At 48.6% G+C, this 71,537-nt stretch overlaps 2 protein-coding genes across 2 annotated transcripts in view; both read right to left on the reverse strand.

Moving 5' to 3' along the window:
• Nucleotides 1-2,552: 2,552 nt before the first annotated feature.
• Nucleotides 2,553-26,819, reverse strand: LOC135317486 (protein ELYS-like; the record flags this gene model as incomplete). The annotated part of the gene is made up of 24 exons (XM_064473779.1): nt 26,699-26,819; nt 25,239-25,492; nt 22,492-22,672; nt 21,497-21,704; nt 20,110-20,226; nt 19,064-19,148; nt 16,933-17,083; nt 14,361-14,493; nt 14,092-14,273; nt 13,562-13,617; nt 11,322-11,403; nt 11,145-11,234; nt 10,838-10,982; nt 10,333-10,337; nt 9,972-10,067; nt 9,112-9,205; nt 7,502-7,625; nt 7,316-7,372; nt 5,956-6,102; nt 4,579-4,766; nt 4,263-4,407; nt 4,055-4,168; nt 2,760-2,907; nt 2,553-2,674 (listed from the first exon to the last, which is right to left on the reverse strand). Coding segments are annotated over exons 1-24 (3,045 nt in total), but the record flags the coding sequence as incomplete, so codon positions are not given.
• Nucleotides 26,820-69,915: 43,096 nt separating this feature from the next.
• LOC135317487 (protein ELYS-like) overlaps nt 69,916-71,537 on the reverse strand; it is a gene marked incomplete at its 3' end in the record, with an annotated part of 24,263 nt that continues 22,641 nt past the window's right edge. Inside the window, exons 22-24 of the mRNA XM_064473780.1 lie at nt 71,418-71,531; nt 70,123-70,270; nt 69,916-70,037 (exon numbers count right to left, since the gene is read on the reverse strand). Coding sequence (XP_064329850.1) covers nt 69,916-70,037; nt 70,123-70,270; nt 71,418-71,531 — 384 coding nt within the window. The remainder of the gene's footprint in view (nt 70,038-70,122; nt 70,271-71,417; nt 71,532-71,537) is intronic.

The raw sequence follows: 71,537 nt of genomic DNA on the forward strand, positions 1-71,537 counted from the left end.
ATCCTGGTCGTGGTGTCACGTGGTATGGAGTGACCCTGCCACTGGCCAGTCGGGGTCAGCCGCCCCCACCGCGGCCCCGCCCCTCCCAGCCCCCCCCCCCCCCCCCGCGGCAGAGCGCGGGAAGCCGGAAAGGCAGCCGCCCCCCGCGCTGAGGAGAATTAACCCCTTCTCAGCCAAAACCAGCACAGCCCCCTCCCCCTATTCCACACCGCTCACGCCGTGCCCAGGTCCCACACCTGGGCTGCTGCCCGCCGAGTCAGTCATCGCTCCGTCGCTGCTGCACTCTGCTTGTGTCGCAGTTTATCCTCCATGGCTTGGGAGGCTCGTACTCTGCTATCGTGGATACAACACAGGGGTGACACACAATATTATATAGCAGTTCGCATTGCCCCATTCAGTTCATTGCCTGTTTTCGCCCAAAATCAAACCCCCTTGAGGCACACATCGGACTTCTCCGTCCTCCCGCATCACCCACCAAGTGCACCCAGGTCCTCGAGCAAAAGCAATCCCACGAATGGCTTTGCCTTTGCCGGAGGCAGGGAGGACCCAGACTGTGTTGCCCAGCGTACTTTTTGCGTGCGCTACAGGGGCTCCATCCCCTTCCACAGTATGTAGGATTTCTGACTGGGCAGGGCCAGCTCGCCTGGCAGATCCCCTCCTGTTGACTAACCACGTGGCTTTTGCCAAATGTGCACCCCAGGGCCTGAATGTCCCACCCCGCCTTGCTCTCAGGGTAGTTTTTAACAGTCCATCGTACCGCTCCATTTCCCCAGAGGCTGGTGCGGGACAGGGGGTGTGATACACCCACTCAGTGCCGCGCTCTTTGGCCCAGGTGTCTATGAGGTTGTTTCGGAAATGAGTCCGTTGCCTGACTCAGATCTCTCTGGGGTGCCATGTCGCCTCAGGACTTGTTTTCCCAGACCCAGGATGGTGTCTGGGCAGGGGCGGGGGGGATGGGATATGTTTCCAGCCAGCCGGTCGTTGCATCCACCACTGTAAGCACATGGCGCTTACAATGAACAGGGCCTATTGCTTTTCATCTTCCAACAGTTTGTTATACAGTGGGGCCTCTTCAGCACGTGGCACCCCCTCCTCTGGGGATATTCCAAAGTCTTTGCCTTCTGGCCAGCCCATGGTCACTTCCAAGACTCCTGGGCCACTGGGGTTTCCTACTCGAGCCCGCTGGGTGATCAGTGCCACCCATTTACTCCATGTAGCACCACTTTCTGCTAATCCCACCTGGCACTGCTTGTGGTTCTCCCGAGTGCGGGGGGCTTTGAAGAGCTCTTGGCGCACAACGGGCACCCAGCCTCTGTTCGCACCATACCCGATCGTCGCTCATGGGCTCTTCCCTGAGCCTGTCACACACCTCCCTCCTGCATCCTTCTCTCTCTGTCCATTAACATTACAATTGCAGCGTCAAACTACCAGCAATCAGGCTTTCGCTAATAACTCATGGTCTAGTCTGGGTTTAAACCAAGTTCAAGAGCAAGGCACACCACACCGATGGCTGCTGTGGGGTGAGCCTGCTCTTGAACCACGCCGGGTGATGCACGGCCCAGGAGTGAGTGACCTGAACCAACAGGCACATCAGGCACCGTCACCTGCATTTTTCCCTCTGCCTCACGTATGGGTCACCCACACAGCTCAGTGCATTGGAAAACGCTTTTTATTTGAGGAACAGCTGTAATTCAGAAGGAACCGCAGAACATTTCTCTCCGAGCATCTCAAAGGCACTCGTTATCGTGACTGCTTTGGTGAGAACAGCATTCCTGCGATGGAAACCTGCAAGTTTTGCACAGAAGACAAAAGTACCAACAACATAAGAAACAAATGCAATCTTACGACGAGAAATTCTATTATTTCATAGCATTTTCCGACTGGCCTAGGCTAAGACGTTACAAGCATTGCCTAACAACTCACAAGAGGCTATGGGTTGGCTTCTGCCTGGAGCTTGCTTCTTCCCCACCAGAAGCTATTTATGGTTGGTTACATGGGAAGGGATGAATTGCAGCAAATAAATGGAGTGCGCTGACAACCCTGAGAGTCATCTTCCATGAGAAGGGGTTCTGATGGGGGATTAAACTACTTAGTTATCTGCGGCCTTATTTGCACGCCGGGCATGTCCTTATAGTACGATCTGCCCAAGGTCTTGGTCTTTTCTCATGGCAAAAGGACAGCAGAGAAGGGCAGTAACTGACCTTCATTGCCCTCAAGGCCAAATATACCAGAACTGGGGTTGATTTGGCCACACCACCTGTAGGAAACTCATCTGACAGCTACTGGCCTCTTTCCTGCTCTTTATCGTTCTGCCTATTTTTAAGTAAAAGAGGCAGAAACAAAGCAGAAATGTGTCAGCAAGTGGGAAGAGATCACTATTTGATCACACAATCAAGTCTAGCAAGATGTGTACACCAATAGCTTGATGGTAATCAGGGTTTTAGTTTTAGCCATCTTAAATTCTCTGAACACATTTACCATAATATAAACACATGTATTTTGCATAGCAAACATTATCATAACAGAAAAACTCTCTCTCAACTGGGTTTCTGCTCGTTTCCTACCCATAACTCTCTAACTTTGGCCAACACACGACTGCTGAAAGGTGCCCTTGGATCCACATTTCCTGCATTAGCTGGTTTTGTTACTGTCGAGATTGGCTTTGGTCTTGCGGCTGTAAAGCACGAGGGAAAAACGATCAGCCTTGTGCAATCAAAGCGATGGTTAGTTGTGCGTTATATTCCCCCCCTAAAAATTACCTTCTCTTGGTCCGGACGAAGGCAGATGGTAAGGCTTGGCTCTCTCTACAGCCAGCTGCCTCTGACCTCTAGGAAGGGTCTTGCCGTGCTGGGCTGAGAGAGAATTTCTGGCAACTGCTCTCTGTCTCCAGCGAGGAGCACAGTCGTTCTGATGAACGAGAAGCGTAAAGCAAGAAGTTAAATGTTACAAGAAGTTCATAGCACGGAGCTGTCGGTGCTATTTCGAATTAGGGAATATGTTTCCTCTTCAGGTGCAGTAAAATACACCCCCTGCACGGAGCGGCAGCCAGTTCTGCCCATCAGCGCACACCAGCTTCACCCGGAATTTTTAGCCAAGCGGAAGGAAGACTAGAATAATAGCAGAACCTACAACTTTAAGTTAAAACCATGCCGGCACCCTGCAGAACCTCATTCTGACACGCTTGTCAGCACCCACAAGCTTCACATGGCTGACAAAATAGTGCCTTTCCCTTGTTTTTCCTGAAACGCCACTGCCCCAGGTGACTGAATCTCCAGGGCAGCGGCGGGTTACGTTGGACAAGAGGAAGTGAGGATTAAAATGAGGAAGAGAAAGCTGCCTACACACCCCTTCCCCCGGGATGGAAGCTTTCAAACGCAGGACCTCAGCCTTCCAGAACCACCCCACAAGTTTGCTTCCCTGGGAAACTATGGTTCTGGAAAGCAGCAGATGGATCACAGAACCACAACAGAAGTTCCGATAACACAGAATTTGACCTGCCTATGTTGAGACTCAGAAGTTAGGTAAGAATTTCTGTCCTAAAAGTGGTAAAACGAAAGCTGTGGAATTGCAGACCTCACGCTGTAGCTTGAGGAAATAATAAAAAGAACAACCCGTGATGCAAACGTTGCCTGTGGGTTGGCACCCAGAGTTGCCTGCAAGATACCAGCGATGACATACAACACACTCTTCCTTCCACAGTGACCCAAACAACTTCCAATCTTCTGAACGCTACATAACGTACGTCCCTGAATATCTGAATGGTAAGAGTGGCTGACAGGAGATACTTATTTAATCCTCAGACACAAACAAACTGTTCGAAGTGGAGTCAACAACAGCCTGGAACACTGAATTTCCAACTGCACGGGGTAGCTTTGGAGCAGTGACACATTCTGTTCAACTTTTAGGTTCAGCTGTAACGTAAGGTGCAGAGGCTTATTGCAAGTATTTCAAAGAAGGGTGTGATAAAGAAAGCAGGATTCTTATTGAGCACTGTTAAATCTAGTTAGTAACCCCTAAGAGAACCTTGCACACTTGGCAGAACTTTTACGCTTACCATGAGATGAACGTTCATCGCCTGGTTCAGCTGTGGTGCTGCCATACAGTTGGCACGCTGCAGATGCCGGACTAAAAGAATCTCATGAGTCCGTAAAAATTTCTCCAAACACTTCTATGAGAAATAACACATTTTAAAACATATATGATGACCCTGCCTCTTCTCTTGGCAAAGACGGGGTTCAGATTTTCCTCTTGCCCACACTTACTTGTTCAGAGTCTGTGAAAGGCAGCCTCAGGAAGTCTCCCACTAGTCCCATCTCCCGACAGATGTCATACATGTCTTTTAATAGCTCTTCCTCCTTTAACTGAGCGGTGTGCTCCTGCAGCAGAGCCCAAGCCTCCGCCATGCACCTGCAGTTAAGTTTTTGAGATGTAAAGGCGTATTAATAGTATAACTAAAAAGATACCCCACAGTTATTGTGCTCAAAGTTTAAAGGAAATTTAGGGGATTGTGATTTCTAGTGTTTGCTCTCCATCTTTCACAGGATTTCAATGCCAAAATGGTGGCATATATTTCTTTACCTATTGGACAACAGCACAGTGAGGAAAAGCCGCTCTTCACGACTGCTTGAGAACGGTGGCTTCATCACCTGCATGTATCTGAGGGCTCGCCCATGCTCTCCTTGGCACATGAGGGACCGAAGAATTCTCACGTGTTGCCACGACACAGGTTTGATTGTAGCTGGGTGAAAGAGCAGGGCCAGGGAGTTCTGCAGAAGGTGGAGATCAGGTTTACTAAGATCACAGAATCCCAGGTTGGAAGGGACCTCAGCGATCATCTAGCCCAACCTTTCTGGGAAGAGCCCAGCCTAGACAAGATGGCCCAGCACCCTGTCCAGACGACTCTTGACGGTGTCCAACATGGCCGAGTCAACCACATCCCTGGGGAGATTATTCCAACGGTGACTGTCCTCAGTGTGAAAAATTTCCCTCTCGTGTCCAATCGGAATCTCCCCAAGAGCAACCTGTGTCCATCCCCCTTGTCCTCTCTATGGGACTCCGTGTAAAAAGGGAGTCTCCACCTTCTTTGTAGCTACCCCCTAAGCCCTGGTACATGGGGATGAGATCCCCTCTGAGCCTCCTTTTCTCAAGGCTGAACAAACCCAGCTCTCCCAGCCCATCCTCGTATGGCAGCTTCCCCGTCCTCTGATCATCCTGGTGGCCCCTCTCTGGGCCCCTTCCAGCCTGGCCACATCCTCTTTGTATAGAGGGGATCAGACTGGACACACAAGCACACAACAAAACTGTTCAAAAGTTTCTTCAGTAAGGGTGAATGTCCTTGATACCGGACAGGTAAATATAAATTCTTTACTATTTGCAGGAAAAAAAAAATCACTTAGCCATACAGAAAAAAACCAGAGTCTTTTAAAAGGAGTGATTCACACTCGGCTAGGGTAACCAAATCCCCATAGGCAAACATCACTTCTTAGAAATACAAGTTATTCTCCCAGACAGGTTGCATTAAAATTGTGACAGGCAAAGGCAACCTTCAGCATCAGGAGGAACATGAATTAGATTGAAGAGTCACTTTTGCGGTCTTCTGTCTCAAGTCTTGCTGCCAGGATGGTCACTTGACTATTTAAAGTCCCCAAACCACTGCTGTTGAGAAAGCGCTCGACTGCTCTGCTGAGAACAACCTGAACAGACGGCTTTGGCAAGTCACACGTCAAGCATTAACACTGACTTCTTCATTGTCTTAATCCATTTCCTCTCAACGTAATTAAAACCAAACTGCAGATCATCACGTATTGCTGAAGGTGCTGCTGAAGCAGCATTACAAAAAAGAAGCTTCCCATGTTTTATCACCTGGTATCAGCTAAGCACCAGGGTTTTTACATCATTTGATAGATCATAGCATTGTATTGCAATGTGTGCCCAACTAAACTGTCACATGCTTACTTCATAGTCCTTGTGGTCTAGAAGCCAAAAACCTCGAATAAGCTTAACAAGGCCCGAAGGGATGGCAAAGGCAGCTGCGAAGGAGTCGACGGAAGGTTCTGTTTTGTTCGGAAAGGAATGTATGATGTCTAGCAGCAAGTAAATTGTCTGATATCAAGTATCTAATTAAGGCTAATAGATTTGCAAGACCAACAATTTATCACATGAAATAATATTATTCCTATGATTAATATAATAGGAATAAATAATAAAATGAAATAAGAATATCATAGTGGTAGGACGCAGAAAATACTCATGTATTAGTCTTGCCATTTCATGCTGTTGCAACCTGAAGATAGTCAGGCCCTAACAACAAAATTGCATTCTGAATAAATAACCAGAAAGACAGACTCTCTGATTTCTCTAAGGCATTCAGAAAGGTTGCCTTTCGATATTTAAACAGTTCCGTTGGAAACACAGGCTCCCTCTTTAGTCACTGGAGCCACCAGCTGGACATTCAAAACACGAGAACGGCCAATGCTTGATTATTAAAGCAAACAAATTCTACAGCTGGTTTCTTCCCTCCTTTCCAGCGTATATGAAACAACTGAAATTAGGGTGTCCTTACAGCACAGCTTAGCTCTGCATGATTAAAACTGGATTTAAACCAGTATGTGGATCACTCATTGGCAGTGTCACTCTCTCTTTCTGACAGCTGTTTTGGGGGGTCTGTTCTCATCAGAGAGCTCTGGGGTGCAACAGCTTTAAAGCCCCTGCTCTCTAGGCTCCCCTCTCGGGTCAGACAACACACAGCCAAAGCAACACAGTGTATTTCGGCAGCTTAAAAGTTCAGTTTCTGCCCAATGACTTTTCCCTTCTCTCTCTCTATTATTCTGTGTGCCCGCACTTGTAACAGCACAAAAGCAAGCCCTCTTAGCTGTGCTGGAAAATGGATGATTTCAGCAACATCAGGTCCTGGTACACCGCTGTCAGAAATCCTTTTGCTCTGAAGCAGCACATTCTAGTGCCTCGCTCGAGGAAGCAGCTGTTTGCTACAGCTGTGGGTGCTTCAAAAATGAAAAACAGTTTACATTTTGAGACAATCTAGGGGAGCTTTCTACCTTTAACATTGCTTAGTAAACCTGTTTTCTCACATCAGAAAAGACTTTGCAACAAAACATTTTAAAAATTCCTAAACAATCCACAGTACAAAGAAATCAAACAATGCTTCTGTCTGCGACTTAATTCTTAACTACACGTGTTCATCCGCAGTGCGTTTGAAGCACAAATTAGAAAATGCATCGAACGCGTAGGTGACAGACATTTCAGACCCCTGATGCGCGTATACTGGAGGTGTGACAGAAATAACTCCAAGGGATACGATTGCATGTTTGTGGCTTTCTTCAACGCCTTCTAGCAAATAGAGCTCCAGCAGTGCCTGGAATGAAAAGGTAGAAGCTTTTTAAAACTCCTCTCTTTGAGAAATCATTGGCTTTGGGGGAGGGCTGGGCTGGGGCTGGGGTTTGTGGTGGTGGTGGTGGTTGTTTTCAGGGAACACAACACTCACCTGTAAACTAGGAGGTGGGTATTTCCCAGTTCCTCCTTCCTCTCTCCGCCACATCTCCTCAACTCGGTCTCCCAACTGGGAAACCATCCCATCGATCATCAGGCAGTCAGAGTCCCATTTGCCTCTGGAACAAAACGTAGCGAGGATTTGACAGAGGAAAACACTAATTCCAGCCTCTCGGTGTCACAGATTTCCTCCAGCCAAAACAAAACCAGCTAAAGCTCCCACGACTCCAGGAAAGGAACAAACAGACAAAGGCATGATCATGACTTGAAGTAGACTGGAAAGAAATTTCGGAGTCAGGTGAAAGGTGCTCATTAGATCCTAGTGAATTATTAAAGGAGCTCCAAATAGGAATCCAAAAAGCTCCCTTATTAAGGGGAAAGTTGCAGCGACCTTTTAGTTTTCAGTTTTTCTTTTGTGCCGCATTACTTGTAATACAAGGGCAGTGTGAGCAAAGCTACCCCAAACCTCACGCCCCCAGCGGGAGTGTTCCCACGCACAGCGGTGAGACCACAGCACGGCAATGTCAGGCTTTGGTCTCAGCACCTCGCTTCTGTTACTGAAAAACAGTCACGGTCAGAAAGCTGAGCCCGCAGCTGAATTCTGGTATCACCTGAAGCAGCACGTTTGCGCCTCTGCACGTGCCATCACAGTGACGGAGGGCTGGCCTGTGAAACACTGCATTCCTCAGAAGCCCATCGCAGGCTCCTGCGGGCTGCGACGCCAGCCTTTCATTTCCCGAGGAGGACGAGCAGAAGCAGCACGCTGGAGGTGGTGCTTCTAAGGAGCCCGTGAGCCTGTACGAGAGTTACCTGAGAAGGACGCGCAGGAAGAGGAGCTTGAAAGCCAGCGCCTGACATAGAGCAGCTTCCACCTGGACTCCTCCTGCTGCACCTTGCTCACGCTGCCACAGCCACGGCTACTTGAGGACTTTCTTTAGGTTACAGAACAGTTGCCAAAGAAAAATCTGTTCTCACCTAACCCAAGGCGCATCACCATTATGCTCGTGAGCCAGCCCAGGAAAGGGAGTTCCTGTGAGGAAGGGGCTTTTATCCAGTCGCCAGGAGAGCGCTGGCCGTGCCAGCTGCATGTGACTCTGCCCATCTCCTTCAACGACACCGCGGTGCTTGGGAGTGGGAGATTTGGGCCAATCCCCTTATCGCCATCTATCACTGGTCATTGAGAGAGATTATTTTTGCTTTGTTTTTTGGTTTTTGCTTTGTTTTTTTTTTTCCTAAAACACGCTTTCTTCTGTGTCCAGAACAATTGCTCTGCAAAGGCCGTGCCTTGCTGACCTGGCCGTGACGGATCCTGTCCTCACCACACGACCTTTTCCAGTGGTAACAAATGACACAGAATTGCCAATGAATTACGTGCACGTCAAAACAATGATGGTACCAACAAAGGGCACTAAGCAGAGGTATATATCAACATTTCAACACGGGAAAGGAACCTCTCTGTTCAGCAGGACACACGCATCACTCCAGTCAAGAGTGTTGCCAGCAAACGCATGAAGCGTAGCAAATACAGCTGCTGATGGAAAAGCCACTTGCTGCCGCTTCTGAATTTGCAGTGGAACTGTTCTAGAGCTTTCCTGCACGTCCTACCTTGATAAACGCTCCAGTTGCTGTCGATGACCAGCGTAGTAGCTCCGAATCAGAGGATAATTGTAGAAAGGTCTAGAGAAACGCATCTCATCACCTACAGGCAATAAATAAGAAGTAAGTTAAAGAAGTCATATCCCATTTTCAACCTACAGTTTTTGACTAAAAAGACAGAAGAACACACAAGCTAAGCATCAAAAGCACAGCCAAGCCTCCGGCTTTGAAAGAAGCCCAGCCTCCTTCTGCCTTTGCTAAAAGAGACCTACGACACAGGAGTCAATTCCTCCTTGTCCTAAGTGCCATTTCAAGCTTACAGGTGATGTAGCATCCAGAACATGTAGTGTCAGCTGAAGTTCACTCTAAAAAAAAACCCCAGTTCTCAAAGGGAATGGGTTTTTAAACATGTCATGTGAACATGCGTAAGACAGTTAAGGCTGACAATAGGATTTATAACCCATCCAAATGATGAACTATTTCCAAGGTGTATTTTTTCCTCAAACAATCCGTAAAAAGTTCAAAACACGCACGTCAGGCTTTTACTGTAAAATCAAGCATTCCCGTGTTGGTGCTTTAGGAGTTACTTGTTTACAGTCCCAAAGATTTCAAGCTGTGGGCACGAGCAACTCCCTCCCTCAGAGGCTTAGTGCTGTTTCTGAGAAACACCCCGGAAAGAAACTGCTTCCATCATTCTACACGACGTAGTTGAAAAAACAGTGAAATCTCAATTTCAGCAGCAGAACTTCAGCATCTGCTGTCACTGAACGGGCACGACTTGGTATTGATGAAGCCTTGACAAAACCATGGGGAAGCACGTGTTCATAGGAAGCACTGACTGCTACAGACGCGTGACAGTTTAGGCTTACCTGAGCCCTCGGGCAGGAGGCGGGACCCACAGAACCAGAGGACCACTCGTGCATACAAAGCTGCGAGGCTGGTCACCGCCAGCTTATTTGTCAAGTCTGCAAAACATGAAAAGAAGCTTAAGAGGACTGTTGGTGTGCAATTTCTTTTGTTTTTTATAAAGCTCCCCTCATTGCACTAAAGAGAAAGTAGAAAAATAACACGGTAGAAATCTTTGCCTGTGCATTTTTCACTCCGTATCACGTCCTTCTCTGAAGTAAAAGCCCACAATCACAAGCAACCCTTACAAAGAAGAAGATTCACTAAAGGTTTAATAAAAAAAAGTGAAGTTGGAACTACTAAATCCACTCATGGATAAGGCACCTGTTCTTCACGTAGCAGAGACGTTTACTCTAGCAAAGGGATTTTCTCTTTTCTCCTCAATATGCCAGGAACAAGTTCTAATAGAAACAGCTACAGAAACTCATGCAACTCACTTTACATCTTACTCATTTAGGCTTCCTCTCTGATTTTAGTCATTTCCAATCCAATATTTGCATGCAATCACGCACTGCTAGCTGACAATCAAAGGGAGTATTTGTCACAGTGCCACATCCCGTTGCTGTAATTTCAAGCCGGGTGCTTGCACAGCTCCTTGCTGACCGCAGCCTCCCCACCCACTCGCACCAGCTCCCCAACAAACTCTTGCCCTGAGCTTAACGCGCGGTAAGTGGCAGCCCCAACCCCTCCCATTTAAGCCCCTTCTCCCCGCTACATCTGACTTTCTGCCAATCAGCAAAACCAACAGAAGCTCCTCTTTCCACAATTACAGCCCCAGCATCGTTCCAAATCTTCATAAGACATACCAGAGAGTTAGAAATACTGTGACAAACCTTCTCCGGCGAGCTCTTGTGCCTCTGTTAGAAAACAGTTCAAGACTGTGCTAAGGTTGCTCAAAAGCAACTGGCGGTGCTGCAGAGCCTGTAACCTCTGCGGGTCAGTGGAGCTGCAGGAGCCGTCAAACAGCGCAACACCTTTTCAAGAACAGGTATGAAATCGTTAGCCTACAGAGCCATTGCAGAGTTTCAAAGTGCACTTCCAGATCTGCGGGCAAGACCATCTACCAGCAGATCACTGAATGAGCTCAACTGGAAAGACTGATTCTAGGTTTGCAGCATGGCTGCACTAGTACTCACATATGTCATCAAATTCGTGTTGTGTATAGATCACCCTGCTCCATGTCCAGTCAAGGGCAAACTGTAAATTAGCAGCAGAACTTGGCTGCTCTTTAAAAAGAGAGAACAAAAAAGAAATGAATCAAGAATTCCAAACGAAGAAACCATGCAACATAAAAAAAACATAACAAGTCTTACCTTTAGATGTCCAAAGCTTAATGCAGCCAGTCAGAAGCCCTACAGAACCTGTCTGGGCAGCAGCTGACAAGACCGCGTCTAACTGCTCCTCCTAAAAGTAACAGGCGAAATCAAAGGAGAATCCCACCTGCTGTCAACATCCCAACCACCAACAGTAAGTGCTTGTTTCTAACCCTACACTCACTCGGGCATCACAGGCTGGGCTGCTTGTTGCTGTGAGGAGCACATGGAATTTTTCCCCTGACACATCAACTTCCCAAAGGCTAATTCTAATCTTTATTTGCATGCCTCTGCATTATCCTCTCAATTTACTGCGTTCCAATTAACTATTCCCAGCAACGTGCCCTGCTTATACCCATGGCACATGGGGTGCAGAGAAGTTTGCCATCAGGAATGCGCGAAGGGGACAGAACAAACAGAACTCTGCAACGTTTGCATGGAAGCAGTGAAGCCAAGATCAAGCAGCTTTCCAGGCTATGAAGACATGAAGCAGTTACGACACCCCAAACATTAAGTTGTCATTTCCCAAAATGACAGAAAAGAAGTGAAACATTGATGTTCTAATAGGTTTCAGGTTTAGGCGCTTCAAACACTGTGTTCTAATGCCGTGGCGATCCTTCAGAAGGGCAAAGCACAGGCAGGCACAGACGTGCACTGTTAAGGAGTAGCTTAGTGCAGCTGGTGTTGTGGTACTTCTTCCAGGTGAAATGATCATAGAAACATAGAATCATAGAATCCTTAAGGTTGGAAAAGCCCTCTAGGATCAATGAGTGCAACTGTCAACCCAACACTACCATGTCTCCTAAATCAGGCCTCAAATGCCATGTCTACATGTCTTTTCAATACCTCCAGGGATGGTGAGTCCCCCACCTCTCTGGGCAGCCTCTTCCAAGGCCTGACCACTCTTGCAGTGAAGGCATTTTCCCTAATATCCAACCTAAACCTCCCCCGGTGCAGCTTGAAGCCGTTTCCTCTCGTTCTATCGCTAGTGACCTGGGAGAAGAGACCAACCCCCACCTCACAACAGCCTCCTGTCAGGCAGCTGCAGGGAGCGATAAGGTCTCCCCTCAGCCTCCTCTCCTCCAGGCCAAACAACCCCAGGTCCCTCAACCTCTCCTCATGAGACCTGTTCTCCAGACCCTTCCCCAGCTTTGTTGCCCTTCTCTGGACACGCACCGGCAACTCTATGTCCTTCTTGTCCCGAGGGGCCCAAGACTGAGCCCTCATCAAATTGTCCTTTTTAGGGCTTTTGCTTTTTGTTTGCTTCTTTCTTTGGCTTTTTAAGCACATTCACAAGTATCTTTCCCTTCTAAATAAAATCATCACATTCAAAGCCATTTCTACACGTTCAAATACACACATCAGATTTCCATCTTTTTCTGAAAACCAGTCTCAGACAAGGAAACACACCGAGTACGACTTACGGTGGCAAACAAAACCCCAAACCAAGCTTCTTGCCCCTAATTCTGAGATTTGTCTTACTCACATTCACAAGCAATTCCTGCTCAAATCCCTAACAAGCCTCTGAATGATCTAGTCTCAATTCAGCAAAGGGTATGACAAATTTCTGCATTTCCCAATTATTCCCAACGTGGAGCTGACATCAGATCACCCAATCTGAATGGAAGAGCCTACATCAGGCTTGCAAAAGAAACAGCCTATGGGCCAGGCCAACCTGCCAAGACGTTCATGTTAGCTACCACACTGTGCACAAGTGCGCTTTGCCCCAACGCACCCCCACAGATCTGGAGAGGAATCCAGTAGAGAGGAAGATGAGGGCAGGGAAAGACTGCTCTCCCCTTCCTACCAAGTGCTCCTCTGCCTGAAGGTTGCTCTGAGGGAACGATGCTTCCTTTTCTCCATTCTGTCCTCTTTTCCCAGCTCATCAGGGATCAAAACCCAAACTCAGGACCACGCAGGCAGTTGCACTCATTGATGAGAGAGAAGGAACAGCTTTCCCCGACTTTCTCTTCCTGCTCCTAGAGCAGCGCTCTCTTCCTTTCTAGACATTCAGTCCCTGATCGTGCTTCAACGGGAGGCAACGGTGGGTTTACACTCCCAAGAGGGGACCTCAAACATTACATTTGATAAAACTGGTAGGGTACAATTGCAGTTACGCGTGTGGATGGGCAGGAGGAGCATTACATGGTCCCTGACACCGAAAGCAGCGCCATGGAAAGCTTAGGAAAGGTCCATCTCTTGACATTCTCCATAAAGACACAGTAAAAGCTCACCTCCTTCTGGAAGCCGCTGCACGTCACATGAACAACTCCAGAGCTCAGCAGGCACGTGCCATCTGCAGAGACAACGAACGTTGGACAACATTCCATACTCTCACCGTGATGGTAGCACCAGTTTACATTTTTGTCACAGCAACCTCTGGAAAGGTACAACTGAGTACCCGTTTTCCTCATGACATCACTTACAGCCTTTTTTAGAAAAATAATGGCTGAGTGTAGAAATTTTACCTCCGGGGCTATCGAGGTGCTGCGCTTTGAGCTTCAGCCCAGAGTCATTTCATCTGATCACCAGCACCACCTCACGGGCTGCGTTACAGAAGCACCCAACCCCCAGACCCAGCCGCCTGTCAGGCAGGTGTCACAACAGCACACACTTGGTCAGTACAACGTCATCACAGTTGGGTGGGTGGGGGGTTGGGGTGTTTCTGTTTGGTTGGGTTTTTGCGTGACAAACAGTGACCAGGAGAACCAATAAATGGCATTTGAGCTCGGTTTAAGCTTATCACTACTCAAAGCCATATAATACCTACCAAAATTATAGGTGCTTGGATGAAAACACAGCTCAGGTTGTGGGTAAGAAGGAGGAACTCTCCAGCTTAGGCTGCGCTCCTGCACCACAACATCCAGAAGGAGGTTTGGAGCAGTCGTGCTTGTCACAGCGTCCAGTGACCACAGTGCAAAATAGGGGCAGTCCTGAAGGGATTCTTCTGGCCTGAAAGAAAACAAGTGCAGAAGCTAAACGCCGACTTTCCAGTGAATTATGGGGAGGGATACTGAAACCAGCTTCATAAAAACCTACCTTAGTGAGCCTGGCTTTTGAGCCTCATACCAGCAGTCAAAGTCAAATACACCCAAATAAGTAGATGGTTTTCCCTGGCCGCGTGTGTTCACTTGCCAGCTGAAGACGGAGACACTGGTGTCAGGAGATATGACTGTAAAAGACAAGACATTGTTTCTTATTGGGAGAAAATACAATCTATCTGACATTTTCAAAACATCACTTTCTAGTTTGGCTTCATTCTGTTACGTCACTCATGAAACACAACACTTGACTAAGAAGAATTTTAAAAATGTACACCATAGCATCACCTCTGTGATAGGTTTCAGTCATGCTGCCCCCCTTTGCGAGTTCAACCTGTATCCATCCTAAGACAAATCCAATACACAATTGTCAGGTAATCAAGTCTCCCATACAGTAAGAGTGCATCAAGATGGTTAGAAAAAAACAAAAACCAAAAAACAACCCACCACCCTAGGAAAACATACATTGCTGCTTTTAGAAAGCATACAAATTCTTGTCGTATACACTTGATCACTCAGCTGGCATTATTAATTTCCAGATTCGACTCGATTACAGGTGTTACGAATAGCTCCTTTCCAGCACAGTCAGAATGAAGGAACACAATTATCACACAAAACAAACACCAAAACCCAACCCCAACAAACAGGAGGTTGGAACAAAGAGTTTAACATCAAACATTGACCATGTTACACTCGGGTTCTCTCAAGAAGTGGCATGGTCTGTCGTCTCTGGGGAGAAGGCATTCTCCAGATGTGAGCAAAGTGGGGGGTGCATCCTTTACCCTGACAGAGCAGGGAACCAGGAGACAGGTCATTTGGCAAAATGGGTCTCTGTTCTCTGCTGAGTTCATCAGGGCTGCTCAGGGAGCCTCCCACGCTTTACTGCGTGTCATCGTGAACTTCTGTGCCCTTTCACTTGTGTGAGCCGCTGAAACTGCCTTTGAAGATGTCAAGTAGTTTCATAAATCAGAAGCCAGCTTCCTTTCTAACCTCAACCCACATCCAACAGAAGCTCATGTGGGCCTACAACTTGAATAGTTTCTGGATAAAAGCTAATGAGGAGCCATCAGAAAAATGACAAGCATTTTTCCATGCCTCAGACTTCATGAAAAGGGGACCGAAAGGGCCTTTTTTGTTGGTTTTGGTTTGGGTTTTTTGGTGGGTGCGCCTGTTGGTTGTTTTTGACAAGGTTTTAGAAGGCCCTCTCCTCAGAATCATGCCACAGGTGGAGAAAATCCAAAGGGGTTTTCATTAGATTTTGACACGCTGTTGTTAGAGGATGGCACCCCAAAAGAGGTGGAAGCTGCCTCTTCAGGACTAAGACAAAGCTAATAAACACAAATAGCCTAGAAAGTCACGCCAGTGTCGTCTTTGTAACAGCAGACATAAGTTAAGGCCAGTAAGAAGAGAGGGAAGGGCATTCACACACCCAAACAAAAGGCTGTGAAAGTTATCACTGCAGCCGGCTCAGAGATGTGCTCAGAGCATCACTGGATGTGCAAACCCAGAGATGCACATCTCATTATTGCAAGGTAATGAAAGACACCAGAGGAGTTTTAACTGTCGATCCGGACAAGGGAAGCCAGAAGCTATTGCTTTAAGAGCTTGTAGGTGTAGGAACCTATTAGACACAGAGAGGGCAAAGTGCACAGGCAGATCATAGACTCGTAGAATCATTTAGGTTGGAAAAGGCCCCTAAGATCATCGAGCCCAACTGTAAACCTCATACTGCCAAGTCCACCACTAAACCCTGTCCCACAGCGCCACGTCTGCACATCTTTTAACTCCCTCCAGGGATGGTGACGCCACCACTTCCCTGGGCAGCCTGTTCCACTGCTTCGCAACCCTTTCTGTGAAGAAATTTTCCCTAAGATCCCAACTAAACCTTGTGCTCTAGACCCTTCACCAGCTTCGCTGCCCTTCTTTGGACACACTCAGCACCTCAGTATCTTTCTCGTAGTGAGGGGCCCAAAACTGAACACAGGATTCGAGGTGCAGCCTCACCACCGCCGAGTAGGGGGGGACGATCACTGCCCTACTCCTGCTGGCCACACTATCTCTCATACAAGCCAGGATGCTGGTGGCCTTCCTGGCCACGCGGGCACACTGCCGGCTCATCCAGGTGCTTGGGGAAGGTATCAAACAGATCTGGCCCCAGGACCGAGCCCTGGGGAACAGCACTCGTGACCGGCCGCCAGCTGGATGCAGGTGCAGGCATAGGTTGGAAGAGGGGAAAAAAGAAAGTTGAGGGAACATTCCTAAGCAATGGAGGGGATGATCCTACTGTTCAAAGACGAGAGCTGGAGGAATAAAATGACTGACAGGTGTTATAGAGGTGACCCCACCATACATCGCTACAGCATGTCAGCAAGCATTGAAGGGAAAAATAGGGTTTATTTTAACAAGTCCCACAGAACCTAAGCACCCAGTTTTTCCTTTGAAATAAGCCCAAGAAGTTAGTCTATACAGATACTGAAGACTTTCAGGCTGTGGGTATGGAACAGCATTCACTGCTTGGATGCCAAAGCCATTTAGTTTAGAACAACCAAACACGGGCATCAGGAACAAACCTTCATCAACGCTGCCTTCTCTGTCAATGCAGTTGGGAAAGATTTCTACAGCCTGACAGCTGAGTAGTTTGGCCTTGCTGCCCTGCCCTCTCAAGGGAAAGGCTCCACCCGTCAGATCCAAACTGTACTTTTCAACACAGGATGCCAAACCCTGCGGAAAAAATCACAGGCGAGAGAAAGGTCATTCTGAGAGAAAAGCAGACATTATACCTCAGTAGGAAAGAATGTCTATGTCTAATAGAACCTGCATATTGTACTGTATCTCTCCCAGGCGCTTAATCTGATGGCAAAGAGAAACTACAGCTGACAAGCAAGAGAACTGAGTGTCAAACCGTAACGGGTAAGTTTGGCCGTAAAAGCTTTGCACATTTTCAGAACTGAGCATTTCCCTCGCATTACTGGTTCTAAATGTGTTTTGCAGAATTCCTTGCACCATCCCGGTTTCTTCACAAACCTACGTATTTATCTAGAAAGAGAGATCTGAAATAATGCCATACATAGGCATGCAAAGCGCTTTGCTCCATGACTTGATCACAGAACTGATGAAGTTAGAGGAGTCACGGCCTTCCAGCAGCCAAAGCTCTCTTGCGAGGCATTATCTATAGGCACACACCGCTAGAGTGAAAGCCCATCCCTCGGGAGTAGCCATGAGAACGTCTTACTGAGTCACACTCTTCTCTCAAACCACGTCAGCTCCTGCCAGCTCCTCCTCTCACCTCCTCAGGGACTAAAGGGTGAAATATGCCTCCCTGCCTTCACCAAGTGCAGCCAACAGCAAAACAACCCGGCGGACATGGCATGCACGTGGGCAAGGCGTTTAGGGGCACGAATTCCTACAGAGTCAGCCAACTACTTTGAGACCTACAGAAACTCCAGCAGGATTGTGTGGAACCTCTGAGACCACCAATTGCTAAGCAAGCATTGACTGAAATACTGTCTTTCCAAATACAGCACTTGGTCAAATGCTCTACCCTACAACACATGGGTGTGTGGATTGTGGACAAAGAGCAGCTCTACAATTAAAAACCAACCAAACAAAACCAAAAGCTAAGCAGCTAAAAATCTCCAAAAACCTACCAGAGAATAAAAAAATTGCTTGTACCTCATTCTACCCAAGTTTCCTAAAGTTTCACAGCTCTAGAAGGAACTGGCATGAGACAATCCATTCTCGTATGACCTGATATGTTACATTTAACTCACCTACTCTGAGAACAGGCAAGCTTTCTCTTAACCATTCTAGGAAATACTACTAATAAATATCAAGGCTGTAGAGCACAGATCCTCTCCTACCGCACCTCAACAGGAAAGACATGCTCTGAATTAAGATTACTTTCCCATCAAAAAGATTTTGCAAGGGTTTCAGGCGTAACACTGAATAAAACTATACGTTCTAAAAACGCGTCTTCTATCTGTTAGATAACAGAGAGGTAAGGCTAGTTCATCTCTATTTTAAACACAACCTCTTTGGAGCCACTTCTCAAAATTTACATATACTTTTTTGACCAAATCAGACCACTCTTTACTGTATTTGCGTATTTTGCTGGCTTCAAGAGCAGAGTTTGTAGGTAACGCAGCCAAAAAGTAGAAAGAGTTCTCTTTAGAGCTACTAAGTTTCAGGACCAGCACCGAAGAGACCCTGCCGGTGAGCGTCATGTGAAGTCCTGCTGACAGAGCTCAAAGGGAAAACAAGAATTTAAACCTGAAGACCGGAACAGAATAAAGCTGTACGCCCGTGTTTTAAGGAAGGGAGACAGACAGAACCTTATTCAACTCTGCAGTTTGGTTAAACAGAGCTACTCAAAGCCCTGTCTTCTCTTCCTACAGGCCATTCACTTGGTGTTTAAATGAAGAATCATTTTCTTTGTAAAAGCTGCTGCCTCTTCAGGAACTGAATTTATACGGGCTCTTTGCAGACGGCCCTGGCTGGAACACACGACACGGCGGTATGAAATTGTACGACTTCTTTTCAAAAAGTATGGACAAAGGCCGTGCCCGGGAAGACTCAGCAAAAGATTCTTTCTTTTTAAGTCATCTCTGAATTGTCATGGTCAATATTCCCCCTGCCAACTTCACTGATACTCCCTTAGGGAAAAGGACTCTTTCCATCCTTTCACGGACGTGCACGTCTTACCTCGTACATGGCTTGTCCTGAAGCCGAGCGCCTCCTGTCTGCGAACGCTAACTGCAACAGATGTAAACTCACGGCATCGCCTTCACTGGAAAAGGTACAAATGGTGACATTTGGTTACAAAGCTGCTTTATAGTCCTCGTTACCCTTTCCTTAGGTCTAGGCTGAGGTTTCCTGAATAGCACTGTCTCGCTGAAAAGAAAAACAGCCCTTCCCAAAACCTAAGAATTGGTCACATTTAGCTGCTAAACCACAAAGGAGGAAATATGGACACTAACAGCTTCTGGGGCAAAGGCTACCCATACAATCTGGAAGCTTCAAGATGTTCTATGGACTAAAAATGGTTGGGAACAGTTCTTGGCATTGAAGAGCTCGCAATCAAAACTGCTTTACAGTCAAACTGAAAAAGATTGCCACTCCATGAGCAGCCAAGCTGAGTAAATAGCTTGCTGATGCCGAGAGGGGCAGATCTTTCTCCCCTTCCCTTCCCACCAAAGCTCCAGTCCCTCCCCTGCACACACGGCACCTTCCACACCCTCCTTTCAGTCATTAGCCCAGCAGGAAACCACCGACTTGGCTGCTGAGCACCTTCCCTGCCAGCCGAGCTGAGCTGGCTCACCAAGGCTCAGGCTGGCACCAGGGAACCGGCCATGCTGTCACCTCCTCCTTTAGGGGCAGCAGGCTGGTGGATCCGCACCGTTAGTGCTCTGGAGCTGCAGCCTCCACTGCGCTCCATGGTATTTTCATACCACGGTGTGAATATCAGGCAAATCATGAAGCAGTCATCAGGAAACAAAGGAAGCCATTGAAGAATGCCAGCACAGAAATAGAGCCACTGTCGCTTTGCTGCCTTTCAGCAGGGAGGAACTAGTAGGTCCCTCTCCATCCCTGTTACATCCTGTACAAATCGCACCGTCAGCCCCTTCCATACCGGAGAGAATCTCCTGCACGGCTAATTCAACAAAACAAATACACGTGGGTCAACTCTAGGTGAACAAATACTCAAAAAAAAAAAAAAAATCAGTGGCCGATAGTAAGCTTTTATTCACCTTTCTTGCGTCGACTGAACAGCCCACAAGTAGCAGCAGTTGCGAGGATCGTGCTCAGGCTCTTGAAAAGTAACGGCGCAGACAGGAATCCTTCCTCCTTCAAGCTGACAGTGGTGCCTGCAGGGTTAACAAAAACAGAAAGCAGGTGAGCCTGGTGGCCCTGCCTGTTTGTAGAAGGGGAGAAGCATCTTCTGAGCAAAGAGCCCCTGACGTGCTTCTCCTCAAGGCACAGAAGGTCACACTCCCGTCTCAAACAAGGGCGTCACGGGAGCGACTGCTTTTGATGCAACAGCCACGAGGTGAGGAAATTACTGTCCAGCACGGGCAATAACCTGGCTTTATCTCCTCCTCTGCCTGCGGAGCAGGAACATGAAAGATTCCTTCAGCTGCCAGGCAAAAGATTCTTCCTACTCTTGTCGCCTGCTTCAATATTGAACTGAAAATGCAGCCTCTCTTCTGCACAAGCTGAAAACAGCGCCAAACACCAGTAGTGTCTTGTTTCTTTACTTGGACTATCTAAAGCCTTTCTCCTCCAGACTTCTCAACCTTCTTTGCACCTTCACAATCTATTCTTGCCACCTCACTATCCCTCCACTCTCTATTCATGCCGCCAATAGTTCCCGGTGAGTCACTGCAGATTTGCTTAAGTGAATCCCGATCTGAATTGGGTCAGATATTCCAGGGGGGATTGCTCTTTGGCAGAGCTGAAATCATCTCCCTAATTTCTCTGTTGCTTATCCCTTGACATGACCCTTATTCCCCCTCCAAGTGTTCCAAGCAGACCTTCATTCCCATGCATCGCTGCCTTGGCATGGGTCAGTCCCCTCTTTTGGTCGAGGCTGAAATGTGGGAGAGAATGTCTTTTCAGCCACAGATCAGCTCTTGATCCTTCATGTCTCACTCCTTTCAACCGGGACGCTTTAAAGAATATGATCACCACAATCCCATCATTAACATACTTCAGTCTTTCAATGGGTGCCCTCATTGCAGGAGCTGGTTCTGAGAAATAATGTCTACAATCTCTTTCATTGAAACACACACAACTCCTGCTGTCACTGAATACTGCTGGTGGAACAAACTGCCTTATGGAAAGCAGCTCTCTCACACCCTAACTGCTTGACAGAACCCAGAGAAGGGAGCTTTCCGCAGTTCCTCAGCCCACGGGCACAATAAGGAGAACAATCCCAGCCCGCTGGGCAGAAGGCGGCCCACTGAATCCAGGTATGGCTCAATGGTTACTTCAGAAGGGGATTCCTAAACAGGCCAAGATTACACTCCACATTTCCCTCCCTGAAAAAGGGCTCTTTAAATTAACAGACTTCCTCCTCAAGCAGAGCCTTGAGAGCCCTGCACCTCCAGGCGTGACCAAGTGCAAAGGCCGACTTACTCCCACTGCAGAGTTTTCATATTCCACAGTGACAGGGAGCCGTCGGAAAAACCCACGGCGAGCTGGTTGCTTCTGCTGATGTAGCACAGGGTCGATATTGCTGTTCCTGAAGGACACTGTAACTGAAGGCAGAGATGTCTCCCTTCCCCGGTCACCATTTCTCTTCTTAGTGGAACTCCAGCAGCAATTCTGGTGACAACTACTAGAGCTACACGCACAAAACCACACAATAAAGGAATGCGTTATGCCATTCAGGTTGCATTTGAAACACTCACGTGACAACATGTATAAACTAATGCTACCGTCCCCGGCAAAATACCCATTGATGCAATACTTTGTCTGCTCTTCCCATTTTGTACGCATTCAGAGCACATAGGAACTCTCTGACTGGACAGGTATCCTCGCTCCTATTTCAAAACCAGGTGAAAGCGAAACCTCCATAGACAAATTCTTCCTGGGCTCTGCACATCAGCAGTTTGGGCCTCATGGTGAAGCTACTTGAAGTGACACCAGCTCCCGAGGCCACTCTTGTAAGAGCAAAAACAGCGTATGCAATCCGAGTACACCAAGTACAGGTTCCGTTTGGTGAAATGCAGGGATTTTGGTAAGGCATATTTACTTTAAAAAACAAGCCTCAACTTTGCCCCAAGTCAATGAACAGAAGCAGAAGAACATTCCCAGGAAACAGGGCACGTCCGACACACCTTCCTGTCAGGCAGCTGCACCGACTCAGATGGTCAGATTCCTACCCCTCACTGGTGAGAATCACCGTGACAGAGGGACCCTGGTGGGAGGGGGTATTTGTAACCTTAGGAGGAGTATGAAGCCACTCCCATTTTTAATCCTTTCAGGGCCAGACGATGTCAAACCGCCACCTGTAATCAGCAGCCATAAACGTCTGCACAGCAGTAGCTTCAAAGTGGGATGCGTGTTGTTGATTTAAAAGACACAAGTTTTCTTACTTTTCCGTTCAAGTTTAGAAACCGCAAGCTCACCCGATGGTTCATTCTCCCTCTGACTGCAAGAGAGATCATCCAAACCAAGGTCCACCACAAGCAGATGACCAACATCTGTCGCCACCGCTGCCACGCCACAAAACCCTTGCAGAGCCCGGTGCAGGTGCCAAGGCCTCGCGCTGGCTCCTCCGGGGTTAGTTATGGGCTCTACAGCAGTTACCTACAGGAAAACTACAAGTTAGTATTTAAGCTCTTTGACAAGCTAAATAGAAATCACTCAAAAGTGAAGCCACAATCAGCCCATCAGAAGCAAGAAAGTAAATACAGGGTTCTCAGACTTAAAAACACAGCATTGATCCCAATTATATCCAGACAAAACAAACAAACCAACCAACCCCCAAAAATGTCCTGTACAAACATCCGTTACTGCCTTCCGTTTACGGGGTTTCCTGCAGGGATTTCGCTGAGCTCACTCCAACTGCAATGGTGCAGTCTATTATCACAGCTTACCAAGTTCCGTTTTCTACTTAGAAACCATTAACTCAAAGACAACACAGAAAATGCGTTAAATGCAAGAAACTTGACCGTATTTAAGGGACTGGAGTAAGAAAGGCCAAACTCACTCTCGCTCTCCCACGGCCCCCAGCCCGTCAGCACTGGGATACAGCCCACGCCTTCTTTGCCAAACAGGTACTAGGGCAAATCTCGGCTCTCAGTCAGACGCGGCAGCGGCCAAGTTGCAGGGGAGACACACCGCTGCCACGGCAAGGGAGTCTTGTTACAGAGAGCGGAAGGGAGATACCAGCTTAGGGAAAGTTACACCAGTCCTCATTTAGAATCAACAGAGCAACCAGGGAAAGCAGAAAAGTTTTCAGTGCCGAAACAGCGGCAAAAAGCCCAGCAGCTGGTTCGCCAAAAGCCAGCTCCGGCTGAGGAGAAGCGCACGCTGCTCTGTAACACGCGGAGCCGCCTGCCAGCAGCTTTAGTACAAGGCCCTGATGGAGACAGACCTTTCCGCACCTGCAGCCCCTCCCGGGACAGCCCTGACGGCTCCAGCAGAGACACCAGCACGTGAGGGCTCCTGCACTAAGGCTCCACAACAAAAGAACACGGGCTGCCCTTCAGCCTCCTTGCATAATGTCACACAGTGACACCAGGGAGCTTTACATCAACAGCAACCTGTTACACGACAACGGAACAGAGCAGTGAGCACCACAAGGAGTCCTTTTTTTTAATATATTGGTTTTTCTCCCCAGAGGTGGGGAAAAATTGACCAAACCTCGAAGCCCCAAAGTTCTCTCCTCTCCCGTGTCAAGCACTTGCTGTGACTGCGCTGCCTGGCAATCTGCTACAGAATTTACCTTTCCCCTGGGCCACAAGAATTCTACTCCTAGAAGTGCCCGCAGTATTTGAGACAACTTTATATTGTTTCTGTCATGGTTTCAGCTGGGATAGAGTTAATGTTCTTCACTCTAGCTGGTATAGTGCTGTGCTTTGAAATTAGCATGGAAAAAAACCTGTTGAGATAACACACAGATGCTTAGGCTGTTGCTGGGCTTTGCACGCTCTCCTACACTGCTGCCAGCTCCTTCTGGGAACGAACGCAGAAATCCTGTCTCAGCTCCCTGACTCTGCATGCTGCCCTTCTGCCTCACACAAACCAGCAAGAGTGGGGAAAATACCATTCCAGAGCTCTGAAACATGCAACCCTTATAAACCAATTTAATACCGTTAATGTTTTCAATTCAGATTTGCTTTTACAAGTCTGAATGACTGCACGTCTATGTCAGCACACAGCTTGCCTTTCCATCTCAAACGCTGAGATTTATCAGGACGATCGGCAAACCCACACAGCGGAGCACCAACCCAGCTCAGCTCGTTAGAAATCACCACCCCACAAATGCTCACTGCCAGCAATCACACTGTAGCGCTACAGACAAACAAACCCCGCCTGGATTCTAGCAAGTCAAACCAAACCACGCTCTGGAAAGCTGAGTAATACGGAAGTATTTATCTGTCGCAGATTCTAAGGTGGTAAAGACAGAGGGAACCTTGATGTTCCATTACCTTAAGGTGACTCTTGTCTACACTCAGATAAGGAGCCGAGGGGAAAGGACGTCATTTGAGTTTATGGGTTAGAGAAGGCAGGGAAAATTAGCAACATTACACCAGAGTATCCCACCGGCACAAGCACCATATGCAATAAGCAGAGGTTCAAGGGCTTCAGGCTGAAAGTCAGTCTGTAACCACCTGCCAGGTAACGCAGTGAAGCCTGTTTTTTCCCATCCTAAGTCAACAGAAAAATGTGCTTTGCTCTGAAGTCACCTGCTTGCTAGTCCAAGACTCCTGGGAATGCGCCGAAGTCAGCTACAGCACAGCCATGGAAGTCTGAGATGTTTTAAAGACAGTATTTCTGACATAATGAACCATTCAGGACATGTATGTTACCAACACTTGAAAGGCAGGGTGAGGACGAGTTCTTTGTCACTCTGGCTAAAAAAAAAAGGTAGTTTTCCAGGCCTTTTTGTCAAAGTGGAGAATGAGGTAACTACGTGCTCTACTGTAAAACCAGAAAACTTGTTTGACTCTCTCAGCAAACTCAAAGGATAACGGTACCGTTAACCCCACGATTTCACATCAAGGTGCTCTCGACTGGACACTCTGCAGTGACAGTATGATGACACAATAGAGAAAATGGACGTCCTAGCAAAGAGACGCTCCAAAGCTGCTCCTGAAACAGCGTTATGCAGCACCTGACAACGTTTCCCCCATTAAAAAGCACCCACCCTTCCTGGCAGAACTACTGCTGTAACCACGCTTGATGTTCCAAGGTCGTACAGGCAGAGAACACTTCCCTCTGCTTCTCTCAAGCCAACCAGCAGCCCCGTTCCCGTCTGCCAGGAAACCTCCTTCACCACGCGGATGGTGGGAGGCTGCTCACGGGCTCCACTGAAACGGTGTGCAGAGAGCCGCTCTCCCGTCACAGCGCTCACGACCTCCAGTTGAGGGCCACACGCCAGCCAGGCCAGCCCATCTCTCCCTGGAAGAAGAGAAAAGGCTGGCTAAAGCAAACTTCCAGGAGAGGGTTGAAAACAACGGGAAAATCACAATCACTGCCCCTTTGCTTCAACAGAAGTAGCTCACAGAGCAAGAGAGGCTTACCGAATTCGGGTCGATTATTGAAAATCACCCACTGAATCCTCAACCAATGCATCGTAAAATGAACCACCTTATTATTTTGCATTTGGACTTGGCATTCCTGCACTGAAGAATTCTGCTTGTTTGGGATAAAGATTACAATAGATTGGTCTCTAGTCTTTATACCATATTCAGCTTGGTTTTGCTAGAAATCATCTAAATACATATGAGAATACAACTCCTAAAGCATACTTCAAATATGGCAAAATCTCAGCCAATTCTTTTCTACTTTACTAACTTTGCTCGACACATGCCTACTTTGGGCAGGGGTTTGGACTTCAACAAGGAATTACCTCAAAATGGGCACTGCGGGAGCCAATTTCAACTTTTACACGCGCTGATCACAGAGAGAAGTTAGCACATTTAGTTTCACTGAACTACTTCCAACACAAAGGGAGTATTAACTCAACTACTGCACTTACAGTCACACAGAGAGATTCTACATGGTCTCAGCAGAAGCCCGGACACCCAGGCAGGCCCCCGGCTCTACCTTCAGATCACCGACAAAGTCAGCTACCTCATCTGCTCAGCCGCTCTCAGCAGCTCTCCCGGGACACTCCTCTGCGTCCTGCTAAATACTCTGCAAACCTGGCTGCAGCGCCTAACAGGGCTTTCCTCTTCCTTCTGTTTTCAGTCAGGCTAGGAAAGAAAAAGCAGGGGAGGCTGCCTCTCTAACACTGTGGGAGAACTAGTTCTGCATGGGATGTTATGATGGTACCAATAAATACAGCCCAAAACCACACCAGGACTTTTTTGAAAACTGCCTTTCATTCCATTAGAAGTTGAGGAGGGCTCACTGACTTGCCCGTGTTATTTTAATAGCTCAAGACTGGCGCAGGCTGTTGTCCTTTCAAAGTTTAACTCTACTAATGTTTTAATGTTAACATTTTTCATCATTTTGTCATAGTTCATCCTTTCTGTTCTCTCAAAACCTGACGCACCTGAGCAGCACCAACCTGACACAGCTGATGCTGTGACCCCGTGCCTCAGGTCACCTCCAGGCAGTAACAACTTCACAGCAAGACCCAATTTCAAGGAAAAGGCTCACCTCTGGAAAACCGCCCACGCAGCACAGACCCTCGGGTGAGCTCATCTTCCCCAAGAGCCTGAATGGTCACCTCGGGAAACTGCAGCAGGCTGCTCGTTACCTGAGCCGCGAGGTCTCGCATTCTTCACTGTGAATAGAGAAGAAAATGCAAAAAGAGGCTCCTGACAGCCAGAGACATTTCTGAGATTGACAGAACTTTCATCCCTTTGCCGTGAATAATCTCCCGTCCACCTCCTGCGGCTCTTTTCCTTAACAAAAGGGCACTCAGGACAGGTTTGGATCTCACAGCAGAGCAAAAGCAGAATCCTTTGCTTTTCTGATGCCTACGAGATCACCAACAAAAAGGCACGCAGGGGTACTGACAGGATAAACAACACGGGGAAAAAGCCCAAGACACTGGAGTCAAGTCAAGCAAGGCGGCACGAGTCAGAGAGTGAGTTTTGCATTAAAAAGCTCCAGAAAATAAATAAGAAAGAACAAGTTGAGAAATTACATGTTTGAGCAGAATCACATCCAGCCAAGTCAGTGTTCTGGGATGTCACCGTTGACTGACATGTAGTACATGAAAGTCAGATTCAAAGGCCAACAATGTTACGGGCTTACTGAAGGAAAAGCTACAGATACGGTCAGTCGCAGCTGCAGACGTGATGTCACAAACCAGGTTCACTTCAGTGCCACCAAAAGAGAGGCCTTGCTGCTGCCCCCATCTCTCCATCTGCTCCTTCCTTCTGCTCCTGTATCCCTGTGCCTTCGCTTGCCCTGACCTGCACACGTTTTAGAGCTCCTTAGGAGCCACATTAACTCCCCAAGCAGACAGGGAACGCACCCACAAGAGCAGAGAGTTTTCCACCAGCTTAGAGAGTGAAACGGGGTTGCAGAGAGAGCCAGCAAGCATAAAAGCCGGCACAAGGAAGGAGGCAGGACACTGCACCGGGGAGAAGGAGAGGGGATTTGCCCATCTCCATTCTGTGGCCGTAAGCCATCCTGCTAGCTCATGCACGTGTCAAACCACACACTCACTTTGCAAGGAGAGCTGCAAGAAACCCCTTCGCTTTTAGAAAGGGCAGCACCCAAGGCACTCTCAGTCAGCTCTGGACTCCCTCGTGCACGTAGAGGCTCACTCTCGCACGGAGGGAGGCTGAGGCTGACGGGTGTCACTCTTTCACTCAGCCAGATGTGGAAGCTAAAGTGATCTCAGGGAAGCGTTACTTGGTGGTCAGAGAAGGGACACCATTGCCTGACACTGCTCGGGTCACATTGTCTAAGGAAAGAGGACAAAGAGTGGGAAGAAGCCAAAGAAGAAGAAATGGAAGAAAAACTATGCTCTGTTGAGAAAAACAGCATCCGCTTTGTTCAACAGCAGGGAAAGATCACAATTATAGAGCTTTTTGAATTACTATTAATGACTGGCTCAGTGACATTTTCCCCAGAAATACAGCCCCCAACAGCCCCGATCCCGTATCTGATGCAGACCACAGATTTCATTTCCCTTTACATGAACAAACCCAAACCCGAGGCACATCAGCGTTTGACACTAGAGCCCCTTTACCCAGCTGCCTCCCATGGTTATTCTCCAACACGACTATTCCTGCATGCAGGAGCTGCAGTCCCTCTCCAACGCGGCCAAGCTAGCAAAAGCTCCTCAGGTCACTCCTGAAAGTGTGCTCTGTTGCACACTGCTTGGCGTACCTGGACAGGCGGGCGCAGGCGCCGAGTGTCTCAGGGCAGAGCGCACACGCAGCCGTCCCGACAGAGGCAGAGCCCAGGGAAGACAACGTTCCCAGCGCTCCCACAGCGCTGGCCCCTCGCAGCACCAGTTCCAGAGTCACGGAGTCACAAGGGAGAGAAAGGCCTTCCGGAATCCCTGGGGGCAGCTGGTCCAGCCCCTGCGCAGGCAGGGTCCCCCAGAGCAGGCTGCCCAGGGCCAGGGCCCGGCGGCTGCTGAACCCCCAGTGCTCAAACACACCCCTTGCAAACAGCCGCCCGACGAGGGGAGCTGCGGAAACGTTGGCAGCCCACGCGACAGGCCCAGGGGTCTGGGGACTCGCTCCCACCAACTGAAGTATCCTCTCCTCCACACCAGTAAAACACCACCCCACCAGCAGGGGCTTGTCACCATTCTTCCTCCAAAGCTCTGTCCGACGGCTCACTAGGCAGAAGACACAAAGTTAAGGGAAGCCTGATTAAGTTCGTTTCACTGCCTTAAACCAGCAAAGCCCAGGCACGTGGAAGCAGGAAAACGAGCTGAAGCAGGCAGGGAATGAGGAGCCGCCCTCAGCAGAGCAGGACACGGCACCGTGTGCCCAAAGGCAGGTGACAGCTGCCAGCCAAGGCTGACACAGCCACCCTGACTGACGGGCCTAAGGCGGCACTTGAACCACCGCGCTCAGCCCCACACCCCAGACGGGGGGTCAGCGGTGCCGACAGGATTAAGTCCTGACTGACTCCCGACAACAGACGCTGACGCTGACTGACGCCAGCCAGCTGAGTGCGGGCAGGCGATGCTGGCCGACTGACGCTGGCCGACTCACTCTGGCCGACTGACGCACGGCTCGGGGCCTCCTTCTGCCCTCGCACCTGGGCATCACCCCTGATGGAGCTGGGCGGGCAGAGGGGTCCCTGGCGCGGCCACTCATACCTGTCGGGCAGAGCTCGGGAAGCTGGAGAGGCCCCTGACTAGCAGAGGCGCTACTTAGCGACACGGAGCCGCTACTTAACAGCAGCTGAAACATCAGTGTGCCCTCAGCACTCTGCCAGCGACGCTGAAGGACATTAACTCTATCCCAGCTACAACCGGCACAGCTCTGAAGTTTTTAACCACCTCTCCCGTGGAGAGGAGTGTGGATTAAATGCCCAGCTCCCCGTTGGCTGCAGACCACAGGAAGGCACCAGAGATGGCTCTATAATTTTGTGTGAGGGAAAGGGCTGGGGACAAACCAAACGCGTTCGATATCTAATACTGTAATCACCTGCGCAGTTAGGCTCTCTTCTCAAACTCCTCCTTCCACCTGTCAAGAGGATTTAACTACATAAGTAAAAAGGGAAAAAAGCTTCCTGCCTTTTTTCCCTTTAAGTGAGAAGAGTCCTTTCCTGTTCAGGCTCTGCTTAAGTCTTAAATAGAGCTGGTGACAAAGTAATTCCCTGATCTCCTCTTTCTGCTTTCAGAAGATCAGGTGTGATGTTTTGAAGTAACAACCATGGGAGCTGCACTTACATCCGTCACAGGAACTGTTTCCACAGCAGGCACTAACAGCGGCATCGGACATTGCATCTTCACAAATGAGACACAACAACTCATCTGGACTAGGATCACCAGAGCAGGATGAGGAGGAAGAAGAGGGCGATGGCTCCTCTGGCAAAAAGGGAGGCTTTTCCTTCTTTCCTCGCACAGGAGCTTCCCTGGAGGGGGAGAGGGCCTGGTGGGAGAGAAAAGTTTAAAGATGGCTCAAAGAAAACTTTTCCAAGCTTTGGATTTTATCAAAGGAAGAGAACAGATGGAATTCTCTCACTCCACATTAGCCTTCTGCAACGTAAGCCTTTGGTTTAAACTACTTGTCTACAGCCACAACCCTAGAAGAGGGAGGGGGGAAGAATTTTCCTTCTGCATTCGTTCGATCAACCAAGAAACCAGCTCAAACTAGAAAAATAATTTTTTGACAGCTAGAAATGAGGTGAAATTAATCCCACCTCTCCTTCACCAGACGGTAAATGTAAATGGCAGGCTCAGCACCAAGTTAGTCTCCAATCAAGTTAGTCGCTGAGTAATTACATTTTAGAAATGGAAGAAATCTATGTTACACCTTCTACAAAAGGGGATCCATGGCAGCACAACAGAAGTGCTACCAAGTGCATTTTAAAACAGCCACTCCTCTCAGCACACAGTAGTATTTTCTTAATTTACAGCCACGGGAAAACTTCTGTGTGTTCCACACATGGGATTTCATAAAAGTCAGAGGGAGGAAATCTCAGTCCAGTGGCAATCTGTTAAATTTTGCAAGGAGCCTTTGCAACATCAAACAGAACCAAAACAGCCTTTCCAAGAGAACAACTCCACTGCAAACACCACTGAAATCTTTTGCAGAAATACAGCTTCTTAGCACAGCACAAGTTTCACCAACTTCCAGGGGCACGAACAGGAGGACCACCCTACTGTAGCATTAGAAAGCATCACAGATTTTCAGGTTAAGCCGCAATGACAGTGCTTCCTCCCCTGTAACTACAGACGCTGGCCAGTTCGGTTGCATTGCCACTCACGCTTCTGCGCATGGTTTCTCTTGTTCACTTCTTGATCGGTCCAATTCATTCCATACTCACGCAGCAAGAGTTGGCATTGCGTATTTCCCACTGCTTGTCAGCACAGCACCCTTTGTGCTGGGATCTTTCACCTCCACCATGAAACTCCATGGAATTCCTGTGCTCTTTTTCACTCTGGGAACAGGCTCAAAATTTTGGTCCTGTTAAGAAAAGAAATGCAGACTTAGCTCATCTTAAGAACCACATTTAAAATTACATTTCCATGATTATTTGAAGCAGCAAAAGCCTCTCACCCTCTCATTTTACCCAGCATAAGTGTTTCTCAACTAAAGTACTCATTTGCCTCAGTGACTATAGCCGGGATGTTCCAAAGGCTTAAGCAGTGTTTTGGACTCGCTCGACATTCTTTGGCTTAACTTCAGGTTCCCTAAGGGCGAAATATCCCTCAGCGCACCTTCCACTCAGAGAAGGGGCACAAACCCGCTCCTCCTCCAAAGCGCAGTGCAGAGTGAGAGCTTAATTCCGTGCTCTGAATCAGTCACTGGGGAAACTCCTATTCACCACCTGTGTACGAAGGTTGAATTCAGACCTCACGCACACACTTTCAACGAGTGACGTTAAATGGCATGAATAGTCAACCAGAGGCTTGTGTAACGCTCTTCCTAGAAAGGCTGGACTAGGTGATCCCTGAGGTCCCTTCCAAGCTGTGATTCTGTGATTCTGTGATAATTACATCACGCAAATATTCAATAGGTGGGGTCAACAGAAACATCTTGGTTTTATACAAAATAACTGTGAACTGCCATTAAAAAGAGTTGAAAACGGAAAAATTTCCAGTAGTATTGAAATATATAAAAATATGCATGCAAGTTCACAGAGAAAGATTGATGAACATATTTAATGTCTATGACCTGGAAAAAAAGAACATTTCCCATTTATTATTCCAGGTGTCCCTTGAATTTTGAAGGGCTTTGCAACATTGCCTTAAAACCTCTCGATTTCAGATGTACTAAAATACACTCTCGATTTCAGATGTACTAAAATACACTCTCGATTTCAGATGTACTGAAATACACTCAGCAGTGTTTATTGAGGATGCAGACTCAAGGGCAGTTGTTCCACAAGGAGAAAGGGTAACTCTCACCTTGTTCCTTTTCCAGCCGATTGAATGATATTATGCCCCAAGCCCCAGTTAAGCTTACACTAGGAAAACATTCTCAGAGAGACACGCGACTCACTGCCTATTATGTCTTCAGTTGTTCAAAAGCGTAGAACCAAATTTCACAATGTCAGCGGAACAGCTCTCCGCAAGACGTCACTAAATTGCTCAGAAGGGAGATTAAAACTCTTCCTTGCAAAATGCTCTTGTGCTTTAGGCCCTAACGTAGTCGAAGAATTCAAAGGCGCAGTTGTATCAGATGCTGAGGAAAAACCATCTACATGCAGAAGCTGATTCCTCACGCCAGTGAATCGTTCCTGCTCTATATGTTTAGGAAAGCACATACAACATGACCGCATTACTGACTCAAAAGCTCTTGAAAATGTGCCTTTGGAGAGGAACACCCAGAGCTGAGAAAGACACCTTCGTTCCATTGCAAGTCTTACCAGAAGATTCAGCTTCCCTTCCCTAGGTACTTTTTGTACCTAGTTCTGTTAAAAAGGAAGCCTGATCAAGTATTTGGAAGCTTCATGCTCCATATGCCACCCTTTCTGGCACATGGCAAAACAGGCCTATGTTCTCTCACGGCAGGCACAGCCACTCTCATTTTGTGGTTTTTCAGAAGCAATCAAGAAACTAGGGAAGCTCCCTCTTGGAGTCTGGCATTATACAGTCTAGCATCGACCAGTACTGAGGCACAACCGTTCATGAACTATTAATTACTTCTTGTATTTTCTCAGGAAGCAGTTATTATATGGCCTGCAGGCAAGAGTCTAACTTGACAGCTAACATGAGAGCAAGACAATGAAGAAATATTCAAAGGGAAGCTTTTGTGCATCCTTTTTACAAAAACCCTTAATTAAATTTGGTTTTGCTGCTTTACGGCTCAACAATAATTGGCAAGCTTTCCAGTGATTTATTCCTACCACACCATGACCCACGTTCTGCTTTGAAAAGCATACAGAAATATCTGTCTTCAAAAACAAAACAAAAGCCAAAACACAAACCCCACACTTAAGACCAAGAGCTGAGTTGGCTTTCAGAAGAAAGCTAATGGTGCCTCCAACACCAGAAGCACCTGAGGCTGCAGTGCTTTTCCAGGGGGAGAGAGGGGCTTGTCAAGAGAGAGGCAAGGCTTCCACCCTCCCTACGCCTACCCACAGCCCAAAGCAGGTACACGCAGAGCAAACGAGAAGGGGATGCGTTTGCTTTGCCTTTCATTGACTTTAATTCCTTCTAACTAAAACTAAGTCTTCCCTCCCACTACAGGATTTTTGCTTTTTTGGGGGGCCCCTGGGTGGGGCCCAGGAGGAGCGGGAGTGGGCGGCCCTGCAGGGGTCACTGGGCCAGCTGCAGGTTTTTGTGCAGAGGGAGGCCAACATGGACATAGCCAACGACTACGGCTGCCCATGACCCACCGGCCCAGCACCATCCCCTGCTTGTGAGCTGCCTTCTCCTCTCTAGCATTTGACTACTGACAGAGTAGTGCCACAGCGAAGGCCTCATTCAACAGCTTCCTTCTGGCTGCCCTGCGAGGTCTTTAGACCTATCGTGGTCAAGACAGTCTTACCCTGCTCTACCTCATTTGGCTGCAAGTAAAGGAAAGGAAGAATCAGCTACCAGAAGCTTCAGCAAAGAGTTGGGCCAGGTCTTCTAGCCTGCTTCCACAGTCACAAGACCCAACTGTGTTGGTATTACGTCTTGTTGCCTTCTCTAGAAAGCCACTGAAACAGAACGGCCTCCCTGTCACTACTCGCTACCAGCAACAACAGAGTCCTCAGACGGACCAGGATTTCGAGTCTTTCACCAGCAGGCCAGGAGTAGTGCCTACTACAGGATGTGGCCATTGTATGCACTTGCAGTCCAGACACTCAAGCTGGTTTTAGCTTCAACTGCGGCGGTTGTAGCCGCTGAAACTTAAATCCAAAAGGAAGGAGAAAAAGAACAGCTGCCCAGGCATATGCTGTTTGGAAGTTAAAGCAGAAGAAAGGCCGGCGTGGCACGCGCTCAAGGACAGGGCTGCCTATAGCCCTTTGGCAGGGAAGCTGCTCCCCAGCTAAGCACATTTCTTCTCCTCTCCTACAATTCCCCTCCCTCTATATCCATGTACCTACACCTGGAAGGTCTGACTGTGATTCAGCACTGCCCAGAAATTGAACTGTCCCAGGAGCGTTCCCTGCTCCTCAGGTTCTTGTGCTCCCTAAGGGCCCCCGCGACCTCACGCCCTGGACCTCTGCAGGCACCTTTTCCACTCTGCTTCCGTGCCACGCTGACAGTTTTCACACTGACTGGGAAGACACAGACTGCAGGACCAAGTGACCCTGTTAGAAGCTTGTGCAGAGGACCTGGGGCACTCCGGGGGAGAAAATACTAATTAAAATTCATTAAAAGAGTTGGGTGTTGCCTTTGCAGCACCTCTCTCTGCCTGCGGGCATTTGCTCAGCGGGAGGGAGTGTGGGGTTGTTAATGCAGCCCCTGCCCACCCCGTGGGTGGCTGAGCTGGGCCGGGCATAGCTTACATACAGAACTGTGTATTTTTTCTGTAAAATACTACTATTCTATACTTATAAATATTAAAGTATGTATAAACAAGTATTTCATGTTATAAGATTTGTATTATGTCTATGTATAATATAAATTACGTACATACACATAAATACATATGTACCTACATATCCCACCACAGAATCCACAGAGGGAAAGGGAAGAGGGGTGTCAGGAGGGACTGGGGTGCGGGAGAGGGGTGACAGGATCCCAGGGGCCCAGGACTCACCGCAGTTCCTGCTCTCTGCACTGCCACGCACATGGCACAGCTCAGGCACTTCTGTCTCTCTCGGTCTGTCCATCCCTCCCTCCCTCGCTGCCTCCCTCCCTCTGCTGCAGCCCCGCTCACTCGACTGCCTTCCACCTCAGGGAATCCACGGGTGCCTCACAGCTTGTGAGCTTGCCGGGCGGCCATGTTGCCCCGGCCCCAGCCCCTGCCCCAGGCCTACAGCTCCCAGCACGCCCCGGGGCGCGCCCTCCCGCCGCCCGACCCTGGGCGGGAACCGCCCCCCCGCAGGCCCCGAGAGCAGCAGGGCCGGCCGAGCGGGGGATACAGGCGGGAGAGAGGGGACAGGCGGCAGCACAGAGGGGAAACAGGCGGCCAGGACGCGGTGACAGAGGAAGGAGAAGGCCAGGGAGCGGGGGAGAGAGGTGTGGGGAAAGGAAAACATAGGAACAGGCTGCAGGACAGACAGACAGGAGTCAGGAAATACAGGCGGGGAGTCAGGCAGAGAAGAAAGAGAAAGGGAAAAAAGAGTCATGGGAATTGGGGAGAGAGCAAAAATAGAAATTCTGGGCGACTGCCCGATTTCTTGATCAATCCCCAGCGACTGCATTACTGGGAGCCTCAAGAAATGTGCTGCCTGCAACATCCCTGTTCTGGGCCCTCTCCTGCACCCTCATATTGGTGACAAGCATCGCCTTGCAGAGTGGCCAGGGCTGGGGAAAACAAGCCCAGCTGAGGGGGAAAAAAATCATCCAGCTTTTTTTTTGTTGGTCTCCTTGTTGGTTTTGCCTTTAAAAAAACCTGAGGCTTTTCGCCATTGGCAATAGCATTTCACCCAGGAGGAGGTGGTCTGTGGTGGAAATTTTGGCCCCTTACCACCTGACTAATGTAGATTGCCTTGTGTTCTCCCTAGCCCGTCTTCTGTGAGCAAGGTCTCTCAGCTCTCCCGTAGGAGACAGGTACAATTGAGAACAAGTGCCCGCATTTCAGATGTTACCACCCTCGTTGCTCTCCAGCCTGGCAGGGGGAGGAGGAGCCACAGCCAGGCAAGCTGAAGAAGGAGGGGGATGAGGCAAAGCTGGGCTCACAAACTCTGTGGCAAAACAACCCCACCCCTATCTGCAGCCAGTTTCTGAGGCAAAAGCAAGGCAGAAGACTGCTGCCCTGGAAGCAGTCATGCTGCGGTGACTTTGCCTCATTAGATGTCTGAGCAAGAGGACAAGCCTGAGAGCAATTTTTGTCTGTGCCCCGTACAGCTGTAAGCCAAGCAGCCAGCTTAGCCATGCTCATGGTGATAACTCCCTAAATGAATACTTGCAAGGCTCTGAAATACAAACAAGCATCTTCCTACCTTATAACCGAAGCAGTAGCACACGTGCACCCCTGATTTCCAAGCAGGCAGTGGATGGTCCCAACCGGCAGTAAGGAGAAAAGGCAAGCTTTTATTATCCGTTGTTACTGTGTTTGGAGATCAGGGCGTGCTAAGGCAGCAGGAAAGGCTTAGTCTGGCCAGTCACAAGAGACTTGCTTTTCAGACTTAGCCAAAAGAAAACGGGTACGTCGAGGAAGAAGTTCCCCTCTAGCCCGCGGGGGATTTGCTGCTGCACAGGTTGAATGTGAGCCTGCTTTCCAGCACTTTCTCCTGTGACTGTTTTTTGCAGAAAGAGAGGCAGGAGGGACCAGGCGCTGCATATACTGATGTCCTGGATGGTTGTGTTGTTTGCTGAGTCAGTCTTCCAGATCAGAGGAGCAACAGGTAAAGCCTGAAGGTTTTACAGGCAGCATTGTCTTGGCAGGAACCTTGCGAGCGCCAGCAGACACAACCACTGCGGGCACAAGAGGAGACCTCCGAGAAGTGGGCAGCTTGGGCGTCTGCTCAGCAGGTCTTGGCTGAGCTTGTTCCCTTGGTCTTTAATAGCCTTTGCTATTCAAGTGAGAATAGCAGTGAGAGCGAGTGAGTCAGGAGGAGAAGGTAACACCTGAGAATTTTAACAAGATAATAAACAATGCTTGGGCCAGAGAGGAGGCTATTAGCAATGACTGCCCCATTGACAGGAACCTCCTAAAAGAATACAAATCAGTAGAACTTCAAGGACTGACAGTGGGAACATCCTGCTACAAAGAAGGGTGTGAAGGGAAGGCCCCAACTCAGTCAGCAGTGATCAAAGGGAACTTCTGGCCCCAGAAGGCCCTGAAAAACTGCACATTTGCCCACGCAGAGTCACTGGGGGAAAGGTAATTCCAACAGCGGGAGATAGTGACCCCCGACTCAACTGAGGGATGAAAGGGCTGACCCCCATCCCACTCCTCTTGAGCATGCGCAGTGAATTAAAATCACACTGTACCTTTAAACTTAAGCGGCGGAGATAGAGACCCATGGAAGAAGGGGGTGCCCAGCCAGGTCAATGATTATGTATTAGAGAGGTGCGGTGTGTTAACTTCCATGTATGAATGTCAGAAAGGAACTATGGCAGGTGTGCACGCTTGGAGGAATCATCCCCTGTTCGTTACATTTACATGAATGTTAATAATGGGAGATAAACTAACTGACTGACCCACAACTGTGTATTACTGACAGCTGCTTCCAGTTGGTTCTTTGACTCAAGGCTTACCTGGCCCACATCACTGTTGGATCCTGCGGAGATGAGCGTGCCGTTCTCGTCCTTCAGGAAGCTGCTATGAGACCAATAGGCTAGATCAGAAGCAAAGCTTTTCCTGTGCCCTGGATTCCTAGGGTCATCTACGCTTGTGCTGTCGGTGTTCACAGAAATCACACACCTACTTCCTGCATCCCTCTCTCTCTGTGTATTAATATTACAATTGTAGTATCAAACTACCAGCGATCGGGCTTTCACTAATAAGTCGTGGTCTAGTCTGGGTTTAAACCAAGTTCAACTCAAGGCACACCACACCCATGGCTGCTGTGGGATAAGCCTGCTCTTGAGCCATGCCGGGTGATGCACGGCCCAGGAGTGAGTGACCTGAACCAACAGGCACATCAGGCACCGTCACCTGCATTTTTCCCTCTGCCTCACGTATGGGTCACCCACACAGCTCAGTGCATTGGAAAACGCTTTTTATTTGAGGAACAGCTGTAATTCAGAAGGAACCGCAGAACATTTCTCTCCGAGCATCTCAAAGGCACTCATTATCGTGACTGCTTTGGTGAGAACAGCATTCCTGCGATGGAAACCTGCAAGTTTTGCACAGAAGACAAAAGTACCAACAACATAAGAAACAAATGCAATCTTACTACGAGAAATTCTATTCTTTCATTGCATTTTCCGACTGGCCTAGGCTAAGACGTTACAAGCATTGCCTAACAACTCACAAGAGGCTATGGGTTGGCTTCTGCCTGGAGCTTGCTTCTTCCCCACCAGAAGCTATTTATGGTTGGTTACATGGGAAGGGATGAATTGCAGCAAATAAATGGAGTGCGCTGACAACCCTGAGAGTCATCTTCCATGAGAAGGGGTTCTGATGGGGGATTAAACTACTTAGTTATCTGCGGCCTTATTTGCACGCCGGGCATGTCCTTATAGTACGATCTGCCCAAGGTCTTGGTCTTTTCTCATGGCCAAAGGACAGCAGAGAAGGGCAGTAATTGACCTTCATTGCCCTCATGGCCAAATATACCAGAACTGGGGTTGATTTGGCCACACCACCTGTAGGAAACTCATCTGACAGCTACTGGCCTCTTTCCTGCTCTTTATCGTTCTGCCTATTTTTAAGTAAAAGAGGCAGAAACAAAGCAGAAATGTGTCAGCAAGTGGGAAGAGATCACTATTTGATCACACAATCAAGTCTAGCAAGATGTGTACACCAATAGCTTGATGGTAATCAGGGTTTTAGTTTTAGCCATCTTAAATTCTCTGAACACATTTACCATAATATAAACACATGTATTTTGCATAGCAAACATTATCATAACAGAAAAACTCTCTCTCAACTGGGTTTCTGCTCGTTTCCTACCCATAACTCTCTCACTTTGGCCAACACACGACTGCTGAAAGGTGCCCTTGGATCCACATTTCCTGCATTAGCTGGTTTTGTTACTGTCGAGATTGGCTTTGGTCTTGCAGCTGTAAAGCACGAGGGAAAAACGATCAGCCTTGTGCAATCAAAGCGATGGTTAGTTGTGCGTTATATTCCCCCCCTAAAAACTACCTTCTCTTGGTCCGGACGAAGGCAGATGGTAAGGCTTGGCTCTCTCTACAGCCAGCTGCCTCTGACCTCTAGGAAGGGTCTTGCCGTGCTGGGCTGAGAGAGAATTTCTGGCAACTGCTCTCTGTCTCCAGCGAGGAGCACAGTCGTTCTGATGAACGAGAAGCGTAAAGCAAGAAGTTAAATGTTACAAGAAGTTCATAGCACGGAGTTGTCGGAGCTATTTCGAATTAGGGAATATGTTTCCTCTTCAGGTGCAGTAAAATACACCCCCTGCACGGAGCGGCAGCCAGTTCTGCCCATCAGCGCACACCAGCTTCACCCGGAATTTTTAGCCAAGCGGAAGGAAGACTAGAATAATAGCAGAACCTACAACTTTAAGTTAAAACCATGCCGGCACCCTGCAGAACCTCATTCTGACACGCTTGTCAGCACCCACAAGCTTCACATGGCTGACAAAATAGTGCCTTTCCCTTGTTTTTCCTGAAACGCCACTGCCCGAGGTGACTGAATCTCCAGGGCAGCGGTGGGTTACGTTGGACAAGAGGAAGTGAGGATTAAAATGAGGAAGAGAAAGCTGCCTACACACCCCTTCCCCCGGGATGAAAGCTTTCAAACGCAGGACCTCAACCTTCCAGAACCACCCCACAAGTTTGCTTCCCTGGGAAACTATGGTTCTGGAAAGCAGCAAATGGATCACAGAACCACAACAGAAGTTCCCATAACACAGAATTTGACCTGCCTATTTTGAGACTCAGAAGTTAGGTAAGAATTTCTGTCCAAAAAGTGGTAAAACGAAAGCTGTGGAATTGCAGACCTCACGCTATAGCTTGAGGAAATAATAAAAAGAACAACCCATGATGCAAATGTTGCCTGTGGGTTGGCACCCAGAGCTGCGTGTGAGATACAGAAGATGACAGACAACACACTCTTCCTTCCACAGTGACCCAAACAACTTCCAATCATCCGAACCCTACGTAACGTACGTCCCTGAATATCTGAATGGTAAGAGTGGCTGACAGGAAAGATACTTATTGTGCTGGTTTTGGATGAGAAGGGGTTAATTCTCCTCACCGTGGGGGGCGGCTGCCTTTCCGGCTTCCCGCGCTCTGCCGCGTGGCGGGGGGGCGGGGCTGGGAGGGGCGGGGCCATGGTGGGGCGGCTGACCCTGACTGGCCAATGGCAGGTTCATTCCATACCATGTGACACCATGACCAGTATATTGAGGGCGGGCAGTGGCAGCGCAGAGGTGGCGCGGCGTCGGGTCGGTGGGCGGCTGCGGCGCGTGTGGTTTGTTTCGGCGGTTCGTTCCCCCTCTCCCCTCCCTTCCCCCCTCCCGCGGGGCTTTGCGCCTCTCGTTGTTCTCCTTTACATTGCATTTCTACTGTTGTTTCTTTTAATTTTAATTATTAAACTGTTCTTATCCCACCCCACGAGCGTTACCCTTCTGATTCTCTCCCCCATCTAACAGTGGGGCAGTGAGCGAGCGACTGTGTGGGGCTGAGCTGCCGGCTAAACCACGACACTTATTTAATCCTCAGACACAAACAAACTATTTGACGTGGAGCCAACAACAGCCTGGAACACAGAATTTCCAACTTCACAGGGTCGCTTTGGAGAAGTGAAATTTTTTGTTCAACTTTTAGGTTCAGCTGTAACGAAAGGTGCAGATGCTTATTGCAAGTATTTCAAAGAAGGGTGTGATAAAGAAAGCAGGATTCTTATTGAGCACTGTTAAATCTAGTTAGTAACCCCTAAGAGAACCTTGCACACTTGGCAGAACTTTTACGCTTACCATGAGATGAACGTTCATCGCCTGGTTCAGCTGTGGGGCTGCCGTACAGTTGGCACGCTGCAGGTGCCGGACTAAAAGAATCTCATGAGTCCGTAAAAATTTCTCCAAACACTTCTATGAGAAATAACACATTTGAAAACATATATGATGACCCTGCCTCTTCTCTTGGCAAAGACGGGGTTCAGATTTTCCTCTTGCCCACACTTACTTGTTCAGAGTCTGTGAAAGGCAGCCTCAGGAAGTCTTCCACTAGTCCCATCTCCCGACAGATGTCATACATGTCTTTTAATAGCTCTTCCTCCTTTAACTGAGTGGTGTGCTCCTGCAGCAGAGCCCAAGCCTCCGCCATGCACCTGCAGTTAATTTTGTGAGACGTAAAGGCGTATTAATGGTATCACCAAAAAGATGCCCCCCAGATATTGTGCTCAAAGTTCAAAGGAAGTGTAGGGGATTGTGATTTCTAGTGTTTGTTCTCCACCTCTCACAGTATTTGAGTGCCAAAACGGTGGCAGATATTTCTTTACCTATTGGACAACAGCACAGTGAGGAAAAGCCGCACTTCGCTACAGCTGGAGGCCGAGAGCTTCATCACCTGCGTGTATCTGAGGGCTCGCCTATGCTCTCCTTGGCACATGAGGGACTGAAGAATTCGCACGCCTTGCCACGACACAGGTTTGGTTGCAGTTGGTTCAAGCAGCAGGGCCAGGGAGCTCTGCAGAAGGTAGAGATCAGGTTTCTTAAGATATAGAGACACACACGCGCACAACAAAACGATTCAAAAGTGTCTTCAGTGAGGGTGAATCTCTGTTGAATAAACTTAGATGGTGACTAATGAAGGGCTTGGTACCGGACAGGTAAATATAAATGCTGAAGTGTCTGCAGAAAAAAGATATTCCGTGAGCCGTACAGAACAAAGGGAGTCCTTTGACAGGAGGGATTCACACCTGGCCAGGATAACCAAATCTCCGTAGGCAAACATCACCTCTCGTAAAGACAAGTCATTCTCCCAGGCAAACAGGTTATATTAACATTGTGACGGGCAAAGAACAACCTTCAGCATCAGAGGGAACATGAATTAGATTGAAAAGTCACTTTTGCGGTCTTCTGTCTCAAGTCTTGCTGCCAGGATGGCAGTTTGAATAGTTAAAGTGCCCAAACCACCGCTTTTGAGAAAGTGCTCGACTGCTCTGCTGAGAACAACCTGAACAGACGGCTTTGGCAAGTCACACGTCAAGCATTAACGCTGACTTCTTCATTGTCTTAATCCATTTCCTCTCAACGTAATTAAAACCAAACTGCAGATCATCACGTATTGCTGAAGGTGCTGCTGAAGCAGCATTACAAAAAAGAAGCTTCCCATGTTTTATCACCTGGTATCAGCTAAGCACCAGGGTTTTTACATCATTTGATAGATCATAGCATTGTATTGCAATGTGTGCCCAACTAAACTGTCACATGCTTACTTCATAGTCCTTGTGGTCTAGAAGCCAAAAACCTCGAATAAGCTTAACAAGGCCCGAAGGGATGGCAAAGGCAGCTGCGAAGGAGTCGACGGAAGGTTCTGTTTTGTTCGGAAAGGGATGCGTGATGTCTAGCAGCAAGTAAATTGTCTGATATCAAGTATCTAATTAAGGCTAATAGATTTGCAAGACCAACAATTTATCACATGAAATAACATTATTACTATTGTTAATAGAATATTAATAGATAATAAAAGGAAATAAGAATATCATAGTGGTAGGACGCAGAAAATACTCATGTATTAGTCTTGCCATTTTATGCTGTTGCAACCTGAAGATAGTCAGGCCCTAACAACAGAATTGCATTCTGAATAAATAACCAGAAAGACAGACTCTCTGATTTCTCTAAGGCATTCAGAAAGGTTGCCTTTCGATATTTAAACAGTTCCGTTGGAAACACAGGCTCCCTCTTTAGTCACTGGAGCCACCAGCTGGACATTCAAAACACGAGAACGGCCAATGCTTGATTATTAAAGCAAACAAATTCTACAGCTGGTTTCTTCCCTCCTTTCCAGCGTATATAAAACAACTGAAATTAGGGTGTCCTTACAGCACAGCTTAGCTCTGCATGATTAAAACTGGATTTAAACCAGTATGTGGATCACTCATTGGCAGTGTCACTCTCTCTTTCTGACAGCTGTTTTGGGGGGTCTGTTCTCATCAGAGAGCTCCGGGGTGCAACAGCTTTAAAGCCCCTGCTCTCTAGGCTCCCCTCTCGGGTCAGACAACACACAACCAAAGCAACACAGTGTATTTCGGCAGCTTAAAAGTTCAGTTTCTGCCCAATGACTTTTCCCTTCTCTCTCTCTATTATTCTGTGTGCCCGCACTTGTAACAGCACAAAAGCAAGCCCTCTTAGCTGTGCTGGAAAATGGATGATTTCAGCAACATCAGGTCCTGGTACACCGCTGTCAGAAATCCTTTTGCTCTGAAGCAGCACATTCTAGTGCATCGCTCGAGGAAGCAGCTGTTTGCTACAGCTGTGGGTGCTTCAAAAATGAAAAACAGTTTACATTTTGAGACAATCTAGGGGAGCTTTCTACCTTTAACATTGCTTAGTAAACCTGTTTTCTCACATCAGAAAAGACTTTGCAACAAAACATTTTAAAAATTCCTAAACAATCCACAGTACAAAGAAATCAAACAATGCTTCTGTCTGCGACTTAATTCTTAACTACACGTGTTCATCCGCAGTGTGTTTGAAGCACAAATTAGAAAATGCATCGAACGCGTAGGTGACAGACATTTCAGACCCCTGATGTGCGTATACTGGAGGTGTGACAGAAATAACTCCAAGGGATACGATTGCATGTTTGTGGCTTTCTTCAACGCCTTCTAGCAAATAGAGCTCCAGCAGTGCCTGGAATGAAAAGGTAGAAGCTTTTTAAAACTCCTCTCTTTGAGAAATCATTGGCTTTGGGGGAGGGCTGGGCTGGGGCTGGGGTTTGTGGTGGTGGTGGTGGTTGTTTTCAGGGAACACAACACTCACCTGTAAACTAGGAGGTGGGTATTTCCCAGTTCCTCCTTCCTCTCTCCGCCACATCTCCTCAACTTGGTCTCCCAACTGGGAAACCATCCCATCGATCATCAGGCAGTCAGAGTCCCATTTGCCTCTGGAACAAAACGTAGCGAGGATTTGACAGAGGAAAACACTAATTGCGGCCTCTCGGTGTCACAGATTTCCTCCAGCCAAAACAAAACCAGCTAAAGCTCCCACGACTCCAGGAAAGGAACAAACAGACAAAGGCATGATCATGACTTGAAGTAGACTGGAAAGAAATTTCGGAGTCAGGTGAAAGGTGCTCATTAGATCCTAGTGAATTATTAAAGGAGCTCCAAATAGGAATCCAAAAAGCTCCCTTATTAAGGGGAAAGTTGCAGCGACGTTTTAGTTTTCAGTTTTTCTTTTGTGCCGCATTACTTGTAATACAAGGGCAGTGTGAGCAAAGCTACCCCAAACCTCACGCCCCCAGCGGGAGTGTTCCCACGCACAGCGGTGAGACCACAGCACGGCAATGTCAGGCTTTGGTCTCAGCACCTCGCTTCTGTTACTGAAAAACAGTCACGGTCAGAAAGCTGAGCCCGCAGCTGAATTCTGGTATCCCCTGAAGCAGCACGTTTGCGCCTCTGCACGTGCCATCACAGTGACGGAGGGCTGGCCTGTGAAACACTGCATTCCTCAGAAGCCCATCGCAGGCTCCTGCGGGCTGCGACGGCAGCCTTTCATTTCCCGAGGAGGACGAGCAGAAGCAGCACGCTGGAGGTGGTGCTTCTAAGGAGCCCGTGAGCCTGTACGAGAGTTACCTGAGAAGGACGCGCAGGAAGAGGAGCTTGAAAGCCAGCGCCTGACATAGAGCAGCTTCCACCTGGACTCCTCCTGCTGCACCTTGCTCACGGTGCCACAGCCACGGCTACTTGAGGACTTTCTTTAGGTTACAGAACAGTTGCCAAAGAAAAATCTGTTCTCACCTAACCCAAGGCGCATCACCATTATGCTCGTGAGCCAGCCCAGGAAAGGGAGTTCCCGTGAGGAAGGGGCTTTTATCCAGTAGCCAGGAGAGCGCTGGCCGTGCCAGCTGCATGTGACTCTGCCCATCTCCTTCAACGACACCGCGGTGCTTGGGAGTGGGAGATTTGGGCCAATCCCCTTATCGCCATCTATCACTGGTCATTGAGAGAGATTATTTTTGCTTTGTTTTTTGGTTTTGTTTTTTTTGTTTTTTTTTTCCTAAAACACGCTTTCTTCTGTGCCCAGAACAATTGCTCTGCAAAGGCCGTGCCTTGCTGACCTGGCCGTGACTGATCCTGTCCTCACCACACGACCTTTTCCAGTGGTAACAAATGACACAGAATTGCCAATGAATTACGTGCACGTCAAAACAATGATGGTACCAACAAAGGGCACTAAGCAGAGGTATATATCAACATTTCAACACGGGAAAGGAACCTCTCTGTTCAGCAGGACACACGCATCACTCCAGTCAAGAGTGTTGCCAGCAAATGCATGAAGCGTAGCAAATACAGCTGCTGATGGAAAAGCCACTCGCTGCCGCTTCTGAATTTGCAGTGGAACTGCTCTAGAGCTTTCCTGCACGTCCTACCTTGATAAACGCTCCAGCTGCTGTCGATGACCAGCGTAGTAGCTCCGAATCAGAGGATAATTGTAGAAAGGTCTAGAGAAACGCATCTCATCACCTACAGGCAATAAATAAGAAGTAAGTTAAAGAAGTCATATCCCATTTTCAACCTACAGTTTTTGACTAAAAAGACAGAAGAACACACAAGCTAAGCATCAAAAGCACAGGCAAGCCTCCGACTTTGAAAGAAGCCCAGCCTCCTTCTGCCTTTGCTAAAAGAGACCTACGACACAGGACTCAATTCCTCCTTGTCCTAAGTGCCATTTCAAGCTTACAGGTGATGTAGCATCCAGAACATGTAGTGTCAGCTGAAGTTCACTCTAAAAAAAAAAACCCCAGTTCTCAAAGGGAATGGGTTTTTAAACATGTCATGTGAACATGCGTAAGACAGTTAAGGCTGACAATAGGATTTATAACCCATCCAAATGATGAACTATTTCCAAGGTGTATTTTTTCCTCAAACAATCCCTAAAAAGTTCAAAACACGCACGTCAGGCTTTTACTGTAAAATCAAGCATTCCCGTGTTGGTGCTTTAGCAGTTACTTGTTTACAATCCCAAAGATTTCAAGCTGTGGGCACGAGCAACTCCCTCCCTCAGAGGCTTATTGCTGGTTCTGAGAAACACCCCGGAAAGAAACTGCTTCCATCATTCTACACGACGCAGTTGAAAAAACAGTGAAATCTCAATTTCAGCAGCAGAACTTCAGCATCTGCTGTCACTGAACGGGCACGACTTGGTATTGATGAAGCCTTGACAAAACCATGGGGAAGCACGTGTTCATAGGAAGCACTGACTGCTACAGACGCGTGACAGTTTAGGCTTACCTGAGCCCTCGGGCAGGAGGCGGGACCCACAGAACCAGAGGACCACTCGTGCATACAAAGCTGCGAGGCTGGTCACCGCCAGCTTATTTGTCAAGTCTGCAAAACATGAAAAGAAGCTTAAGAGGACTGTTGGTGTGCAATTTCTTTTGTTTTTTATAAAGCTCCCCTCATTGCACTAAAGAGAAAGTAGAAAAATAACACGGTAGAAATCTTTGCCTGTGCATTTTTCACTCCGTATCACGTCCTTCTCTGAAGTAAAAGCCCACAATCACAAGCAACCCTTACAAAGAAGAAGATTCACTGAAGGTTTAATAAAAAAAAGTGAAGTTGGAACTACTAAATCCACTCATGGATAAGGCACCTGTTCTTCACGTAGCAGAGACGTTTACTCTAGCAAAGGGATTTTCTCTTTTCTCCTCAATATGCCAGGAACAAGTTCTAATAGAAACAGCTACAGAAACTCAGGCAACTCACTTTACATGTTACTCATTTAGGCTTCCTCTCTGATTTTAGTCATTTCCAATCCAATATTTGCATGCAATCACGCACTGCTGGCTGACAATCAAAGGGAGTATTTGTCACAGTGCCACATCCCGTTGCTGTAATTTCAAGCCGGGTGCTTGCACAGCTCCTTGCTGACCGCAGCCTCCCCACCCACTCGCACCAGCTCCCCAACAAACTCTTGCCCTGAGCTCAACGCGCGGTAAGTGGCAGCCCCAACCCCTCCATTTAAGCCCCTTCTCCCCGCTACATCTGACTTTCTGCCAATCAGCAAAACCAACAGAAGCTCCTCTTTCCACAATTACAGCCCCAGCATCGTTCCAAATCTTCATAAGACATACCAGAGAGTTAGAAATACTGTGACAAACCTTCTCCGGCGAGCTCTTGTGCCTCTGTTAGAAAACAGTTCAAGACTGTGCTAAGGTTGCTCAAAAGCAACTGGCGGTGCTGCAGAGCCTGTAACCTCTGCGGGTCAGTGGAGCTGCAGGAGCCGTCAAACAGCGCAACACCTTTTCAAGAACAGGTATGAAATCGTTAGCCTACAGAGCCATTGCAGAGTTTCAAAGTGCACTTCCAGATCTGCGGGCAAGACCATCTACCAGCAGATCACTGAATGAGCTCAACTGGAAAGACTGATTCTAGGTTTGCAGCATGGCTGCACTAGTACTCACATATGTCATCAAATTCGTGTTGTGTATAGATCACCCTGCTCCATGTCCAGTCAAGGGCAAACTGTAAATTAGCAGCAGAACTTGGCTGCTCTTTAAAAAGAGAGAACAAAAAAGAAATGAATCAAGAATTCCAAACGAAGAAACCATGCAACATAAAAAAAACATAACAAGTCTTACCTTTAGATGTCCAAAGCTTAATGCAGCCAGTCAGAAGCCCTACAGAACCTGTCTGGGCAGCAGCTGACAAGACCGCGTCTAACTGCTCCTCCTAAAAGTAACAGGCGAAAGAAAAGGAGAATCCCACCTGCTGTCAACATCCCAACCACCAACAGTAAGTGCTTGTTTCTAACCCTACACTCACTCAGGCATCACAGGCTGGGCTGCTTGTTGCTGTGAGGAGCACATGGAATTTTTCCCCTGACACATCAACTTCCCAAAGGCTAATTCTAATCTTTATTTGCATGCCTCTGCATTATCCTCTCAATTTACTGCGTTCCAATTAACTATTCCCAGCAACGTGCCCTGCTTATACCCATGGCACATGGGGTGCAGAGAAGTTTGCCATCAGGAATGCGCGAAGGGGACAGAACAAACAGAACTCTGCAACGTTTGCATGGAAGCAGTGAAGCCAAGATCAAGCAGCTTTCCAGGCTATGAAGACATGAAGCAGTTACGACACCCCAAACATTAAGTTGTCATTTCCCAAAATGACAGAAAAGAAGTGAAACATTGATGTTCTAATAGGTTTCAGGTTTAGGCGCTTCAAACACTGTGTTCTAATGCCGTGGCGATCCTTCAGAAGGGCAAAGCACAGGCAGGCACAGACGTGCACTGTTAAGGAGTAGCTTAGTGCAGCTGGTGTTCTGGTACTTCTTCCAGGTGAAATGATCATAGAAACATAGAATCATAGAATCCTTAAGGTTGGAAAAGCCCTCTAGGATCAATGAGTGCAACTGTCAACCCAACACTACCATGTCTCCTAAATCAGGCCTCAAATGCCATGTCTACATGTCTTTTCAATACCTCCAGGGATGGTGAGTCCCCCACCTCTCTGGGCAGCCTCTTCCAAGGCCTGACCACTCTTGCAGTGAAGGCATTTTCCCTAATATCCAACCTAAACCTCCCCTGATGCAGCTTGAAGCCGTTTCCTCTCGTTCTATCGCTAGTGACCTGGGAGAAGAGACCAACCCCCACCTCACAACAGCCTCCTGTCAGGCAGCTGCAGGGAGCGATAAGGTCTCCCCTCAGCCTCCTCTCCTCCAGGCCAAACAACCCCAGGTCCCTCAACCTCTCCTCATGAGACCTGTTCTCCAGACCCTTCCCCAGCTTTGTTGCCCTTCTTTGGACACGCACCGGCAACTCTATGTCCTTCTTGTCCCGAGGGGCCCAAGACTGAGCCCTCATCAAATTGTCCTTTTTAGGGCTTTTGCTTTTTGTTTGCTTCTTTCTTTGGCTTTTTAAGCACATTCACAAGTATCTTTCCCTTCTAAATAAAATCATCACATTCAAAGCCATTTCTACACGTTCGAATACACACATCAGATTTCCATCTTTTTCTGAAAACCAGTCTCAGACAAGGAAACACACCGAGTACGACTTACGGTGGCAAACAAAACCCCAAACCAAGCTTCTTGCCCCTAATTCTGAGATTTGTCTTACTCACATTCACAAGCAATTCCTGCTCAAATCCCTAACAAGCCTCTGAATGATCTAGTCTCAATTCAGCAAAGGGTATGACAAATTTCTGCATTTCCCAATTATTCCCAACGTGGAGCTGACATCAGATCACCCAATCTGAATGGAAGAGCCTACATCAGGCTTGCAAAAGAAACAGCCTATGGGCCAGGCCAACCTGCCAAGACGTTCATGTTAGCTACCACACTGTGCACAAGGGCTCTTTGCCCCAACGCACCCCCACAGATCTGGAGAGGAATCCAGTAGAGAGGAAGATGAGGGCAGGGAAAGACTGCTCTCCCCTTCCTACCAAGTGCTCCTCTGCCTGAAGGTTGTTCTGAGGGAACGATGCTTCCTTTTCTCCATTCTGTCCTCTTTTCCCAGCTCATCAGGGATCAAAACCCGAACTCAGGACCACGCAGGCAGTTGCACTCATTGATGAGAGAGAAGGAACACCTTTCCCCGACTTTCTCTTCCTGCTCCTAGAGCAGCGCTCTCTTCCTTTCTAGACATTCAGTCCCTGATCGTGCTTCAACGGGAGGCAACGGTGGGTTTACACTCCCAAGAGGGGACCTCAAACATTACATTTGATAAAACTGGCAGGGTACAATTGCAGTTACGCGTGTGGATGGGCAGGAGGAGCATTAAATGGTCCCTGACACCGAAAGCAGCGCCATGGAAAGCTTAGGAAAGCTCCATCCCTTGACATTCTCCATAAAGATACAGTAAAAGCTCACCTCCTTCTGGAAGCCGCTGCACGTCACATGAACTCCAGAGCTCAGCAGGCACGTGCCATCTGCAGAGACAACGAACGTTGGACAACATTCCATACTCTCACCATGATGGTAGCACCAGTTTACATTTTTGTCACAGCAACCTCTGGAAAGGTACAACTGAGTACCCGTTTTCCTCATGACATCACTTACAGCCTTTTTTAGAAAAATAATGGCTGAGTGTAGAAATTTTATCTCCGGGGCTATCGAGGTGCTGCGCTTTGAGCTTCAGCCCAGAGTCATTTCATCTGATCACCAGCACCACCTCACGGGCTGCGTTACAGAAGCACCCAACCCCCAGACCCAGCCGCCTGTCAGGCAGGTGTCACAACAGCACACACTTGGTCAGTACAACGTCATCACAGTTGGGTGGGTGCGGGGTTGGGGTGTTTCGGTTTGGTTGGGTTTTTGCGTGACAAACAGTGAACAGGAGAACCAATAAATGGCATTTGAGCTCGGTTTAAGCTTATCACTACTCAAAGCCGTGTAATACCTACCAAAATTATAGGTGCTTGGATGAAAACACAGCTCAGGTTGTGGGTAAGAAGGAGGAACTCTCCAGCTTAGGCTGCGCTCCTGCACCACAACATCCAGAAGGAGGTTTGGAGCAGTCGTGCTTGTCACAGCGTCCAGTGACCACAGTGCAAAATAGGGGCAGTCCTGAAGGGATTCTTCTGGCCTGAAAGAAAACAAGCGCAGAAGCTAAACGCCGACTTTCCAGTGAATTATGGGGAGGGATACTGAAACCAGCTTCATAAAAACCTACCTTAGTGAGCCTGGCTTTTGAGCCTGATACCAGCAGTCAAAGTCAAATACACCCAAATAAGTAGATGGTTTTCCCTGGCCGCGTGTGTTCACTTGCCAGCTGAAGACGGAGACACTGGTGTCAGGAGATATGACTGGAAAAGACAAGACATTGTTTCTTATTGGGAGAAAATACAATCTATCTGACATTTTCAAAACATCACTTTCTATTTTGGCTTCATTCTGTTACGTCACTCATGAAACACAACACTTGACTAAGAAGAATTTTAAAAATGTACACCATAGCATCACCTCTGTGATAGGTTTCAGTCATGCTGCCCCTCTTTGCGAGTTCAACCTGTATCCGTCCTAAGACAAATCCAATACACAATTGTCAGGTAATCAAGTTTCCCATACAGTAAGAGTGCATCAAGATGGTTAGAAAAAAACAAAAACCAAAAAACAACCCACCACCCTAGGAAAACATACATTGCTGCTTTTAGAAAGCATACAAATTCTTGTCGTATACACTTGATCACTCAGCTGGCATTATTAATTTCCAGATTCGACTCGATTACGAGTGTTACGAATAGCTCCTTTCCAGCACAGTCAGAATGAAAGAACACAATTATCACACAAAACAAACACCAAAACCCAACCCCAACAAACAGGAGGTTGGAACAAAGAGTTTAACATCAAACATTGACCATGTTACACTCGGGTTCTCTCAAGAAGTGGCATGGTCTGTCGTCTCTGGGGAGAAGGCATTCTCCAGATGTGAGCAAAGTGGGGGGTGCATCCTTTACCCTGACAGAGCAGGGAACCAGGAGACAGGTCGTTTGGCAAAATGGGTCTCTGTTCTCTGCTGAGTTCATCAGGGCTGCTCAGGGAGCCTCCCACGCTTTACTGTGTGTCATCGTGAACTTCTGTGCCCTTTCACTTGTGTGAGCCGCTGAAACTGCCTTTGAAGATGTCAATTAGTTTCATAAATCAGAAGCCAGCTTCATTTCTAACCTCAACCCACATCCAACAGAAGCTCATGTGGGCCTACAACTTGAATAGTTTCTGGATAAAAGCTAATGAGGAGCCATCAGAAAAATGACAAGCATTTTTCCATGCCTCAGACTTCATGAAAAGGGGACCGAAAGGGCCTTTTTTGTTGGTTTTGGTTTGGGTTTTTTGGTGGGTGCGCCTGTTGGTTGTTTTTGACAAGGTTTTAGAAGGCCCTCTCCTCAGAATCATGCCACAGGTGGAGAAAATCCAAAGGGGTTTTCATTAGATTTTGACACGCTGTTGTTAGAGGATGGCACCCCAAAAGAGGTGGAAGCTGCCTCTTCAGGACTAAGACAAAGCTAATAAACACAAATAGCCTAGAAAGTCATGCCAGTGTCGTCTTTGTAACAGCAGACATAAGTTAAGGCCAGTAAGAAGAGAGGGAAGGGCATTCACACACCCAAACAAAAGGCTGTGAAAGTTATCACTGCAGCCGGCTCAGAGATGTGCTCAGAGCATCACTGGATGTGCAAACCCAGAGATGCACATCTCATTATTGCAAGGGAATGAAAGACACCAGAGGAGTTTTAACTGTCGATCCGGACAAGGGAAGCCAGAAGCTATTGCTTTAAGAGCTCGTAGGTGTAGGAACCTATTAGACACAGAGAGGGCAAAGTGCACAGGCAGATCATAGACTCGTAGAATCATTTAGGTTGGAAAAGGCCCTTAAGATCATCGAGCCCAACTGTAAACCTCATACTGCCAAGCCCACCACTAAACCCTGTCCCACAGCGCCACGTCTGCACATCTTTTAACTCCCTCCAGGGATGGTGACGCCACCACTTCCCTGGGCAGCCTGTTCCACTGCTTCGCAACCCTTTCTGTGAAGAAATTTTCCCTAAGATCCCAACTAAACCTTGTGCTCTAGACCCTTCACCAGCTTCGCTGCCCTTCTTTGGACACACTCAGCACCTCAGTGTCTTTCTCGTAGTGAGGGGCCCAAAACTGAACACAGGATTCGAGGTGCAGCCTCCCCACCGCCCAGTAGGGGGGGACGATCACTGCCCTACTCCTGCTGGCCACACTATCTCTCATACAAGCCAGGATGCTGGTAGCCTTCCTGGCCACGCGGGCACACTGCCGGCTCATCCAGGTGCTTGGGGAAGGTATCAAACAGATCTGGCCCCAGGACCGAGCCCTGGGGAACAGCACTCGTGACCGGCCGCCAGCTGGATGCAGGTGCAGGCATAGGTTGGAAGAGGGGAAAAAAGAAAGTTGAGGGAACATTCCTAAGCAATGGAGGGGATGATCCTACTGTTCAAAGACGAGAGCTGGAGGAATAAAATGACTGACAGGTGTTATAGAGGTGACCCCACCATACATCGCTACAGCATGTCAGCAAGCATTGAAGGGAAAAATAGGGTTTATTTTAACAAGTCCCACAGAACCTAAGCACCCAGTTTTTCCTTTGAAATAAGCCCAAGAAGTTAGTCTATACAGATACTGAAGACTTTCAGGCTGTGGGTATGGAACAGCATTCACTGCTTGGATGCCAAAGCCATTTAGTTTAGAACAACCAAACACGGGCATCAGGAACAAACCTTCATCAACGCTGCCTTCTCTGTCAATGCAGTTGGGAAAGATTTCTACAGCCTGACAGCTGAGTAGTTTGGCCTTGCTGCCCTGCCCTCTCAAGGGAAAGGCTCCACCCGTCAGATCCAAACTGTACTTTTCAACACAGGATGCCAAACCCTGCGGAAAAAATCACAGGCGAGAGAAAGGTCATTCTGAGAGAAAAGCAGACATTATACCTCAGTAGGAAAGAATGTCTATGTCTAATAGAACCTGCATATTGTACTGTATCTCTCCCAGGCGCTTAATCTGATGGCAAAGAGAAACTACAGCTGACAAGCAAGAGAACTGAGTGTCAAACCGTAACGGGTAAGTTTGGCCGTAAAAGCTTTGCACATTTTCAGAACTGAGCATTTCCCTCGCATTACTGGTTCTAAATGTGTTTTGCAGAATTCCTTGCACCATCCCGGTTTCTTCACAAACCTACGTATTTATCTAGAAAGAGAGATCTGAAATAATGCCATACATAGGCATGCAAAGCGCTTTGCTCCATGACTTGATCACAGAACTGATGAAGTTAGAGGAGTCACGGCCTTCCAGCAGCCAAAGCTCTCTTGCGAGGCATTATCTATAGGCACACACCGCTAGAGTGAAAGCCCATCCCTCGGGAGTAGCCATGAGAACGTCTTCCTGAGTCACACTCTTCTCTCAAACCACGTCAGCTCCTGCCAGCTCCTCCTCTCACCTCCTCAGGGACTAAAGGGTGAAATATGCCTCCCTGCCTTCACCAAGTGCAGCCAACAGCAAAACAACCCGGCGGACATGGCATGCACGTGGGCAAGGCGTGTAGGGGCACGAATTCCTACAGAGTCAGCAAACTAATCTGAGACCTACAGAAACTCCAGCAGGATTGTGTGGAACCTCTGAGACCACCAATTGCTAAGCAAGCATTGACTGAAATACTGTCTTTCCAAATACAGCACTTGGTCAAATGCTCTACCCTACAACACTTGGGTGTGTGGATTGTGGACAAAGAGCAGCTCTACAGTTAAAAACCAACCAAATAAAACCAAAAGCTAAGCAGCTAAAAATCTCCAAAAACCTACCAGAAAATAAAAAAATTGCTTGTACCTCATTCTACCCAAGTTTCCTAAAGTTTCAGAGCTCTAGAAGGAACTGGCATGAGACAATCCATTCTCGTATGACCTGATATGTTACATTTAACTCACCTACTCTGAGAACAGGCAAGCTTTCTCTTAACCATTCTAGGAAATACTACTAATAAATATCAAGGCTGTAGAGCACAGATCCTCTCCTACCGCACCTCAACAGGAAAGACATGCTCTGAATTAAGATTACTTTCCCATCAAAAAGATTTTGCAAGGGTTTCAGGCGTAACACTGAATAAAATTATACGTTCTAAAAATATGTCTTCTATCTGTTAGATAACAGAGAGGTAAGGCTAGTTCACCTCTATTTTAAACACAACCTCTTTGGAGCCACTTCTCAAAATTTACATATACTTTTTTGACCAAATCAGACCACTCTTTACTGTATTTGCGTATTTTGCTGGCTTCAAGAGCAGAGTTCGTAGGTAACGCAGCCAAAAAGTAGAAAGAGTTCTCTTTAGAGCTACTAAGTTTCAGGACCAGCACCGAAGAGACCCTGCCGGTGAGCGTCATGTGAAGTCCTGCTGACAGAGCTCAAAGGGAAAACAAGAATTTAAACCTGAAGACCGGAACAGAATAAAGCTGTACGCCCGTGTTTTAAGGAAGGGAGACAGACAGAACCTTATTCAACTCTGCAGTTTGGTTAAACAGAGCTACTCAAAGCCCTGTCTTCTCTTCCTACAGGCCATTCACTTGGTGTTTAAATGAAGAATCATTTTATTTGTAAAAGCTGCTGCCTCTTCAGGAACTGAATTTATACGGGCTCTTTGCAGACGGCCCTGGCTGGAACACACGACACGGCGGTATGAAATTGTACGACTTCTTTTCAAAAAGTATGGACAAAGGCCGTGCCCAGGAAGACTCAGCAATAGATTCTTTCTTTTTAAGTCATCTCTGAATTGTCATGGTCAATATTCCCCCTGCCAACTTCACTGATACTCCCTTAGGGAAAAGGACTCTTTCCATCCTTTCACGGACGTGCACGTCTTACCTCGTACATGACTTGTCCTGAAGCCAAGCGCCTCCTGTCTGCGAACGCTAACTGCAACAGATGTAAACTCACGGCATCGCCTTCACTGGAAAAGGTACAAATGATGACATTTGGTTACAAAGCTGCTTTATAGTCCTCATTACCCTTTCCTTAGGTCTAGGCTGAGGTTTCCTGAATAGCACTGTCTCACTGAAAAGAAAAACAGCCCTTCCCAAAACCCAAGAATTGGTCACATTTAGCCACTAAACCACAAAGGAGGAAATTTGGACACTAACAGCTTCTGGGGCAAAGGCTACCCATACAATCTGGAAGCTTCAAGATGTTCTATGGAATAAAAATGGTTGGGAACAGTTCTTGGCATTGAAGAGCTCGCAATCAAAACTGCTTTACAGTCAAACTGAAAAAGATTGCCACTCCATGAGCAGCCGAGCTGAGTAAATAGCTTGCTGATGCTGAAAGGGGCAGATCTTTCTCCCCTTCCCTTCCCACCAAAGCTCCAGTCCCTCTCCTGCACACACGGCACCTTCCACACCCTCCTTTCAGTCATTAGCCCAGCAGGAAACCACCGACTTGGCTGCTGAACACCTTCCCTGCCAGCCGAGCTGAGCTGGCTCACCAAGGCTCAGGCTGGCACCAGGGAACCGGCCATGCTGTCACCTCCTCCTTTAGGGGCAGCAGGCTGGTGGATCCGCACCGTTAGTGCTCTGGAGCTGCAGCCTCCACTGCGCTCCATGGTATTTTAATACCACGGTGTGAATATCAAGCAAATCGTGAAGCAGTCATCAGGAAACAAAGGAAGCCATTGAAGAATGCCAGCACAGAAATAGAGCCACTGTCGCTTTGCTGCCTTTCAGCAGGGAGGAACTAGTAGGTCCCTCTCCATCCCTGTTACATCCTGTACAAATCGCACCGTCAGCCCCTTCCATACCGGAGAGAATCTCCTGCACGGCTAATTCAACAAAACAAATACACGTGGGTCAACTCTAGGTGAACAAATACTCAAAAAAAAAAAAAAAATCAGTGGCCGATAGTAAGCTTTTATTCACCTTTCTTGCGTCGACTGAACAGCCCACAAGTAGCAACAGTTGCGAGGATCGTGCTCAGGCTCTTGAAAAGTAACGGCGCAGACAGGAATCCTTCCTCCTTCAAGCTGACAGTGGTGCCTGCAGGGTTAACAAAAACAGAAAGCAGGTGAGCCTGGTGGCCCTGCCTGTTTGTAGAAGGGGAGAAGCATCTTCTGAGCAAAGAGCCCCTGACGTGCTTCTCCTCAAGGCACAGAAGGTCACACTCCCGTCTCAAACAAGGGAGTCACGGGAGCGACTGCTTTTGATGCAACAGCCACGAGGTGAGGAAATTACTGTCCAGCACGGGCAATAACCTGGCTTTATCTCCTCCTCTGCCTGCGGAGCAGGAACATGAAAGATTCCTTCAGCTGCCAGGCAAAAGATTCTTCCTACTCTTGTCGCCTGCTTCAATATTGAACTGAAAATGCAGCCTCTCTTCTGCACAAGCTGAAAACAGCGCCAAACACCAGTAGTGTCTTGTTTCTTTACTTGGACTATCTAAAGCCTTTCTCCTCCAGACTTCTCAACCTTCTTTGCACCTTCACAATCTATTCTGGCCACCTCACTATCCCTCCACTCTCTATTCATGCCGCCAATAGTTCCCGGTGAGTCACTGCAGATTTGCTTAAGTGAATCCCGATCTGAACTGGGTCAGATATTCCAGGGGGGATTGCTCTTTGGCAGAGCTGAAATCATCTCCCTCATTTCTCTGTTGCTTATCCCTTGACATGACCCTTATTCCCCCTCCAAGTGTTCCAAGCAGACTTTCATTCCCATGCATCGCTGCCTTGGCATGGGTCAGTCCCCTCTTTTGGTCGAGGCTGAAATGTGGGAGAGAATGTCTTTTCAGCCACAGATCAGCTCTTGATCCTTCATGTCTCACTCCTTTCAACCGGGACGCTTTAAAGAATATGATCACCACAATCCCATCATTAACATACTTCAGCCTTTCAATGGGTGCCCTCATTGCAGGAGCTGCTTCTGAGAAATAATGTCTACAGTCTCTTTCATTGAAACACACACAACTCCTGCTGTCACTGAATACTGCTGGTGGAACAAACTGCCTTATGGAAAGCAGCTCTCTCACACCCTAACTGCTTGACAGAACCCAGAGAAGGGAGCTTTCCGCAGTTCCTCAGCCCACGGGCACAATAAGGAGAACAATCCCAGCCCGCTGGGCAGAAGGCGGCCCACTGAATCCAGGTATGGCTCAATGGTTACTTCAGAAGGGGATTCCTAAACAGGCCAAGATTACACTCCACATTTCCCTCCCTGAAAAAGGGCTCTTTAAATTAACAGACTTCCTCCTCAAGCAGAGCCTTGAGAGCCCTGCACCTCCAGGCGTGACCAAGTGCAAAGGCCGACTTACTCCCACTGCAGAGTTTTCATATTCCACAGTGACAGGGAGCCGTCGGAAAAACCCACGGCGAGCTGGTTGCTTCTGCTGATGTAGCACAGGGTCGATATTGCTGTTCCTGAAGGACACTGTAACTGAAGGCAGAGATGTCTCCCTGCTCTGGTCACGGTTGCTCTTCCTTGTGAAACGCCAGCAGCAACTCTAGTGACAACTGTTAGACCTGCACGCACAAAACCACACAATAAAGGAATGCGTTATGCCATTCAGGTTGCATTTGAAACACTGACGTGACAACATGTAAGATTTAATTCTACCGTCCCCGGCAAAATACCCATTGATGCAATACTTTGTCTGCTCTTCCCATTTTGTACGCATTCAGAGCACATAGGAACTCTCTGACTGGACAGGTATCCTCGCGCCTATTTCAAAACCAGGTGAAAGCGTAACCTCCATAGACAAATTCTTCCTGGGCTCTGCACATCAGGAGTTTGGGCCTCATGGTGAAGCTACTTGAAGTGACACCAGCTCCCGAGGCCACTCTTGTAAGAGCAAAAACAGCGTATGCAATCCGAGTACACCAAGTACAGGTTCCGTTTGGTGAAATGCAGGGATTTTGGTAAGGCATATTTACTTTAAAAAACAAGCCTCAACTTTGCCCCAAGTCAATGAACAGAAGCAGAAGAACATTCCCAAGAAATAGGGCACATCCGACTGTCATGGTTTTAGCTGGGATAGAGTTAATTTTCTTCACTCTAGCTGGTATAGTGCTGTGCTTTGAAATTAGCATGGAAAAAAAAACCTGTTGAGATAACACACAGATGTTTGGGCTGTTGCTGGGCAGCGCTTATACTAGTCAAGGACATGTCCAGCCTCCCATGCTCTGCTGGGAGCACAAGAAGCTGGGAGGGGAGGGGGCACAGCTAAGGGAGCGGATTCAAACTGACCAAAGGGATATTCCATATCATGTAACGTCATGCCCAGTATGCTACCTGGGAGGGGCTGGCCGGGGGAGGGAGGGAGCAATCGCGGCTCGGGGACGGGCAGCGTCGGTCGGCGGGTGGTGAGCAGCTGTATTGTTTGTGTTTCCGTGGTTTTTTTTCCCTGTTTTTCCCTTTCCCTTCCTTTTCCCTTTTATTATATTAACATTATTGTCATTATTATCATAATCATTTATCATTATCATTTTATTGTAATCATTAAACTGTGCTTATCTCAACCCACAAGTTCTTTTGCTCGTCCGATTCTCTTCCCCATCCCACGGGGGTGGGGGGGGGTGAGCGAGCGGCTGCGTGGTGTTCAGTTGCCAGCTGAGGCTGAACCACGACACCGACACACCTTCCTGTCAGGCAGCTGCACCGCCTCGGATGGTCAGATTCCTACCCCTCACTGGTGAGAATCACCGTGACAGAGGGACCCTGGTGGGAGGGGGTATTTGTAACCTTAGGAGGAGTATGAAGCCACTCCCATTTTTAATCCTTTCAGGGCCAGACGATGTCAAACCGCCACCTGTCATCAGCAGCCATAAACGTCTGCACAGCAGTAGCTTCAAAGTGGGATACGTGTTGTTGATTTAAAAGACACAAGTTTTCTTACTTTTCCGTTCAAGTTTAGAAACCGCAAGCTCACCCGATGGTTCATTCTCCCTCTGACTGCAAGAGAGATCATCCAAACCAAGGTCCACCACAAGCAGATGACCAACATCTGTCGCCACCGCTGCCACGCCACAAAACCCTTGCAGAGCCCGGTGCAGGTGCCAAGGCCTCGCGCTGGCTCCTCCGGGGTTAGTTATGGGCTCTACAGCAGTTACCTACAGGAAAACTACAAGTTAGTATTTAAGCTCTTTGACGAGCTTTGATAGAAATCACTCAAAAGTGAAGCCAGAATCAGCCCATCAGAAGCAAGAAAGTAAATACAGGGTTCTCAGACTTAAAAACACAGCATTGATCCCAATTATATCCAGACAAAACAAACAAACCAACCAACCCCCAAAAATGTCCTGTACAAACATCCGTTACTGCCTTCGGTTTACGGGGTTTCCTGCAGGGATTTCGCTGAGCTCACTCCAACTGCAATGGTGCAGTCTATTATCACAGCTTACCAAGTTCCATTTTCTACTTAGAAACCATTAACTCAAAGACAATACAGAAAATCCGTTAAATGCAAGAAACTTGACCGTATTTAAGGGACTGGAGTAAGAAAGGCCAAACTCACTCTCGCTCTCCCACGGCCCCCAGCCCGTCAGCACTGGGATACAGCCCACGCCTTCTTTGCCAAACAGGTACTAGGGCAAATCTCGGCTCTCAGTCAGACGCGGCAGCGGCCAAGTTGCAGGGGAGACACACCGCTGCCACGGCAAGGGAGTCTTGTTACAGAGAGCGGAAGGGAGATACCAGCTTAGGGAAAGCTACACCAGTCCTCATTTAGAATCAACAGAGCAACCAGGGAAAGCAGAAAAGTTTTCAGTGCCGAAACAGCGGCAAAAAGCCCAGCAGCTGGTTCGCCAAAAGCCAGCTCCGGCTGGGGAGAAGCGCACGCTGCTCTGTAACACGCGGAGCCGCCTGCCAGCAGCTTTAGTACAAGGCCCTGATGAAGACAGACCTTTCCGCACCTGCAGCCCCTCCCGGGACAGCCCTGACTGCTCCAGCAGAGACACCAGCACGTGAGGGCTCCTGCACTAAGGCTCCACAACAAAAGAACACGGGCTGCCCTTCAGCCTCCTTGCATAATGTCACACAGTGACACCAGGGAGCTTTACATCAACAGCAACCTGTTACACGACAATGGAACAGAGCAGTGAGCACCACAAGGAGTCCTTTTTTTTAATATATTGGGTTTTCCTCCCCAGAGGTGGGGAAAAATTGACCAAACCTCGAAGCCCCAAAGTTCTCTCCTCTCCCGTGTCAAGCACTTGCTGTGACTGCGCTGCCTGGCAATCTGCTACAGAATTTACCTTTCCCCTGGGCCACAAGAATTCTACTCCTAGAAGTGCCCGCAGTATTTGAGACAACTTTATATTGTTTCTGTCATGGTTTCAGCTGGGATAGAGTTAATGTTCTTCACTCTAGCTGGTATAGTGCTGTGCTTTGAAATTAGCATGGAAAAAAACCTGTTGAGATAACACACAGATGCTTAGGCTGTTGCTGGGCTGGTGCCTCAGGTCACCTCCAGGCAGTAACAACTTCACAGCAAGACCCAATTTCAAGGAAAAGGCTCACCTCTGGAAAACCGCCCGCGCAGCACAGACCCTCGGGTGAGCTCATCTTCCCCAAGAGCCTGAATGGTCACCTCGGGAAACTGCAGCAGGCTGCTCGTTACCTGAGCCGCGAGGTCTCGCATTCTTCACTGTGAATAGAGAAGAAAATGCAAAAAGAGGCTCCTGACAGCCATCGACATTTCTGAGATTGACAGAACTTTCATCCCTTTGCCGTGAATAATCTCCCGTCCACCTCCTGCGGCTCTTTTCCTTAACAAAAGGGCACTCAGGACAGGTTTGGATCTCACAGCAGAGCAAAAGCAGAATCCTTTGCTTTTCTGATGCCTACGAGATCACCAACAAAAAGGCACGCAGGGGTACTGACAGGATAAACAACACGGGGAAAAAGCCCAAGACACTGGAGTCAAGTCAAGCAAGGCGGCACGAGTCAGAGAGTGAGTTTTGCATTAAAAAGCTCCAGAAAATAAATAAGAAAGAACAAGTTGAGAAATTACATGTTTGAGCAGAATCACATCCAGCCAAGTCAGTGTTCTGGGATGTCACCGTTGACTGACATGTAGTACATGAAAGTCAGATTCAAAGGCCAACAATGTTACGGGCTTACTGAAGGAAAAGCTACAGATACGGTCAGTCGCAGCTGCAGACGTGATGTCACAAACCAGGTTCACTTCAGTGCCACCAAAAGAGAGGCCTTGCTGCTGCCCCCATCTCTCCATCTGCTCCTTCCTTCTGCTCCTGTATCCCTGTGCCTTCCCTTGCCCTGACCTGCACACGTTTTAGAGCTCCTTAGGAGCCACATTAACTCCCCAAGCAGACAGGGAACGCACCCACAAGAGCAGAGAGTTTTCCACCAGCTTAGAGAGTGAAACGGGGTTGCAGAGAGAGCCAGCAAGCATAAAAGCTGGCACAAGGAAGGAGGCAGGACACTGCACCGGGGAGCAGGAGAGGGGATTTGCCCATCTCCATTCTGTGGCCGTAAGCCGTCCTGCTAGCTCATGCACGTGTCAAACCACACACTCACTTTGCAAGGAGAGCTGCAAGAAACCCCTTCGCTTTTAGAAAGGGCAGCACCCAAGGCACTCTCAGTCAGCTCTGGACTCCCTCGTGCACGTAGAGGCTCACTCTCGCACGGAGGGAGGCTGAGGCTGACGGGTGTCATTCTTTCACTCAGCCAGATGTGGAAGCTAAAGTGATCTCAGGGAAGCGTTACTTGGTGGTCAGAGAAGGGACAGCATTGCCTGACACTGCTCGGGTCACATTGTCTAAGGAAAGAGGACAAAGAGTGGGAAGAAGCCAAAGAAGAAGAAATGGAAGAAAAACTATGCTCTGTTGAGAAAAACAGCATCCGCTTTGTTCAACAGCAGGGAAAGATCACAATTATAGAGCTTTTTGAATTACTATTAATGACTGGCTCAGTGACATTTTCCCCAGAAATACAGCCCCCAACAGCCCCGATCCCGTATCTGATGCAGACCACAGATTTCATTTCCCTTTACATGAACAAACCCAAACCCGAGACACACCAGCGTTTGACACTAGAGCCCCTTTACCCAGCTGCCTCCTAGGGTTATTCTCCAACACGACTATTCCTGCATGCAGGAGCTGCAGTCCCTCTCCAACGCGGCCAAGCTAGCAAAAGCTCCTCAAGTCACTCCTGAAAGTGTGCTCTGTTGCACACTGCTTGGCGTACCTGGACAGGCGGGCGCAGGCGCCGAGTGTCTCAGGGCAGAGCGCACACGCAGCCGTCCCGACAGAGGCAGAGCCCAGGGAAGACAACGTTCCCAGCGCTCCCACAGCGCTGGCCCCTCGCAGCACCAGTTCCAGAGTCACGGAGTCACAAGGGAGAGAAAGGCCTTCCGGAATCCCTGGGGGCAGCTGGTCCAGCCCCTGCGCAGGCAGGGTCCCCCAGAGCAGGCTGCCCAGGGCCAGGGCCCGGCGGCTGCTGAACCCCCAGTGCTCAAACACACCCCTTGCAAACAGCCGCCCGACGAGGGGAGCTGCGGAAACGTTGGCAGCCCACGCGACAGGCCCAGGGGTTTGGGGACTCGCTCCCACCAACTGAAGTATCCTCTCCTCCACACCAGTAAAACACCACCCCACCAGCAGGGGCTTGTCACCATTCTTCCTCCAAAGCTCTGTCCGACGGCTCACTAGGCAGAAGACACAAAGTTAAGGGAAGCCCGATTAAGTTCGTTTCACTGCCTTAAACCAGCAAAGCCCAGGCACGTGGAAGCAGGAAAACGAGCTGAAGCAGGCAGGGAATGAGGAGCCGCCCTCAGCAGAGCAGGACACGGCACCGTGTGCCCAAACACAGGTGACAGCTGCCAGCCAAGGCTGACACAGCCACCCTGACTGATGGGCCTAAGGCGGCACTTGAACCACCGCGCTCAGCCCCACACCCCAGACGGGGGGTCAGCGGTGCCGACAGGATTAAGTCCTGACTGACTCCCGACAACAGACGCTGACGCTGACTGACGCCAGCCAGCTGAGTGCGGGCAGGCGATGCTGGCCGACTGACGCTGGCCGACTCACTCTGGCCGACTGACGCACGGCTCGGGGCCTCCTTCTGCCCTCGCACCTGGGCATCACCCCTGATGGAGCTGGGCGGGCAGAGGGGTCCCTGGCGCGGCCACTCATACCTGTCGGGCAGAGCTCGGGAAGCTGGAGAGGCCCCTGACTAGCAGAGGCGCTACTTAGCGACACGGAGCCGCTACTTAACAGCAGCTGAAACATCAGTGTGCCCTCAGCACTCTGCCAGCGACGCTGAAGGACATTAACTCTATCCCAGCTACAACCGGCACAGCTCTGAAGTTTTTAACCACCTCTCCCATGGAGAGGAGTGTGGATTAAATGCCCAGCTCCCCGTTGGCTGCAGACCACAGGAAGGCACCAGAGATGGCTCTATAATTTTGTGTGAGGGAAAGGGCTGCGGACAAACCAAACGCGTTCGATATCTAATACTGTAATCACCTGCGCAGTTAGGCTCTCTTCTCAAACTCCTCCTTCCACCTGTCAAGAGGATTTAACTACATAAGTAAAAAGGGAAAAAAGCTTCCTACCTTCTTTTCCTTTAAGTGAGAAGAGTCCTTTCCTGTTCAGGCTCTGCTTAAGTCTTAAATAGAACTGGTGACAAAGTAATTCCCTGATCTCCTCTTTCTGCTTTCAGAAGATCAGGTGTGATGTTTTGAAGTAACAACCGTGGGAGCTGCACTTACATCCGTCACAGGAACTGTTTCCACAGCAGGCACTAACAGCGGCATCGGACATTGCATCTTCACAAATGAGACACAACAACTCATCTGGACTAGGATCACCAGAGCAGGATGAGGAGGAAGAAGAGGGCGATGGCTCCTCTGGCAAAAAGGGAGGCTTTTCCTTCTTTCCTCGCACAGGAGCTTCCCTGGAGGGGGAGAGGGCCTGGTGGGAGAGAAAAGTTTAAAGATGGCTCAAAGAAAACTCTTCCAAGCTTTGGATTTTATCAAAGGAAGAGAACAGGTGGAATTCTTCTCACTCCACATTCGCCTTCTAAAACATAGGCCTTCAGATTAAACTACTCTTCTAGAGCCACAAGACCAGAAGAGGGAGGAGGGAACAATTTTCCTGCTGCAGAACTCTCCCTTTCCTTTGATCAAGCAAGAAATTAGCTCAGACCAGAAAAATAACTTTTGGACAGCTAGAAATCAGGTGAAATGAATCCCACCTCTCCTTTTCCAGACGGCAAATGTAACTTGCGGGCGCAGCACCAAGTTAGTCTCCGACCAAGTTCGTCTCTGAGTGATTACATTTTAGAAAGGGAAGGAGCCTGTGTTACAGCTTCTCCAGAAGGAGATCCATGGCAGCAAAACAGAAGTGCTACCAAGCGCAGTTTAAAACAGCCGCTCCTCTCAGCACACAGGAGTGTTTTCTTAATTTACAGCAACAGGAAAAGTTCCGTCTCTTCCACACACGGGAGTTCATAGAAGTCAGAGGGGGGGGACATCTCAGCCCAGCGGCAATTTCTTACGTTTTGCAAGGAGCCTTTGCCACATCAAACAGAACCAAAACGACCTCTCCAAGAGAACGACTCCGCTACAAACACCACCAAAATGCTCTGCAGAAATACACGTTCTTAGCACAGCACAGGTTTAACCAGCTTCCAGGGGCATGAACACGGGGACCACCCTACTGCAACATGAGACAGTATCACAGATTTTCAGGTTAAGCCACAATGACAATGCTTCCTCCCCCGTAACTGCAGGCGCTGGCCAGTTTGGTTGCATTGCCACTCACACTTCTGCGCATGGTTTCTCTTGTTCACTGCTCGGTCAGTCCAATTCATTCCATACTTATGCAGGAAGAGCTGGCATGGCGTATTTCCCACTGCTTGTCAGCACGGCACCCTTTGGGTTGGGATCTTTCCCCTCCACCATGGAACTCCACGGAATTCCTCTGCTCTTTCTATCTCTGGGAACAGGCTCAGAAGTTTTGTCCTGCTAAGAAAAGAGGTGCAGACTTATCTCGTCTGAAGAACCACGTTTAAAATGACATTTCCATGAGTATTTGAAGCAGCAAAAGCCTCTCACCCTCTCATTTTACCCAGCATAAGTGTTGCTCAACTAAAATACTCCTTTGCCTCAGTGAATAGAGCCGGGATGTTCCAAAGGCTTGGGCAGGGTTTTGAACTCACTCGACATTCTTTGGCTTAACTTCAGGTTCCCTAAGGGCGAAATACCCCTCAGCTCACCATCCACTCGGAGAAGGGGCACAAACCCGCTCCTCCTCCAAAGCGCAGTGCAGAGTGAGAGCTTAATTCCCTGCTCTGGATCCGTCCCTGGGGAAACTCCTATTCGCCACCTGGGTACGAAGGTTGGATTCACGCCTCACGCACACACCTTCAGTGAGTAACGTTCAATGGCATGAATACTCAGCCAGAGGCTTGGGCAATTAAAACACGCAGCTATTCAATAGGTGGGGTCAGCAGCAACATCTTGGTTTTATACGAAATACTAAAAACCGTGAACCGTCATTAAAGGACTTGAAAACTGAAAAAATTTCCAGCAATATTGAAATATAGAAAAAGATGCAAGCAAGCTCTCAGAGAGCGATTGATGGACTTATTTAACGTCTATGACCTGGAGAAAAGAACGTTTCACGTTTATAATTCCAGGTGTCCCTTGAATTCTGAAGGGCTTTGCAACACTGCCTTAGAACCCCTCAATTTCAGTTTTACTGAAATAAACTCAGCAGTGTTTCTTGAGAGCTCAGGCTCAAGTGCAGCTTTACCACAAGGAAAAAGGGTAACTGTCCTCTTTCTCCTTTTCCAGCCTATCGAATTATATCATGCCCCAAGCCCCAGGTAAGCTTACGCTAGGAAAACATTATCAGAGAGACACGTGACTCACTGCTTATCGTCTCCTCAGTTGTTCAAAAGCGCAGAATCAAATCTCACAGTCGGCGCGGAGGGAGGGACCGCACGGAGGGACGGACCGCGGGGAAGGACGGACCGCACGGAAGGACGGACCGCACGGAAGGACGGACCGCACGGAAGGACGGACCGCGCGGAGGGACGGACCGTGTGGAAGGACAGACCGCGCGGAGGGACGGACCGTGTGGAAGGACGGACCGCACGGAGGGACGGACCGCACGGAGGGAGGGACCGCACGGAGGGAGGGACCGCACGGAGGGACGGACCGCGGGGAAGGACGGACCACGCGGAGGGAGGGACCGCACGGAGGGACGGACCGCGGGGAAGGACGGACCGCACGGAGGGAGGGACCGCACAGGAGGACAGACCGCACGGAGGGACGGACCGCCCCAGACCCGCGGCGGTAGCTATTACAACACTCTCGTGTCGCTCTCCTTTTCTCTCGCCCCCCTTTCTCCCTTTTTTCTCTCTTTCTCTGCTTTTCTCTCGCGTCTCCGTCGCTGGCCAAATGAAGGGACTTGGCACTTTGATGCCGTTTTGAGTCTTAGTTCTGTTCCCGAGAATGTAGAAGGAACCTGGCCACGGCAACACGTTGGAGTCAGTCAGAAGTTAAGCCCAGCCGCCCCCAACCTCCCAGAATTACCTGAGGTCGGTTGGAAAGCAAGGGGGTTTAACCTCTGCCAAATTGTTCAGCCCGACAGTGGATCGTGACAGACTGGTAGGAGTGTTACAACGAGAGGCGCAAAGCTCCGTGGGGTGGGGGGAAAGGGGTGGGAAGGGGGGGGGGGGGCGGGAGAGGGGGAACGAACCGCCGGAACAAACCGCCCGCGCCGCAGCCGCTCACCCACCGCCGACCCGCCGCCGCGCCGCTCCCGAGCCGCCACTGCCCCCCCCACCCCCGCCCCCCCCCTTAATATCCTGGTCGTGGTGTCACGTGGTATGGAGTGACCCTGCCACCGGCCAGTCGGGGTCAGCCGCCCCCACCGCGGCCCCGCCCCTCCCAGCCCCCCCCCCCCCCCCGCGGCAGAGCGCGGGAAGCCGGAAAGGCAGCCGCCCCCCGCGGTGAGGAGAATTAACCCCTTCTCAGCCAAAACCAGCACAGCCCCCTCCCCCTATTCCACACCGCTCACGCCGTGCCCAGGTCCCACACCTGGGCTGCTGCCCGCCGAGTCAGCCATCGCTCTGTCGCTGCTGCACTCTGCTTGTGTCGCAGTTTGTCCTCCATGGCTTGGGAGGCTCGTACTCTGCTATCGTGGGTACAACACAGGGGTGACACACAATATTATATAGCAGTTCGCATTGCCCCATTCACTTCATTGCCTGTTTTCACCCAAAATCAAATCCCCTTGAGGCACACATCGGACTTCTCCGTCCTCCCGCATCACCCACCAAGTGCACCCAGGTCCTCGAGCAAAAGCAATCCCACGAATGGCTTTGCCTTTGCCGGAGGCAGGGAGGACCCAGACTGTGTTGCCCAGCGTACTTTTTGCGTGCGCTACAGGGGCTCCATCCCCTTCCACAGTATGTAGGATTTCTGACTGGGCAGGGCCAGCTCGCCTGGCAGATCCCCTCCTGTTGACTAACCACGTGGCTTTTGCCAAATGTGCACCCCAGGGCCTGAATGTCCCACCCCGCCTTGCTCTCAGGGTAGTTTTTAACAGTCCATCGTACCGCTCCATTTCCCCAGAGGCTGGTGCGGGACAGGGGGTGTGATACACCCACTCAGTGCCGCGCTCTTTGGCCCAGGTGTCTATGAGGTTGTTTCGGAAATGAGTCCGTTGCCTGACTCAGATCTCTCTGGGGTGCCATGTCGCCTCAGGACTTGTTTTCCCAGACCCAGGATGGTGTCTGGGCAGGGGCGGGGGGGATGGGATATGTTTCCAGCCAGCCGGTCGTTGCATCCACCACTGTAAGCACATGGCGCTTACAATGAACAGGGCCTATTGCTTTTCATCTTCCAACAGTTTGTTATACAGTGGGGCCTCTTCAGCACGTGGCACCCCCTCCTCTGGTGATATTCCAAAGTCTTTGCCTTCTGGCCAGCCCATGGTCACTTCCAAGACTCCTGGGCCACTGGGGTTTCCTACTCGAGCCCGCTGGGTGATCAGTGCCACCCATTTACTCCATGTAGCACCACTTTCTGCTAATCCCACCTGGCACTGCTTGTGGTTCTCCCGAGTGCGGGGGGCTTTGAAGAGCTCTTGGCGCACAACGGGCACCCAGCCTCTGTTCGCACCATACCCGATCGTCGCTCATGGGCTCTTCCCTGAGCCTGTCACACACCTCCCTCCTGCATCCTTCTCTCTCTGTCCATTAACATTACAATTGCAGCGTCAAACTACCAGCAATCAGGCTTTCGCTAATAGCTCATGGTCTAGTCTGGGTTTAAACCAAGTTCAACTCAAGGCACACCACACCGATGGCTGCTGTGGGGTGAGTCTGCTCTTGAACCACGCCGGGTGATGCACGGCCCAGGAGTGAGTGACCTGAACCAACAGGCACATCAGGAACCGTCACCTGCATTTTTCCCTCTGCCTCACGTATGGGTCACCCACACAGCTCAGTGCATTGGAAAACGCTTTTTATTTGAGGAACAGCTGTAATTCAGAAGGAACCGCAGAACATTTCTCTCCGAGCATCTCAAAGGCACTCATTATCGTGACTGCTTTGGTGAGAACAGCATTCCTGCGATGGAAACCTGCAAGTTTTGCACAGAAGACAAAAGTACCAACAACATAAGAAACAAATGCAAACTTACTACGAGAAATTCTATTATTTCATAGCATTTTCCGACTGGCCTAGGCTAAGAGGTTACAAGCATTGCCTAACAACTCACAAGAGGCTATGGGTTGGCTTCTGCCTGGAGCTTGCTTCTTCCCCACCAGAAGCTATTTATGGTTGGTTACATGGGAAGGGATGAATTGCAGCAAATAAATGGAGTGCGCTGACAACCCTGAGAGTCATCTTCCATGAGAAGGGGTTCTGATGGGGGATTAAACTACTTAGTTATCTGCAGCCTTATTTGCACGCCGGGCATGTCCTTATAGTATGATCTGCCCAAGGTCTTGGTCTTTTCTCATGGCAAAAGGACAGCAGAGAAGGGCAGTAACTGACCTTCATTGCCCTCATGGCCAAATATACCAGAACTGGGGTTGATTTGGCCACACCACCTGTAGGAAACTCATCTGACAGCTACTGGCCTCTCTCCTGCTCTTTATCGTTCTGCCTATTTTTAAGTAAAAGAGGCAGAAACAAAGCAGAAATGTGTCAGCAAGTGGGAAGAGATCACTATTTGATCACACAATCAAGTCTAGCAAGATGTGTACACCAATAGCTTGATGGTAATCAGGGTTTTAGTTTTAGCCATCTTAAATTCTCTGAACACATTTACCATAATATAAACACATGTATTTTGCATAGCAAACATTATCATAACAGAAAAACTCTCTCTCAACTGGGTTTCTGCTCGTTTCCTACCCATAACTCTCTAACTTTGGCCAACACACGACTGCTGAAAGGTGCCCTTGGATCCACATTTCCTGCATTAGCTGGTTTTGTTACTGTCGAGATTGGCTTTGGTCTTGCAGCTGTAAAGCACGAGGGAAAAACGATCAGCCTTGTGCAATCAAAGCGATGGTTAGTTGTGCGTTATATTCCCCCCCTAAAAATTACCTTCTCTTGGTCCGGACGAAGGCAGATGGTAAGGCTTGGCTCTCTCTACAGCCAGCTGCCTCTGACCTCTAGGAAGGGTCTTGCCGTGCTGGGCTGAGAGAGAATTTCTGGCAACTGCTCTCTGTCTCCAGCGAGGAGCACAGTCGTTCTGATGAACGAGAAGCGTAAAGCAAGAAGTTAAATGTTACAAGAAGTTCATAGCACGGAGCTGTCGGTGCTATTTCGAATTAGGGAATATGTTTCCTCTACAGGTGCAGTAAAATACACCCCCTGCACGGAGCGGCAGCCAGTTCTGCCCATCAGCGCACACCAGCTTCACCCGGAATTTTTAGCCAAGCGGAAGGAAGACTAGAATAATAGCAGAACCTACAACTTTAAGTTAAAACCATGCCGGCACCCTGCAGAACCTCATTCTGACACGCTTGTCAGCACCCACAAGTTTCACGTGGCTGACAAAATAGTGCCTTTCTCTTGTTTTTCCTGAAACGCCGCTGCCCCAGGTGACTGAATCTCCAGGGCAGCGGCGGGTTACGTTGGACAAGAGGAAGTGAGGATTAAAATGAGGAAGAGAAAGCTGCCTACACACCCCTTCCCCCGGGATGGAAGCTTTCAAACGCAGGACCTCAGCCTTCCAGAACCACCCCACAAGTTTGCTTCCCTGGGAAACTATGGTTCTGGAAAGCAGCAAATGGATCACAGAACCACAACAGAAGTTCCGATAACACAGAATTTGACCTGCCTATGTTGAGACTCAGAAGTTAGGTAAGAATTTCTGTCCTAAAAGTGGTAAAACGAAAGCTGTGGAATTGCAGACCTCACGCTGTAGCTTGAGGAAATAATAAAAAGAACAACCCGTGATGCAAACGTTGCCTGTGGGTTGGCACCCAGAGTTGCCTGCAAGATACCAGAGATGACATACAACACACTCTTCCTTCCACAGTGACCCAAACAACTTCCAATCTTCTGAACGCTACATAACGTACGTCCCTGAATATCTGAATGGTAAGAGTGGCTGACAGGAGATACTTATTTAATCCTCAGACACAAACAAACTGTTCGAAGTGGAGTCAACAACAGCCTGGAACACAGAATTTCCAACTGCACGGGGTAGCTTTGGAGCAGTGACACATTCTGTTCAACTTTTAGGTTCAGCTGTAACGTAAGGTGCAGAGGCTTATTGCAAGTATTTCAAAGAAGGGTGTGATAAAGAAAGCAGGATTCTTATTGAGCACTGTTAAATCTAGTTAGTAACCCCTAAGAGAACCTTGCACACTTGGCAGAACTTTTACGCTTACCATGAGATGAACGTTCATCGCCCGGTTCAGCTGTGGGGCTGCCGTACAGTTGGCACGCTGCAGATGCCGGACTAAAAGAATCTCATGAGTCCGTAAAAATTTCTCCAAACACTTCTATGA

Source organism: Phalacrocorax carbo, chromosome 26 (assembly GCF_963921805.1).
Source record: "Phalacrocorax carbo chromosome 26, bPhaCar2.1, whole genome shotgun sequence".
In the NCBI taxonomy this organism is placed as follows: domain Eukaryota; kingdom Metazoa; phylum Chordata; class Aves; order Suliformes; family Phalacrocoracidae; genus Phalacrocorax; species Phalacrocorax carbo.